This window comes from Centroberyx affinis, unplaced genomic scaffold (genome assembly GCF_046629955.1).
Source record: "Centroberyx affinis isolate AG114_WGS23_722 - 3 ecotype Tasmania unplaced genomic scaffold, CSIRO-AGI_Caff_v1 ptg000283l_1, whole genome shotgun sequence".
Lineage (NCBI taxonomy): Eukaryota > Metazoa > Chordata > Actinopteri > Beryciformes > Berycidae > Centroberyx > Centroberyx affinis.
The window spans coordinates 69,435-140,994 of record NW_027278962.1 but is presented as its reverse complement, the minus strand read 5'-3'; the positions used below and the strand labels follow the sequence as shown (position 1 = coordinate 140,994).

At 42.6% G+C, this 71,560-nt stretch overlaps 4 protein-coding genes across 5 annotated transcripts in view; 2 read left to right on the top strand and 2 right to left on the bottom strand.

Annotated features, from left to right (window-relative positions):
• Positions 1–29,261: 29,261 nt before the first annotated feature.
• Positions 29,262–43,660, bottom strand: LOC139639756 (TOM1-like protein 2). Of its 2 annotated transcripts, none has more exons than XM_071513913.1 (15): positions 43,576–43,660; positions 43,041–43,125; positions 42,211–42,289; positions 41,686–41,835; positions 40,383–40,517; positions 40,059–40,211; positions 38,986–39,102; positions 38,641–38,774; positions 38,463–38,514; positions 36,943–37,111; positions 35,982–36,108; positions 35,727–35,806; positions 33,730–33,779; positions 32,459–32,495; positions 29,262–32,292 (listed from the first exon to the last, which is right to left on the bottom strand). In XM_071513913.1, the coding sequence occupies exons 1-15, from the start codon at positions 43,625–43,627 to the stop codon at positions 32,144–32,146; spliced, it is 1,569 nt and encodes a 522-aa protein (XP_071370014.1). In that variant the 5' UTR covers positions 43,628–43,660; the 3' UTR covers positions 29,262–32,143. The 2 variants fall into 2 exon arrangements, with proteins under 2 accessions (XP_071370014.1, XP_071370008.1); XM_071513907.1 differs by having other exon boundaries at positions 33,730–33,789; positions 35,731–35,806.
• Positions 43,661–44,805: 1,145 nt separating this feature from the next.
• On the bottom strand, positions 44,806–49,611 carry LOC139639895 (ATP synthase mitochondrial F1 complex assembly factor 2-like). Its single transcript, XM_071514051.1, has 8 exons — positions 49,234–49,611; positions 49,071–49,115; positions 48,629–48,777; positions 47,459–47,556; positions 46,987–47,067; positions 46,672–46,784; positions 45,778–45,893; positions 44,806–45,014 (listed from the first exon to the last, which is right to left on the bottom strand). Exons 1-8 carry the CDS (start codon positions 49,361–49,363, stop codon positions 44,877–44,879), a joined length of 870 nt encoding a protein of 289 aa, XP_071370152.1. The 5' UTR covers positions 49,364–49,611; the 3' UTR covers positions 44,806–44,876.
• A 260-nt stretch (positions 49,612–49,871) lies between these two features.
• Positions 49,872–56,453, top strand: LOC139639820 (glucose-induced degradation protein 4 homolog). Its single transcript, XM_071513973.1, has 6 exons — positions 49,872–50,236; positions 50,670–50,729; positions 51,875–51,982; positions 52,079–52,180; positions 52,603–52,733; positions 54,906–56,453. Exons 1-6 carry the CDS (start codon positions 50,045–50,047, stop codon positions 54,967–54,969), a joined length of 657 nt encoding a protein of 218 aa, XP_071370074.1. The 5' UTR covers positions 49,872–50,044; the 3' UTR covers positions 54,970–56,453.
• Positions 56,454–68,661: 12,208 nt separating this feature from the next.
• Positions 68,662–71,560, top strand: part of LOC139639810 (NADPH oxidase organizer 1-like) — a 5,797-nt gene continuing 2,898 nt past the window's right edge. The window contains exons 1-5 of the mRNA XM_071513963.1: positions 68,662–68,792; positions 68,909–68,989; positions 69,164–69,236; positions 70,352–70,523; positions 70,726–70,934. Coding sequence (XP_071370064.1) covers positions 68,718–68,792; positions 68,909–68,989; positions 69,164–69,236; positions 70,352–70,523; positions 70,726–70,934 — 610 coding nt within the window. The 5' untranslated portion in view covers positions 68,662–68,717. The remainder of the gene's footprint in view (positions 68,793–68,908; positions 68,990–69,163; positions 69,237–70,351; positions 70,524–70,725; positions 70,935–71,560) is intronic.

Below are 71,560 nucleotides of genomic sequence, written 5' to 3'. Positions count from 1 at the left end.
ATGCACTGATGTGTCTGTTCCTTTCTTTGCCTTTATTCTGCTTCTCTCACAGCCTCAAGGCAAGCAGCACAGTAGTGTGTGTGTGTGTGTGTGTGTGTGTGTGTGTGTGTGTGTGTGTGTTGGGTTCTGAGGGTTTATATTTAACATCAGCCACCTTCTTAGATAAACAAAGGCAAACAGCATAAGCACTATACTGTAAGTAACTCATCCATCTGTATGGGTGTTACAGAATGTGTGTGTGTCTGCGTGTTTGTATCCTGCCTGCGTACGTGTATCCAAGTGTAGGTGCTGAGTGAACGTGTGTGTGTGTGTGTGTGTGTGTTTGTGTGCGTGTGTGGTGTTTTTGAGTTGCTATGTTTTGTGCTGTCTCCCTGTGGAACTCAGACAGCTGCTGGGTTGGAGATTGCTTTAATTACTGCATGTGTGCCCCCCTCCCAAAGTGTCCCCCGAGGAGAGGGACGTCTGCGGATCTAATGGCACACTGTGTGTCTATGTCATGGCATGCTGTGTATGTATGTGTGTTCATATGTGTGTGTAAGGGTGTGCGTTTCTGTGGGTATGCATTTGTTTTGAACATATGCATATCTGTTGTCTCTATGTCTCTGCTTTACTTGCAGCTCTTCTATGGAGCCCCACACTGATTGAAGCCACTTGTAGGAGTAAGTGGGGGGAGAAATAGAAGTAGAGCAAAGAAGGCGGGCGGGCGTCGAAGTAGCCTCTTGTCTCATTAGCTGTAATTGAAAAGGAACGGTTCCTGGGCTGTAATTATGCCGGGTGTTGTTGTGTTGTTGATGTTGCCATCTGTTCACAGTAGTCAGGCCTCCGTGAGCACAGAGCTGACGAGATACACGCTACTGTACGTGGTTGACCACCCTCCACTGCTATACACTGACACAGCCTGGTTTGGCCCCCAGCTGCATGCCCTCACTGAGGGCTTTCAGAGACACTTGTTGTCAGGGGCGCTTTTCTAGAGAGGGCATGGCCATAAGTGCTCTCAGCCAGCATGTAGAAAACTGACCATTAACAATGACGACTGTAGCAGGTAGCAATCATTTCAGAATGGGCTGGAAAGTATAAGTGCAGCTGCTTTTTCACAAAAGCTTCAGTTGCACGTGTCCTTGTTGGGGAAAAAGGCACGATCACAGAATCAAATAATCAATTAAATTTTGGTTAAAGTTTCCCTTTTATGACAATAACAATAATCCTGTTTCCGCCAAAGAGCCACCTATCCAGTCCGCCCCTTGAATGATCCTTACAGAACGGATGATAGACAGCTTGTTATCTCAATGAGAGGTCAAAGGGCAGAGTTCAGAGTGTCAGGCTGACAGATGACCTATCTAACCCAGCACCTCATTTCTCCTGGTATTAGTCTTCTGCATTGATTTTCTGCTGCTTGAGTCAATCTTTCAATCTGTTTTAACATAAAATCACTAGTTAATGAGTTCCCCTCATCATTAAAGCGCCATTGGAGTCAAACATATTCGATTTTGGCCTATGGCAGTGTCACAGATTCACCATAGACGTCCCACAAGGGAACATGAAGGATTGGTTCGGGGCAATCACATCGTGGCATTGTAGATGAGGAAATATGGAGGAGAAATGTGCATGCATGACACAGCACATAAATCCGACCCATTTTTTCCCCCTCAGACCTACTGGAGCTGCAGATCTGACACAATCCACCCATACAATTCCAATTTTCATATATCACATGTTCACACATAAGACAGCAACTCTTATATCTCTCACATCTCTGACAATGTGCCCATTTTTCTGAATTTAGCAGTAAATCATTACTACCTTTAGACGTAAACCCATTCCTGTTCTCTTCAGCATGTGACCCCCCTGATTCTTGTTGCTATTTACCCTTAGGGTTTTTAATGCTGATGATATTTCTTATTTCCCAAGGGGCACTCCATGACCCCAATACTTACATACACACAGCCACACACACACACGTCTACGCACACTTACACACCAGTGCTCTGATCAATAGCGCCATGACTTGTCCACATCACATCTGTGTCACACCACACAGTCTCATCTCCCACCTGCTGGGACAGTGACCTCCTTATCAATTCTAAATGAAATAGAGCATGGAAATTGAAAAAAAGAAAAGCGTTTGATTTTAAATGCAGCAAAATGAACCATGCTCAAGGGAGAGGGGGGTCTGCACAGATGTATTTTGTGTTGAATGATTGGTCCACATTCTGTGCTGCCTGTTCCTGCAAATGTGCTCCATTCTGATTGACAAGATAAATAGCAGTCATGAGGGGGATACGTGGGTATCCATCTCTCTGCTGTTGACTCTGGGTAAATAGATGCTCTCTCTCTTCTCCTCCTTTGTCCTAGTCTGACCCTTGCAGAAAAGGCGAGGAAGAGAGACAGATGTCTTTAGGGTTAGATTCCTTTCTTTTACAGTAGCTTTTAAGCTCTTGACAGTATAACAATAAGGGGGAAAGGAGAGAAAAAACACATATCAGCACATGTATGTGCCTCAGCCAGAAAATCAACAGCTTTTTTAGATTTGATTTTTTCTTTCAAAATCCCATAATTATATTGACTCCAAGTGCTGTTGTTTTCCTAATCTCCTAATTATTACTTATACTCACTAACAGTAGTCAGGGTCAATTGCTCTTCTTCTGGCTGTATTCTGAGCAGTAACTCTCTGTTTGACCCTGTGCTAACAAGCAGGTAATTTGCCAAACAACTCCCAAATCCCTCCTCTGTGGAGCTTCATTAAATTTGCATGTTCTCCAAGAGCCTTTTCAATTAATTAATTTAGGGGAGGAGGGAGGAGGGAGTAATGTGATTCCACAAAGCCAGTCACACCTACTCAGGCCCAGATGGGTATGAAAACACCGGGCTGGAATAAGAAACCCCACTTTGGATCAAAGCTCCTGATCGGTGGCTTGTTGGAGACACTGAAAACTGAAGCACTAGATTGTATCTTTCTCTCTTCCTCCCTATCACTCTCTCTCTCTTTGTCCTTCTGTCTTCACTTCTCTGTCTTTCTCTCTCTGCTCTTTTTCCATGATCCCTGATTGCTGTGCCATAACCACAGCTGGTGCTCAACATAGAAGATAAATCAACCAATTAGGGTGTATTATTTTAAAGGCTAGGTCCAAATGCACCAAATCAATGGTGGCGACTGGCACTGGTCCCCACTGTAATTCCTGATATTAATCATGATTACCAACAGGCCTAGCGAGCTGGGAGAGAAAATGAGCTTTTAATTGGGATTTGAGGAGAACGGGATGGGAGCGTCGTCTAACGAGGGAAGAGGAGCGGAGCAACGTGTGTGTTCTCCGAACTCGGATGTAATGTTGGTGTTGAGTCTTGTTGAGAGAGAAAATGATTACTCACTAAGCATGTGTAGGACTTTGGAATGGAATAACTGTCACTCATTTGTGTGTGTGTGTGTGTGTGCGTGCGTGCGTGCGTGTGTATGTGTGTGTGTCCACACCTGCATACATTAATGTATATGCATGCGCTGGAGTTTGTTTGTGTGGTCAGTGTGTACTCCTGTATTTAAGATAGCAATATTTTTACTTAGGGTACGACACTGTTTGTGTGTGTGTGTGTGTGTGTGTGGTTAGCAGGGAGCTGTCAAGCCGGCTCCTGGGGGATGCTTATGGCCGACAGCAACATGTAATCTAACATGGAAGACATGCTTGGTAATTACACACTCTAGGCCCTATTGGGAGCTCTTTGAGTGACAGCCTGTCCATCTGCATACATGTTAAAGCTCATAGATGGCTGTGTGTGTGTGTGTGTATATATATATATATATATATATGGAGGGGATAGATCATTGCTTCTCCTCACATGCCTTGGCGTTTGACAGCAGATCGTGGACTCTGAAAGACAAGGCCATCTCCCCTCCATCTCTATCTCCTCTGACCACATCCCAACCCCCTCCCCTCTCTCCATCTATCCATTTCTCTCTCAATCCTTTCACCCCCCTCTCTCTCTCTTCCTCTTTTTCTATCTAGCTCAAATCCCTCTCTCTCTCCCCTCTCTCCTCCCCATCTCACAGATTTGCTCCCCCAGACTAATGAGAGGGGAGAGGATGACACTTATTTTCACAAGATGAATGATCCGTCGTTTGAATCAGAGAGAGAGAGAAAAAAAAAAACACTGACACGTTTAGGCCCTTAATTGCTTTTTTCCCCCCAAAGAAAGTCAAATTAACATTTAGATGTTCAATAAATGGTTTGTGTGTACATGTGTGATTCTGTGTTTGTGTGTGTGTGTGTGTGTGTGGCTCCGAGAGTGGAGACAGTAATGAGAGACACACGCTGAGGGGCCAGCAGAGTGTGACGGCAGGACAGACGCTGGCGTCGCGCTGCGCCGATCACACACTCTTCGGCTCGGCCTAAATGCCCTCTCCTGGCTACTGCTTTAATGACACACACGTTATTAACTCACACACACTCACACATACCCACACACACATACTGTATACATACGCACGCACGCTATCAAAAAACCACACTCTCTTTCCCATTGAGCTTTTCTTTTCTGTCATTTGTTTTGCAGATGCCGCTGTATTTATTGGAGGAAGGAGAACAACATCATTAGAAACAGACAAGTGCCTTTGGCATTTTCAAAGAGACATTGCACTTAATTGCATCTGAAAAAGCATTTCCTCCAAAAAAACAGCTTTCACATTTAAGTCAACTGTGCATAGCATTTCTTCTACCTGACTTGGTATGGGTTTGTGTCACAGACACATGTGTGTGTTCAGTGTGTGTGTGTAACATGTGAGGTCAAACGTGCTCTTTGATAGAGCCTCCTGTTCCCTAGCACTGAACAGCGTCTCGTTAGTGAACATCGGCTGAGACTGTGTTTAGTAAATATTTAAGTGCCTTGTTCCTACATCCCCACCCGCTGTTCGTTACGCGCCATCTTTTATTCATAAATACCAAACTCAAATTAGTTTTCACCCAATTCTGAAATATGAATGTAATTAAGTATGTTTTCTCCCAGCCCTGCACAGGCACAAGAGCTCCTTACTAATTAATGAGGGTCGCATTCATTATTCATGAGCTGAGATGAACGTGTAAATGCCTTGACACCCATAAAAGACCTGAGCCTGCGTGGTGGGCTGGGGTGGGGCAGAGTTTGGGAGGTGAGAGGGAGTGAGAGGGTTTTGAGATGAACAGAGAGGCAAAATCAACAGGGGATGATAGAGAGTAAAAGAGGGAGTGCCAGAGGAATTAAGTGTCAGAAGGAGAAAGGGAGGAAAATGGATGTAGACCACACTGACTCAGGCACCCACCATGTTGTATTTGCCCCATAAGCTCTCTCTCCTCTCCTCTCCTCTCCTCTCCTCTCCTCTCCTCTCCTCTCCTCTCCTCTTTTCTCTGCCTCACTCTGTGTTGTGATGTATGTTGACAGGGTGTGGCATAGGACACAGAAAGCTGTCTGGGTAGCTTCCTCAGAAGTTGAAGTAGAGTGAGTCTGACAACACAGGGAGGTTACACGGAGCTCTGCTATATTGGTTTCACTTAGATACTAGACATGTTGTGTAATGTCTTTACTTTGACAGCCACACGGCCCTGGGAATACCCTTAACACTGAGACAACAGTGTGAGGAACACAGGCGTCTCCTTATGTGGGATAAAGAGAGGCTTTCTTATTTCCACAAGTGGCCTCTTAAAGGAACTTTTACTGTATGTGGGTGGCACGCATGCTTCCGTATGCGTGTGTGTGTATGTGTTGGCGTGAGCCCGTTCAGATTTACGAGCCTCAGACAAAGTTGATAATTACTACCAAAGCCAAATGACAACATTAAAACTTTGCCTGTGTGCCAGACAGCTGAGACGAGACTCTAACCAACTGCTCTACTTTCCTTGATGGACATGCAGTGATGCTGCAATCTCAGATGGGGACGACGCCAGGCAATAAAACAGCCAGTGAGGAAACGGGGCGCGGCTGGGATATTTATCCTCTTTATGTTTTTGACCTCAATCCCACTCCAACTGATTCCCCTCTGTTTTTTTTGTGTGGGCAAAATGTAGCTTCTAGGAGCAGTGTGGACAGTTTTTATCAGTCTTTTAAAAGTGTAGTGCTTTTTTTCTTCGTGCACCGAACTTTCCTTCATGGGGCCACTCCTCGGCCCATTTTGCTGCTGTCAGCGCCTGGAATGAGCTACAAAGGGCTTTGAAACTGGACAATTTTATCCCAATAACTCCTTTCAAGGACTCTCTGAAAATTGCAGCTGCTTCCCAACCCAGTAATCGCTTCACCTCAGTGTTCCCCTGTGTCCTCTTTTCATGCCCTTTTATCCCTTTTAACATTCTCTTGATAATGTATTTGCCTTTGCACATTTGTTTTTGTAAATCGGTTGTGCCTTTGTTGTCTTATGGCCTGGCATGCTAAGTTAGGAGGGGTTCTGACTTGTTTTTCACTATGCCATCATTTTAAATGAAACTTTGCTCTTAATTGACCTGACTGGTTAAATAATCTACTGTGTGTGGGTGCATGTGTGTGTGTGAGTGCATGATTGTTTTAACCTAACCTACATCAGTGTGCTGAACTGTTGCCACAGTCTACTCCTGAGGGCTCAGGAGAAAAGGTCACTAGCCCTCACACATCCCTGACATCATTCATGTTTTCATGCCAGCCTGCTAGCCATCTCTTGCCCTCCAGTCTATCTGTCTACCCCTTCACCATTAGAAGCTCAATGAAAACATTACTGCTGTACAGTTAGGCTTTGGAACAAGCTGCCTGAGGAGATCAAGCTAGCTAAATCAGTATCTTAATTTAAGTCACTTTTAAAACTCACTGTCATTGACTCTTAATTAATAGTGTCACTTGTTTTCCCCAAACTATATGGCATTTTGCCCTGTTATGCTTTAGTTTACTCTCGTTCAAATTTTATACTATATGCTTTCTATGTATACATTATTTTCCCTGCTGTTTTATTTGGAAAGTGTTCTTTTAAAAAGTGTTTTACAAGTAGAGTTTATTATTATGACTGGAATGGATGACTGGAACTTGGTATCTTGTGCTGTAAAGGGATGCACCATGTAACAGGTGAATGAATATATGCGATGGCAACGAGAAATACACCGTGCCATTATACTCTATACACTTAACTACTAGAGAGCTGCTTTTGCCGTGTGCATCTTTGTCCAATGACCTTCTGCTGTTACAACTGAGAGTGGGTCTCTTTCTGTAGCTACAGTACAGTAGAGCATGTCTCGGTGTCTGTGTAAAAGATCCCACCGCACTCCAAGCCATTTCACCCTCTTAGATTCTTAAAGTTCTCTCCATACTCAAATGAATAATGCATTTCACAGCCACAGGAAGAAATTCATATTCCATTCCATAAATATAGCACGCTATGTACAGTTAGATACACACAAGCATGCGAGAATGTATAGTATTAAGCTAGTGCAGGGAACTGGTTGGTACAAAAAGGGAATGCCACTGAAAGAGGTATTGTAAGTTTTTGTCTCTTATAGACCACTTTTACATGGACACAAAAAATATGAAATGACATTAATACAATAATGTGGGTAAGGCAACACCCTTGTCAACACCCTGCTTTGATTTTGTGCAATTATGTTCTTAGAGTAAGCGCAAGGGCAGTAACGTGTGTGGAGTACTCCAATTTTACTCAGTAATAGAGACCAGTCAGAACATATAGCCTATACACATTAATTGCATTTCTGTCAGTGTGATCAAGCTGTGTATGTGTAGTTGGTGATTTAGCTCATGTTATTCTATTAGTCATTTTTTATTTAAATAGTTGCAATAACCTATTTTCTTAATCAGAGTACTGGCATTAGTCGTATTATTGTCTGCATGTAAACGTAGCCACAGAGAAGCTTGTTTGTGTAATGGCCATCTTTGGCTGTTTCAAGTGTTTTGATGCTAATTGTTGTTGTTTTCACCTCCTAAAGTAATATATTTACCTCAGTTCTTTTCAATAAGGGCAGATATCCTTTTTTTGTGTGGGATGCTTGAATAAACACACTTTCATTTAGTGGGAAATGATGCCATCTGTGCCGGGTTCATCTTCATATTGGGAGATAGACTCGTTATCTTTCTCCTCGGTGCTGTTTGTGTTAATGCTCTTTTTCTTCTCTCCTGTTCTCTCTCTCTCTCTCTCTCTCTCTCTTTCTCCATCTCTCCATCTCTCCATCTCTCAGGGCCACGGCAACACACCGAGGACAGATCATCTTCAAGGACGCTCTGGCCCAGCAGCTCTGTGAGCAGGGAGGTGAGTAGCAGGGAGAGCACACACACACACACACACACACACACACCTCTACCCCTTCAATGACACTAACACATGCACATACTGTACATGCGTGGAGACATACACATATGGCCACATGCATGTAGTCACAAACACACACACATACACCCACGCACAGACATAATATACACACACAGACCACCCTCTGACTTCCTATTACCGTCCATCATATACACACACAGTTAGAATATGGATGACATATGGTTGACATGCTGCTTCTTCATGACGGTGGCACTGCAGCACTTCCTAGCCCTCTCTCTGCCTAATGATGCAGCTAGAGCCAGGGATATTTGGATGTCCTATATTGCCAGCTTAATTTCAGCTTATGCTAAACTCAGCTCTTTTTTTTTCTTCTTTTTTTTTTTTCCTCTGCCGGAGATTTACGCTTTATGGCCGACTCTTCTTACATCCACTTTCTGTGACAGCCTTAAGTAGCTATTGACAGACAGCGCAGTCCCACTCTGCATGCTGAGTGTGTATAATTGCTTGTTTACAGGCAAAAAAGCCTCCTCCTCACTCAAGAACTCCTCCTTGTAGATCAAATTTGACTTTAGTATTGAAAATGGAGATGCACAGTGGATGCTAATGGGACTTTTTTGCATGACTGTTTCAAGGGGAATAGCACTGAATGTCAGCTTTTAAATCTGTCATTCCGATGATCATTTAGTCTATATTAGAGAGAATTAAATGGTCTGGCGCGTCTTGCAGTGCCAGAGACAAGAGAGAAGACTCTTGGTTACAAGTGTGGCCCTCAGCAGTAGGTCATTGGAGACAGTACCATCGACTGTAGCACATGCCAGGCAGAGAGTGATCAACTCCATGGCTCCATGCCACTTGGAAAACATGAAGCGTGGAGCCCTCAGTCATAGAGAGAGAGAGAGAGAGAGAGAGAGAGAGAGAGAGAGAGAGAGAGAGAGAGAGACAAGGCTCCTCTCCTCTGTCTCCTCGCCCAAGAGCTCAACCTCTCACCACCATTGACACACTGCCCCATTCTTCTCCCCCTGCAGGTGAAACATCTGCAGCCAAACAGCAGTCACTTAGCTGGTCAATGCCAAGGCCCGGCAGCGTCAGACTCACACACACACACACACTCACTCACTCACTCACAGTGGGCAAGCTGGAAAACAGAGATTTTAGACCTTACAAGACCTTGGAGGCGGGAGGGTGTTGGCGAGAAAGACAGGACAGTGAGAGTAGCAGAGAGAGATGGCGAAGAGTGTAATCTGCAAAGAAAGTGAACAGGTATGAGGGGAATAGAGGGAGGAAAAAACTCAAGGTGAGGGGTGGGGTGGGGAGGGGGTTGAGACAGGATAGACAGTGGGAAGAGAGGTGACAGAGCGAGAGAGATAGAGAAGAGGAGATAGCTGAGGAGTGTAGGGCAGTAAATTGCCAGTTTCAGTAATGAGAGTTCCTGTCTCACTGGTGAAGGAGAGATGGAAGGATGGAGGGATCGAGAGATGGAGGGATGAAGGGATGAAGGGAGGGTGTTAATGAGAAAGTTGAAGGTCATAAATTGCAGGTGATGTGGCTGCAGGGAGGTGGTAGAGGGGCGATCAAACACCATTACAAAATAGGAAAAGGTGGGGAGAGAGTAGATGAGAGTGGGCGACCGACCTTGTTACAGGCTAATTCCTTTGACGGCCAATAATGTGTCGCTCTTTCTGTTGCCGAATTACGCCAGGAAATCTGAATTACAAATGAGAAATGAACATGCCGTGGGCAACAGGAGAGGAGGAGAAAGGAGACCAGGGAGACATGGAGAGAGAGAGAGAGGGATGGGAAGAGAAAGGAGGAGGAGAAATGGAGAAGGAGAGAGATGTGGCCTGGTAATTTCTGGTCTCCGGTGGATTGTCCGAGTGGCGACTGGCATCATTCTGCTCGGTTCCACTGAACAGCCAGGTCCTCGCTCTCCATCCAAACCAAAACTTGCAACTTCAAAAGAGCTGTGGAGATAAAAAAAATGTTATGAAGTTGGAGTGTTCAATGCTCTTGACATAAAAAGGAAAACCAGAGAAGTGCTATGACATTAAAACAAACTGTGCAATGGAGCAGCCAAAACTGTATAGAGGACCGTTTTAAAGAAGTTTGGTAATACAGAAACTAAGGAGCTAAAGTGAAAAAATCTCTGTTTAGAATCTAAGTTCCCTCGACAAAGTCAGACTTACCAGGGGGTGAGGCAGAGGTCCGTAGAATTTTCCCTTCCGGCAGGATCAAATAGGCTACCATCCCAAATTCAGCCGCAGAGTGGCAAAGAGAGTGCAGGCTGCTCCAAGCAAAGTTTCTTCAAATCTAGGTATTAGCATTCAAAGTGGAATAAAAGATACGGGGCCAGCTCAAGCCACTTCAGAAGTTCATGTGCTTAAGACTCTGGCTTTGAGGAGTTGGAGGAATGAAAGCTATCTAAAGCAGGGTTATGATCTATGCAGTAGAGGCAGGGAGAGAGAAAAGGAGAGAGGGAGGAATGGAAAGGATGCAGGGAGAGGAAGAGAGAGCAGGCTGCTCGAGTAAGAAGGGCAATCAGGGGTGATCAGCCAGGCTGAAGCCTTTAAGAACAAATGGGCAGATTAACCGGGGAGCCAGAGAAAGGAGCTAACATTGCAGCCTGCATATGAGCTTAGAAATAGGAAGAGAGGGAGCGAGAAAGAGATCATTCAAGTAAGTTCTAATGTAAAAGATTAGGGATAAAGAAAGGTGAGCGGAGGAGAGGAGAGGAGAGGAGAGGAGAGGAATAAACCCTTAACTTGCTGTGGAACTTCTGACATCCTGCACTTTCCCTGTCATTAATAGAAAGCCTAAGCAACAAGTTAACGGAGACAGGTGTTTGTTTTAATGTTTCCAGTCTAGTGCCGCTAAAAACCTGCTCAGACATAAGAAGAGGAGGGAAGTGTGTGTGTGTGTGTGTGTGTGTGTGTGTGTGTGTGTGTGTGTGTGTGTGCGTGTGTGCGTGTGTGTGTGTGTAAGAGGATCAGTCTGTGGCGGTGCTGGGGGATGCCTGGCCCCAGACACACTACTCCCCCCCCCCCCCATGCTCTCACAGCTCCCTTCTGCTGTGCCAGCACTCTTTCTCTCCCTATCCCTCCATCCCACCTTCCCTTCATCCCTCCAACTTCCCCTCTGTTTGGCTTTGATCTACACCCAGTATACCCCCATTACTTTTCCCACCAACCAGCAGAGAAAAATCCCCACATTTCATTCGTATTCATGCACTCAGAATACAAAGCTAATGGGAGTCTATGACAGATACTGTCGCAATCAAATAAAATGCACAGCGCACTGGGGTAGTTTGTGGCACCGATCAGCACATTGCCGAATTGTTTGGACAGGCTTCTAGCGATGCTTTGAAGCATGACGCGGCGAAATGCAAATTACCTCCACCGTTTTAAATGACTGCAAGTATAAGAACAGACAGGCAGGAGGATGAAACAGAAGTACTTTTCCTCTCCTGCTGAGCGACCATAAAGAGACTTATTGAGCCCAGATGAGAAGAGCCAGGGAAGGGGATGAGGAGAGGGTGGGCCGGCTGGGGAAGGATGCTCTGTGCGGAGGGGTGGGGTGGTTGTGGGTGGCGGATGGCGCGGCAGGCAGTCCATCAGCTCTATCTCCTGACAGGAGGGCCAGCAGCCCTGCTTTCTGCCCGGCATTGCCAGGTCCTCTCATTTCCAGCGCGGGGATAAATCAGGTCTTTATGGGCCTGGCCGAGTGCACCGCACCCCAGATGGATTATTAAAGGGACATATAACTCAAAGAGGCCACTGCTCCCTGAGGGACGCCTGAGCACAGTGCGACAGAGGGGGGACGGGTGGCCTCCCCTCTCCCACCTCCTCACCACCCACCCAGTCTGCCAGCCAGCCTGCCTGCCTGGCTGAGTGCCGGCGTGCCTGCCATCCCTCATCACTCACCGACAAGAAACCTTGAGACCTCGCTCCTCTATATCTCCTCTCCTCTGGCGTCCCGATTGTCTCCCCAGTCTCTCTTTTCTCAATTATCCGCTCTTTTCCTTTCTGTCCTTCTAGTCCTCTTTCTCTACTTCTTCTCCTGTTGACCCGATTCCTCTCTTGCTATTTTGTCTGGGCGATTTTGTCGAAAATGACCTCAAATATTCTACTTCAGCAAGCAACGGGGGTTGTTATGTTGTTAGACGCCATAGGGAAGAACCTGCGTTGTCCTGCCCCCCATCTCTAACACATTGTCAGCCAGGAGATGTCTGCCAAAGAGATGAACAACACACTCAGACAGCCAACCATTGTATGCTAAATTGGCCTACCCTCATGTTTTCAGACACTTGGCTAGACTCTCTAATTCTCACTATTGTGAAGAAAAAGATGTTTAGACTTTCCCTTAGACTCTACCTATACTTTAAAACTAGAAAAGGTAACACCAAAACAAAATAGTAGTTAGTCTTATTTCTTTGCTGGCCTCCTCTCCACTCACCTATGATTATTGTAATGATGCCAATTGAAGCCCATACAAAGGGCCTGTTCTCCACTGAGTGGAGTGAAGTGGCTGCAATCTGACCTTGGAGAGCCATCTCTTTTCATTCATTGCAGAAGGAAAAACAACAGCATCCTGTGTCCTGGTGAGTCAGTAATTGCAACTGCCAATTAGACGGGAGCAACTCAACTTCAAACACACGGCTCACATCGTCAAGGATGTGAGTCAGATGAAGGGGGGAAAAAAAAAGAATTAGAGAGAGAGAACAAGGGAGATTGGAAGAGCGGGTGCAGTTTACCGGATGGGGAGAAAAAGAGAGAGAGAGGAGATTAGAGCTGGAAGATGGAGAGAAGAGAGGGAGAAGATTTAAGATGACTTGTGCCCTGCGCTCTTTGTGCCGAGATGTCTGAGTCTGCCTAAGCTTATGCTCATTTCCCCCCCCCATAGCAAGCCAACTCTGCTCATCAACACCCATCCGACTTTAGTCCGGGTTTAGTTTATACAGGGCCCTCCTCCTTTTTGTTGCGCCTGTTTATGAGTGCGTGTGTGTGTATGTGCGTGAGTACGTGCATATAGGAGAATAGGAGAGAGGCTTGGGTCAGCCGTGGAAAGCGAAGCTGCCTGTGTGTATATGTTTTGTGTGTGTGTGTGTGTGTGTCCTTGCTTCCGCGTGCATGTGAATATAAGCCCTGGCCGGGGAGATACAGGCATTAGCAGAGATGAGCCGCTAATAGAGGAGGCAGTAATTGAAGTCTTTAAGAAAGTGAGAGGGGATTAATCCAAGTGAAATGAGCGCCACTGTCTGCTCCCTATGCGCAGAGGGTTAGGCAGCGGGAGACAGAGCGGGTGGGGATGGAGGCGTGGGGGAAGAGGGAGAGATTGCGATAGAAGGAAAGTGAGAGAGACAGCAGGAGAGGGTGATGAAGCATGGAGAAGGAAAACTGTAAATGAGGCCTTTTTGGAGGCTTGAAGGGATTATCCAGCACCCGAAAAAAAAATTCTTCTGGGCCTTTCTCCAGCCAAACGGCCTCACTAGAAAGAGTGGGAGAGATTTAGGAGGGTTTGTTTAAGAGAGGGACGGGAAAAGACTGAAGAGAGCAGAATATAAACCAAGCATTTATTATTATGTCAGTTTGAGTGGGTGGATTACCAGGAATCGGGTTGGGTTGAAGAGTTTCAGTACATGCTTGGTTCACGTGGAGAGGTTGAATATGTAAACTTGTAAAAATGCAATGTGTGCATTAGCAAACATATACACACGCACGCTATACAGCACTTCATCTCCATTACAATTTAATAAGAATGTTAATGAGGAGCAAGGAGAGAGCGAGAGAGAGAGAAATACACGTCCTGGGATTGATAACTCCTCTAAACATGTTTTGAATCAGCAGACGTTTGGAGGATTAGACGGGGAGAAAGGGAGAGAGCAAGAGAGGGGGAGAGGGAGGAAGGCCCTTTGATCTGCTTTTAATGGGCTTCATCGTCAAGCCAGAGCTCCAGCCATGGAGCTGCGCATCAGGGCCCACCAGAGCAGCAGCAACGGCAGCAGTCACAGCCACTGAACCGCCCGGCTCTGTCAAACACAGCACTAAGACTCCAACTTCTACAGTCAGCATCAAACTTTAGCACCACTCCACCCCTCCCGCTCTCTGAATAGTAAATCCATTTCCAAAAGCCAGGCATTTGAATCCAGTGGGAAGAAACCAGGGCAGCTAACGCAAGTGAAGCTGGAGCTCAAAGTAAAGACATTCAAAGAGCCATTACTATATTAAGAAACATTTTTTTGATAATCCCTCCTCTCTTGATTCAGGTTCCATTGTTTATGAAGGGTTTTTAGGAGGGCTTTCCCAAATGTAAAGCCCTCCTCTCAGAGGAAATTTTAGAAGTGCTGTAAGGTTTGAAAGAGAGTCTTAAGTACCTGCGAGTTAAACTTTGGGATGAGGCTTCGGTGTGTTATCTTGGTGTGTCTTATCATGTGGGCAGGCTCATCCTGGATGGAGAATACATTGGCAGATTATCCTTCTCTTCAGACTCGAATAAGGCTCTCTTAAAACAGCCCACCTACCAAAGCGGTGTGAAGGGGCTCAAAGGGGAGGAAGGGGGATGTAGTTCAATGAGGTCAATGCAATTGTGCCATTGAGTGATGAAAGAAGTTGAAGAGAGCCAACAAAATTAGTTAATCATCAAATAAAGTTTATCTAAAATTCCACAATACTGGCACAGAGATAATGTAGAGTCTCTTTGCATAACATCTTACCACCAATTGCATTTTACGAATTGTTCTCAATGGCTGAATCTGACCTCCTGTACCATGGGGAGGTTCTGCAGTTGTTGAAAGTGGCGTAGTTGGGGTGCCCCGGTGGCTCACCGAGTAGAGCGCATACCAAAAGGCTCAGTCCTTTCTGCAGTGACCCGGGTTCTAATCCAGCCCGGTCATTTCCTCCCCTCTCTCTCCCATACTCTACTGTCTCTGTCAATAAAGCATATAATGCTTAAAATAAATCTTTAAAAAAAAGAAAGTGGCGTAGTTTGAGTTGCCTGGTGTGTCAGCAGGCATGTTCCTTAAATCAACACTTGCTGATTGCAAATTCACAAATAGGGGTCTAGCTTTTCTCACACACCTTTTTTGTCTCTCTTTCCAATGTGTACTAGCTAATGAAATATCAATTCTTCAAAAGTAATCGAACAAGAAATGTCCCAGCTTGATTTATTAAGTCTTAAAGCTCACTGTCTACTACCTCCTCCATCTTCTCCCCCATTTTCTGGCACAAAGGTCACATACATGCTCAGCAAATTAATGATATTTTGCTCAAATGCGGATGTTGACTGCATTTTACAAAATGTTCTCAATGAGTCAGTCAGATGTGTACCTTAGAAGGAGACTGGAGTTTTGAAAACTACATACTGTATGTTTGAACCTATGTCTTAAACGCTCATCACCCACCCACTCTGCCACCCCCCTCCAGCCCTCTTCTCCCTCCTCTTCTCAGAGCTGTGTGTCCCCTGGAAGAGATTGATGGTAGAGTGTGTTGGCTTGGCAGCGGCCACAGATTACGGCGCACAGGCCCCTCTGGGGAGGATGGCGGTTAATTGGCAGTGAACCATTAATCATGGCCGCCTGGCCCTTCATTACTGAGAGGAATTAACATCAGAGTGGACATTATCTTCAGCCAGGAGGCTGTAGCCATGGCTGACCGGGACACAGAGAAAGTTTATTTCACTTAGAGTTGATTGAAGAATGGTCCCATATCCCTGCAGTTACTGACTGATACACACCGTAACAGACTCACAAGTGCAGACATTTACACACAAGAACATGCACAGTGTGCAGCATGTGCAGATTCACTTTTGCACACAAGTAAATGCCCATAACACTAATCAATAGACAAAGACTACATATAATTATCATATCATAAACTCACTGTATCAAGTCTGTACATGTTATTGCATGATGTAGAGTACTAGATGGATCGGGTTTACTGCATCAAGACAATTCAATTGCTATCAGGTAAGGTGTCAACACAGAAAAAAGCACAAAATTGACTTTCAATACTTTCCTGTGACTGTATTATTTTTCTGGTTCTTATAGCAAACCCCACACATCTGCTATTCTACATAAAACAAATGCAAGGAATTGCAAATACTGTTTGACGCAGGGCTGGTGCAGACATAATCGAAACATTCTTGGCTCATTCACTTCACTCTCTCAAGTCTGGCTCTGTGTGTGTCTCAGTTAGAGCTTAATTAGTGATATGTATTCTGGTCTTCTCTGTCTGTTTCAGCTCCCACCGAGTCCCCACTGAGACCCAGTCTTGGTGAGTGTGCGTTTAATGACATTCTATTATTTCTTATCTATATAATACTCTAATCTCGCAAGTAGTTATCATATGAAAACGCAAAGTACAGTACAGATCCAGTCTAACTGTAAGCATATGGTGTGTGTATGTATAGCGGAGGTCCATGGGAAGCATGCTGTGCTGCGTGACGACTTTGACTCCAACCTGCAAGGAGAGCTGGACCCCAGCATCTGGTAGGTGGAAAAGGTTAAGACTCCATCCCAAATGCCCACTGTCTTTCTGCAGTGCTCCCTTTACACTTTCTGTATTTTTGTTAGAACTCTCTCTTAGCTCTCCTCTTACAGTTCTCTTCTCTTACAATTCTCTTCTCTTCTCTTCTCTTCTCTTCTCTTCTCTTCTCTTCTCTTCTCTCCTCCCCTCTTCTCTTCTCTTCTCTTCTCTTCTCTTCTCTTCTCTTCTCTTCTCTTCTCTTCTCTTCTTCTCTCCTCTCCTCTCCTCTCCTCTCCTCCCGTCCCCTCCTCTCTCCTCTCCTCTCCTCTCCTCTCCCTTCTCTTCTTCTCTCCTCTCCTCTCCTCCCGTCCCCTCCTCTCTCCTCTCCTCTCCTCTCCCCTCTCCTCTCCGCACCTCCCCTCCCCTCCTCTCCCCTCCCCTCTCCTCCCCTCTTCTCTTCTCTTCTCTTCTCTTCTCTTCTCTCCTCTCCTCTCCTCTCCTCTCCTCCTCTCCTCTCCTCTCCTCTCCTCTCCTCTCCTCCCGTCCCCTGCCCTCCCCTCCTCTCTCCTCTCCTCTCCTCTCCTCTCCTCTCTTCTCCTCTCCTCTCCTCCCAGGACTGAGTGCAGTAACTGTGAGGTGGGAGAGCAGTGTGGCGTGCTGATGCATGGCAGAGCGGTCACTTTCTGTGAGCCCTTCGGAGAGCGAGAACTGGTAACTGCCATGTCTGACCACACTGCGACCGCTGTACATTTTACGGCCCATTGATCGCACAACCAAACCAGCCACTCAGAAGCCACAACCGCAACTAAATTACAGCATACTGTTTGTAGCTATAACCACGGTAGAATCTCACATTTAAACATCTGTATGCACTCTACATAGACATACAGCATTCATGCTATAGCAACAAAGTGAATCGTGTCATATTTTTAGAACATCAAGGACGACAATGGAAAAAGTCTCTGTAGTACAATCCTATAATTATTTTACATGTGGTAAGAGATGAGATTGTCTGTTTAAATTGTGAACTAAAGTAATCTAAATTAAATGCGTGCACATTAGGGTTGGCCAATATCAGTTCATATCATTATATTATCTCTATATATCACAATATCATGAAAATAATGTCTCAGGGATGTGAGAGTCATACTGTCATGCTTTTATCATTGTAGATGCAAAATATCTGCTACATTGCCTCCTGTCAAAAGGTGGCAACACCTGGCTGTGGTAAATGTTCAGAAAATTGCTGGTATCTTGCCCTCACTGAAGCATATTCTTTCCTTCCAGACTGCCTTATATCTTATGCTGTGAATTACGAGCAAAATTATTAAATATTAGACTGCAGTTAAATGAATTTATGGGTTTTATGTCGCCACAGACATTTACCACTCCACTGTGATTCAAAGAGTTTTATTTTGAATGGTCTTCAGAGTAAAACATGGGCCTAGTGCCAGCATAAGTCCAACAATTACTTTGTGCACATAGCCTAATCTAGTTATCACCATGGCGGTAATGAACTTTAAAATAAATTATCTGACAACTATAAACTATAACAATAACAACACGCTTAACACACTCTGTTAGTTACTATTTTCTCTGTTGATTCATGATGAGAACAGAAATAGCTAAAAACAAAAAATCTAATAAATTTTTAGTGCATCTAGTCGGCCAAAGCAAACTTGAATAAAACAAGATCGCTGACATCACACAGAAATTAGGTTCGTGGAATTTGGTCTATTAAGATGTGATAGGCTGGGCATAACTTAACATGCCCAAATATAACTGGTCTTTGGCCGAGTATTACTCGGACATAAAACAAACAAATAAAAACAGTCTAATTTGGCTACTATACCTCCATGTTTCTGGCCAAAAAATACAAGCATGCTGACTTTGTCCGGCTGAAGCTGTGTGGAAATGTGAAAATTGGCAGTGCTTGTTGCACGTGTACACAAGTATTTTTGTGTGACTCAACATTGATGGAAAGCGCTTTCTATTTCATCGTTGTATGTCCGTTCTTTGCTTAAAAATGTTTCTAGCAAAGCTTGCATACTTGGTCCAAATCAACTGGCTTTCAGTCATCATCCAACTTGAACTTGAAGAACCGCCAAACAGGTGCAGCAGTATTTCCCTGTGGCACTGGCCATCTTTTAAATTCCCCTCACCTTCCCATAACAGTGGCTGTTTCACCTCACCTGTCATTGTTTGCTTTGGGTAATATTATTGCAATTTGTGCCCCAGCTGTGGCACTGTAATACACAAATGTTTTTAAATAGTTAACATAATGTGGTATAGAAAACAGAATGTAAATGAGCACACAGTACTAACTATGATACCCTTGAGCATTTTCAAGTACGGTAATATCAGGATACCACCCAACCCTGATGCACTGCACACATGCAATCTGGCACACACATGGCCTACATATACACACATGCATAGGTATACACACACACACACGCTTACGCAGTTGCTTATCAAACCTCTACATGCCCTGTTTCTATCTTAATCAAGTTGATTCTAAACTATTTATTCTGCTGTAAGAGATGAAAGCCAGTCAGCAGCAGAGAAGTGTTTAGTGCCTTGTGATTCTATTTACCTCTCTGATAAACATTTGCTTTGTTTGTCACTGTTCCAAATGTTTGATGCAGCTGCCTGGCAGCACATCTGTCAAGTGCAACAAGCGTGTGCATCCAGAAACACAGAAACATTCACACACGGATAGACACAAAGACATAGATATCGGGAATGGGGACACACACATTGATGCACAGTCTCTCCCCCTCTCTCTCTCTCTTGCTCTCTCTCTCTCTCTCACACACACACACACACACACACACACACACACACACACGCACACATACACACACACCTGTTTACAGAGATGACAGACACTCATATAGCTCTCCTATGTTCTTCTGTATCATTCTACTGATGCTATACATGTAATAATTCGCCCGGCCAGTTAATAAATTTTTCCGATTCAGTGGAACAAACCACATTGGAAATGCTTTCCCCTTGACTTATCTTTGCGTCAAATGGTGCTTAAGTTTATTTTAAACTCAAACTAAAATTCATTAATTCATTGGTCATGTCCTAAGCTGGCCTGTGTCCATCTCCCGCAGAGCACTGTACCTCTCAACACCAGCACAGCTTCTGTCCTGCAGTTTGCCCTGGGTGAGTACCGCATCTCCACACATGGCTACACTAATGTAGATAGTATTGCTTGTTGTCTCTCTCTCTCTCTCTCTCTCCCTCTCTCTCTCTCTCTCTCCCTGTCTCTCTCTCTCTCCCTCTCTCCTATCACAGTAATGAATCTTTTACAGTGATCTGGAAAGACACCCAAAAGGCCATGGCAGAGTTTTTAGAGGTGCTGTATTTTTCATGTCCATTACATGCACCCGCCAGGTCTCAGGGGAGCGGGAGGAAATAGGACTACATACTGTAGCGATCCCCCCCGCCGGCATCTTTCCCTCTTTCTCTTTTTCTTTCTGTCTCTCTCTCTCTCTTTCCCCATCTCTCTTTCTGTCTGGCTGTAGTCCCGTTTGCAGGTCATTAATATGAGAGTCTGTGTTTCTGCAGTGTTGTGTATGGAGCAGAGCAGTGCAGCGGAGTGGAGGCAGGTTAATGCACGGCTGTATTCAAGGGGGACAGAGCGGCACGGCAGGACACTGTCGAGACGGACGGGACACAGCCGCTGCACGTAGTCAGGGGGTTGCAGGAGCGAGAGGGGAGAGGAGGGAAGAGGGGAGGAGAGGTGGTGATGTGGGGGTTAGCCCGCTTCCTCCATTAGCAACCTTTGACCCCCCACACTAACTCCCAGAGCGCCCCGACAAACCCACGTTTGCAGACACACCAATCCCACACAGGTCTCTGATCACACACAAACTTGGCAAACAAAAATGCACAAGAACATGGCTATGTGCAGAAACACACACACACACACACACATACTTATATAGCTGTATATGGTCAGATTGCCTGTGGTCCTACATCAGCACTTCTCCTCACGTCACCCCCAGCCACCCCACCCCTCTCCTGGCCAGCTCCTGACTCCTCTCAGCCCTGTTAAGCTGCTGATCACTTAGTTCCACCATGACACCATTTAGACATAATTTTCCACACAGCTAAGGAAAGGGAGGGGAGGGAAGGTGGGAGTACTCTGTCACCAGCCAGACACCATGCCCAGCTGCAGCCCCTCAGGGCGCACAGAGGATCACTGCCCATCTGATGAAATTGAATTGATGAAAAAAAGAAACTAGCTGACACGTTCTTTAGCTGTTCCCCTTCTCTGGGGCTTAAAGTGGCATTAATACACCAAGCTGTCGACGCTTTGTGCCGATAATGGACAAAGTACGGCAGGAGTGTGTTGATTCTCATTTATGTCTGTCCTCTGTCCTATGTGTGTGTGTGTGTGTGTGTGTGTGTGTGTGTGTGTGTTCCCCAGGCTCAGGTTCCTGCCGGTTCAGTTACTCAGACCCCAGCATCATCGTTTCGTACAGCCTAAGTGGTAACACCAACACCTCTGATGACTGGATCACACTTGAGAAGATCAGGTCTCTCTCTCTTTCTCTCTCTCTCTCTCTCTCTCTCTCTCTCCCTCTCTCTCTCTTCTTCCTCCTCCTTCCAGACATCCGTCCCACAGTCCTTCCATCTGTTATAAACACCCGCTCTCTCTTTTTTCCCTTGTTCACACCTCCCCCTCTCAATTTGTCACTCTTTTCCTGTTTGTGTCCCTGTGATCCCCCTCTTTTCTCATCCCTCTTTACCTCTCTCTCTCTCTTTCCTCATCTCTCAAACTGAGGCATAATTTAATGATGCTATCTTGTCATTAACTACAGCAGTGAGCTAACTGCATGTTATCCTTTGGTATAAACACAAGAACTGATCCATGGGTTGAGTTAGTTCAAACTTAGCGTAACCTCCCCTATCTGTCAACTTGACTCGATGTGAAACATGCTGTAGTTTTGGCTCTTGTGTCTGTTTCTCTCTCCATGTCACTCCATCATAACATCATGCAGTGTCTCTCCATATCCAACATATTCAACTATTTCACTCTTTTTTTAATGACAACATAAACATACAAACTGAGACTCAGTACATACAGTACAATCAAAAATAATAGACAATTGACAATAATAATGGACAATCATGGATACAGACACCACACACACACACACACACACACACACACACACACACACACACACACTCAGACACTCACCAGCCCTTATGTTGTATGCTTTGTCCCCCTCTAGAGCTCCTATCAACAGCAGCACTGTGGTCCACCTGCTTCCCCTGCCACTGCACTCCAGGGCCGAAAGTGTTCGTCTCCGCTGGTCCCAGGAGGCCCCCCAAGGCCCTGAGGGCTATGAGTCCTGCTGGGGGTTGGACAACATGCTGCTGGTCAACGCTGCCCACAGACCCCCCCTCATGGAGGACAACTTGGACCCCCCAGACACTGCCAACTGGCTCTTCTTCCCTGGAGCTACTGTCAAGGTGCGCTGAAACATAAGTGGCTTTTACAGTGCATATAGCTTATGTACTTATGTTCTTACAGGTGGCATTTATGCTGCATTCACTCAGAGTCCTGTGGTTGGACGCGTGATAGGCAGACTCATTGGACGCGTGATAGGCAGACTCATGACCATTCAAATTAATAGAGAAGCTCACTATTGCATTGCTTGAAAGACAGAATTTCACCACTTCTGCTCCATTGCATAGCACAATCATGAGGTGCTTTCAACCTTAGGACCTGGAGAGAGCATTTTCCCGTGAAAGGAATTTCAATCTTCAAGTGATTTTCTCCAGGCTCTGCTTTGGAAAAAATTATATCCCCTTAACAGGACTGCATATGTTGATACCTGTTTCCTTATTGGCCAGCATGCCTGTCAGTCGGAGGGCAATGCCCTGTATTTCCACGGCGGTGAGGGAGTTGGCCACACCTTTGCCTCCAGCAGAGACATCGACCTGCACCGTGAGGAGGGGAGGAGCTACTGGGAGGAGGACTTTGAGAGCCCACCCTCAAAGTAAGTCGAGATGATGATCTCACTACACCCTTGACCACCTTTTGTTTTCTTCCTCTTGATGCTTTATCAAATGGTCTTTTCCTTAAGAATAATAATTCTCACTCCTTTTCATTTTGTCCACTTGCATCTTAACCTAAGACAAAATTATCCAGGTATATGTAGATTAAATGTGTGGGTGGTAAGGCTGGTTTTAGCCAGGAAAGAGAGAATTGACTTGGAGAGGAGAGGGTGGTAGGAGATCAGCACTCCAGTATTCATGTGCGTGTGTGTGTGTGTGTGTGTGTGTGTGTGTGTGTGTGTGTGTGTGATGTGTCTCACTCTGAACAGATGGACTGCTGTCTCTGTAGCAGTCAGAGGCATGGCACTCACCTGTGTCAGTCCCCAGCTAGACTTGAACCTGTGCCACACACTGCATGGCGCATCACTTGACATATGACAAGTGACAGGTGTCAAAACGCATGCACACACACACACACGCACTCACTGGACACCGGAGAGCAAGGAAACACTGTCAGAAACACTGCAACACAGAGAGAGAGATAAAGGGAGAGAGGTGATATATACTGTTACCGCCAGGAAGTAATTAACAGGCCCTCATGCACCGGGTCTGTCAGTGCGTTTTTCCGTTAATGAGAAGGGCCTCAAACAGGAGTGTGTTTCTACAGCTGCTCCACACCCCAACACCTTCCTGCACCAATGCCACATGCTGCACCGCATGCTAGCTCTCGCCCATTAGGTGGTATGGGCTGACACGTGTGTGAACTGAGCAGGGAGAGCCTTCGCTTATGGTAGAGGTACACTCCACTAAGTGTCATTTAACCCAACATTGGCAGTGACAGGGACACACCAGCCTATACAGTGTGTGACAGAGGAGAGAGGGGAAGTGGGGGGAAAGGGAGAAAGAGAGAGAGGGGGGGGGGGGGGGGGAGAGGGAGGGAAAAATAGAGGAACACAGGAGGGGGATGACACACTGAGTTAACTGCTGTCAGTGCTAATGAGGATCCTCTCTCCACTGTGCAGAAATGTGTATCTGTGTGTGTGTGTGTGTTTTCTAATCGTATGTTTTTCCCTTCCTTGTCATCTGTCATTCTTCCAACCAGGCAGCACGGCCTGTTTAGCGTCAATATGACAGATTCATTTCCTGACAAAATGCCAAAATATTTGAGTGTGTGTGTGCCAGGGCAACAGTCTCTGACAAGGAATTCAACATTACAAATCGTTGTATCACAGTTGTCTTGGTCAAAATGTTATATCTCCAACATGTCAACTTTTCAGGAATTATGAAAAACAGCCTTGCTTTCATTTTATCCCAACTGTTTTTGAAAGGTTTTCATAAAGCCGAGGGTCGTAGAATTCACTCAGACCACCAGAGGAGCGTGTAATCCTTCAGTTTAAAACGTGAAAATCACCAAAAAAAAAATGGAGTTACGAGGTTTTCATCCGACGACGACAACATGCACTTGCTCTCCTTTCTTTCCTCCGCATCTGTAATACAGTCAACAGTGTTGTCAATTACAATGTTGTCAATTACCATCACTTCGGACCCACCTCTCCCCAGATTCTGCTAATTTTTTTCCCATTGACCTTTTCAAATCCGGCTTGACTGACACACTTAAATTCTAATCCAGTCGCTGCTTATTATAAAATATTATATTCATGCACTTAAAGATCTAAAGAAACAGAGGTCTGGCTAACATTCATTTCCCGTACAAGGGAGATCAATCATGGCGTGTTCCTGTGCTGTTGAAGGGACATTTTTCAATTTAACCTTTATATTATGCCTTGACTACATCAGAGAAGGGGTTTCAACACGCTTAACATGAGTGGCATTTAATATAGCGTAACACTTGCAAGGTGAGGCCGAGATGTGACCCTATTTAAATACAGGGGGGCCCCTGCCTAGCCTTAACCGCAGCCCCACCCCCCCTCCCTCCCCCCAAACCGCTGACGCAATTATAATTAAACACACCTTATGCCTCCTTGCAAATGCCCCTCATCGATCGGTGGGTTTTTAACATTCATATGTGAACTGCCCCCCAGCAAACGTCTGCAGCGGCGCAAACGTTTATGGATCAGCAAGTTTCCATTAACAAAGTTGTTGATGTTGAATAGCGCGCCGCTGCTGCCATGCCGTGGATATATTTGGGTAAATTAACTTAGCATAAAGTGCTCCGAGGCTACAGGGGTCTTTTGAGACAGCTAAAGAGAAAGCCAGGCCCGAAAAAGTCAATGCACATATTATGTTGTCAGTGAATATGTGAAACTCTGTAGCTTTTGGCTCGGTGTCCCTCTGAACGGCCTCCAATAAATGACTCCTCTAAATTCAACCGGTTTGTTTCATTCCTACTTAATCCTTTTATAGAGCCAGGCCAATTGTTTCTAATTACTTGAAGACTTCCACACAATAATGCTTCACATGTTTAGAGGACACGGTTTCCCATTAGCAGGGGTATGGACATTCATTTTATTTGAGATTGATAACTTCGTTATGTCCGTGCTTCTCAGCAGGAGCTCGCTTGTGCCGGTTAAAATGTGCAGCTCAGGGCGAGAGGCGGTGGAATTGGAGGTAGAGGAAATTGGGAAACCATTGATCTGCAACGTTAATAACAGGTAAATCATAAACACAAATAGGTCATTTAATCTTGGGCGTTTGTTTAGCAATTGGATTTCGCTCAGGCTGTGACTAGGATTACGGGGGATGAAGATAAATATAAATATTAGTGTGTTGTTTTGTTCTAATGAGAGCGAATCTGTTTGTTTGGTTTATGAGGAAGGCTGTGTGTAATTTCTCTGCACTTCGCTAACAACTGCTATTTCCTTGAGCTGTGGTTGGGGAGGGGCTGTGTGTGTGTGTGTGTGTGTGTGTGTGTGTGTGTGAATGCACTGCAAGATTAAAACATGCCAATGTGCATGCTCACAGCCTACGTTTTGAATGCTGATTGCAAGGGCATTGATAATGAACGCTGGTGAAATAGCCTCAGGACTCTGACATACACACATCTCTGCCCTTTGCCATTTTGTCGCTCTGCCTTGACGCACCGAGCTGCTGCAGGTGCATCCAGCGCAGTTTTAGCTGGAATATGCCAGTGTTTTTAAATGGCTTCGAGAGCGTGTGTGTGTGTAATGAGAAAATCACCACACCATGTCAATCAATGCCAGTTGTAGACGTGTTTACATTTAGACTTTATTTGCCGTGGAGATCCTTGGGCCCTGGCTGGTAGAGATTTCTATAAGGATGTCCCTGCTAGGAATACAAACCTGGAAGAAGTGGCTGACTCCAGATGACCAGAAGGGTGTTGGAAAGAAAATGGAAAATAGGGAATATAATAAAGGAAAGGGCTTGACATTCAAATGAAAATATAACTTAGAAATCTGCCAAAAGTCTGTTGAAATTTGTCAGTTCTCATTTGGTAAACATGCCAGCTTAGGTAAAAGGTTCAGAGAAGGTTGTTGAGTCTTTCTCACACACCAGAGGCTCAGAGAGAGTTTGATATGAGCTGCAGCTGAAACCCATTCACATGATACTGGAGGCAAGTAGCCCAAAAGACATGAAGGCTGTGTATTCATAATACTCCCATGGTGTCACATGCATTTCCTACCAGTATGCTGCTTTACCATGTACACAGCTCATTGGCTGTGGCTGTCATTTGATTATAATCACCTGATAATTTATTACAATCCTGTTATATACAGTGGTGCTGTAACAGAATATTATGAATAGTTTAGATAGGGTTGGGTAGTAACAGAATACTTGTAACGGCATTACATATTCTAAATACAAAAAAAAATCTAACTGTATTCTGTGATGTTATTATGTTTTTTGATTATAGACACAAATTTATGGACTTTATTCTGAGATTAATTTATTCTGAGATTAATCTCAGAACTCAAATACATTTTTCACATGTGGCACTAATCCCCTTCTGTACAAACTAGAGGATTACTTGTTTTAGGAGGACATTTAAATAGTGGCAGCTGTTCTCAAAATTTGCATTTGTATGCAAAAATGAAATTAATTAATTTCCTGAACTTTGTAATTTTTCACTTTGTACCTCTATACCTCAAAAATAGGGTTAGGGTTAGGGAAATAGTCTGAAAACAACTGAAATCAATCAGAATACATGAATGAATTTAGTTAATCCTTTGGACTACTTTACAGATTACACTTTACTTTGTACTTTGATGAGGGAAAACTAGTAGCTGTACTGGAACACATTGCTAAAGAAACCAGTCCTGACCACCATGCCCCGCTCTGACTGATGGAAGCTCTTCAGACACCCAGATGTTCCTGCTGATCCTGCATCATGTAAACTGACATCAAGGAGCCTATCTGCCTGAACATCTCAGAGGTAAACATTACGCAGCTTCAAAAAGCATCACAGCAACTGTTCAGCTGCTGTACGAGTCACAAGTTTCACCACAATCCTCTTTTTCAGCAGAAAGCAGCACTGCTAATAATAATAATAATAATAATAATAATGCCGGTGAGCTGATGAGGTGTTGGATGACTGCATATGTCAAGATGACTAATTTTAGCTGTTTAATATCGAGGCTCATGGTTGAGTTGTGTTATGGCCAAGTTCTCTGTTGCAAAGCAGAAACATTGCACAGCGTCAACAAACATGCAATGCAACTACAATGCACCACAGCTCCGGCCAGCTTCCACTTCCAGGACTGGTTCTGTTGGTAGATAAGTGATCCAGTGGCTGTGGTGGGGATTCATGTGTGTATCAAAATATTTATGCTTTCTTGACAGCAGTTATATTTTCTCTAGAACCATGTTGTAGCTTAAGAAGTGGGATATTACTTTAAGGAGTCTGTTTTGATGGTTCAAGTTCTTTGATGATGATTTCCCAGATCCTTTCATCTCAGCTCGACCCCTGACCCCTGAGTCATCATGCAGTGTAATCCGACCACTAGAGTGTGCTAACAACTCGTGGTTCTGGTAAACCACGCTGTCCTGGGTGTCCTGGGTGGGGAATCGATCTGGGGAAGAAGAGACTGAGAAAATGTGGATCCTCCACATTTCTGCTCCTCGGAGAACATTGGTCAGAACTCGAGGGATCCAGCAGGTCCGTACAGATAAAGTCCTGTAACAGATGGGGTAGTGTTACGGTCAAATGTGCTGGTTGTCAAAATATGACTAATTTGTCTTTGTAGAGGGTGGAAATTATCACAACTAGGCCACAAGACTGGCAATGTGGGCTTTACATTTATTAACCAGTTTGTACTGATTTCAAAGAACTGTAAAAATAATTCCTCAGCAGTCACTATCAACACACATGGCAGTGGAACCACACACTGCCACATGTACAGTAAGATTACACTATCTCACACCAACAGGCAGCACATGGTGCTTCGGCTACTGGCACAAAAAGTTTTGTTTTGTTCGGAATTACAACCATATTTCAACGTATTTCTCTCTAGCGATGTAATACAAAATAATACATAAAACAAATATCTAAAAAGCTACAAAGCTACAAAGTTCTTGTCAAAGCCATTCCCCCAATGATCAAACGGAGAACATCAAAGCAGCCATTTACCTTCCAGAGAGAAATCCACCAGCACTTCTGTTAAAATAGATTATAAACCAGCTATACTTTTACCACTGCACAGCCTCTCTGCACACGCTGAGTCAAACAGGAGCGAGAGCAGCCAGTGTGCCGCAGCCTGCCGTCTGACACACCCCTCTTTCTTTTTGACCGGGAAAACGTTCCAGTGACTGAAGCAGAATGTGAGGGGCCATGTTGTAGGATGAGGCGATTCCCAGCGACCAATGGGGAAGCCCCTGGTGTGGGGCCCACCGGCCTCCAGAGAGAGAGAGGGAGAGGGAGAGAGAGAGAGAAGGCCAAGGTAAATGGCAAGGGTTTACTACAGGTCAACTTCAGCTGCTATTACCATCTGAAGAGGAATCCAGTGGAGGGACAGTATGCCAAGTAGTGGACTGGAGCGGTGGCAGTGCAACAAATGAACCCGTGAATCAGCTTTGGATGCATTACAACATACTGCAGGAATTATTCCCCATTCCCATTTCATCCATACATTTGACTGGTATAAAATCACTACCAGTCAAAAGTTTGGACACACATTTTTCTTTGTTTTTTGCTATTTTTCACATTTTAGAATAATAGTAAAGACATCAAAACTGTGAAATAACACAAATGGAATTATGCAGTGACCCAAAAAAGTGTTAAACAAATCAAAACTATCTTATATTTTAGATTATTTAAAGTAGCCGCCCTTTGCCTTGATGGAAAGGCAAAGGCTTTGGAAAGAAATTCATACATAGGCATCAACTTCACTATTTATATTTGACTAAAAAAGAAGATTTCAAGCATTTAAGCATAAGCCTTTAGATCGAAATGGATTTAAGAGAATGAAAAACATAGTACATTCAATCAGGTGTGTCCAGACTTTTGACTGGTAGTGTAGATAAGCTATGAGAGTATTTCGCCAACAAGTCTGCCTGAAAAGAACATAAAAAAAAGAAGACAAAAGCCCAGGAGGCGGATCACACTCTGCTAATGTTTTATTAGAGTTCATGCATAAGTCAAACAACACAAAGAGAAAAAAGAGAGATGGGGCAACTTAGGAAAGTAGCAGTCACACAGCACAGCCTCCCTTATCAGCATCCCTTTATATATTATCCAATCACATACAAAGAAAGCTTTTGTTCCTTTGTGAGAACAGGTTTGGGATGACTTTCTGGCAAAGCATTCAGTACGCTGAGGTTTAGTTTCAAATCATGATCGGAGCTCACATTGAAATAAGCTAGGTCAACTCTGGGTTTAGAGTATCACACCGGTATGGATGGTAATACATTTTATTCTTTCAAACATTTGGAGGCTTCTTTTTCATTCAACTTTTGAGATTCATAACACGTCTTTGCCTTGCAGTATGGCTGACACACACACACACACACACATTTAACACAAAAACAAGGAAACGGTAAGAGAAAGGAAACTCCCCTTTTAAAATGTGCAATGCTGATGCGTTGTAGAAAGTGTCTCTCAGAAGTTAAGTTCATTTGTTATGTTACTTAGTCATGTGCTAGTCTGTCGATTAGTGTTTAACTTATAGTATGAATAACGGATTCTTAGTTAAAAATACATCCTTCATTAAATAAATGGTGAGATTCTCTGTTACAGCTACAAATCATCTGTTGAGTGAGCAGCCAGTTGACACCAAGCCGCCCGGTGATTCGTTATACATCACAGTATAAACTATGACCATGTATTTACTGTTGTGACACACTCAACCAACAAGAATATCCACATAACCATTACAAACAATAAGATACATTAGCCAGCAGCAATGTGTAAAAAGGATAATCTGAACTCCATAAACAAAAAGCCAACAAAATAAAACCAGAACCCACACCAACGTTAAAATTTCTCATCCTGTCCCACAAAGTAGTTCATTTCTCATTTTCCTTTTGTACAATAACATGACTCTAAAATACTGAGATCTGAAGAAAAAAAATAACGCTGAATAAATTATTTCTACACTTTACTCAAATATTTCCCAGCATTTCTCATTAATTACAGTTTACAGCGGGTTAAACCTTCCTCTTCTTGCTAATTTACAGTACAAGGTGAAAGGTGGTGCGGCCGTCAAAGTGAGCGGCCGTTTTAAGCTTGTTGTGATTGTGTAACATGTTGCATTTTATTATTGTCGAGTGGGAAATGTCTCATTTGTAGCGCTGTGTGTGCAGCTCGCTCATTTCTGAAAAACAAATGTCATGTTGAAAGGTCAGGCCTTTTAAGATGTCAGCGTAAGGAAATAAAGGAGAACCGCTAACAAATAACGTGTGAGCAGCTTTCATCGTGTGATTATTGAATTCGTGTTACGTCTCTGGATATAACGTCGTGAATTTGAACAATCCAGAATACCTTCCGTTCATTCTGTGACCTTTCATCACATCCGGAAGAAAGCACAAATTTGGTCCTGTAAATTGAATTTCAGTGCAACAGAAAACATACAGCACAATCCACTCAGAAAGGAGTTAAACCTTAACCAGTGACATCATGAGTCACTTCAGTTTCCCCTCTTATAAGACTGATACCAACTCTGACTGGGCTTCAGTTCATAATGACACAACCTCCCCCTGTGAATTTCATCATAGTCAATCCATGACATGAAAGCATCTTCAGCATACGGACGATTACATAAAATTAGATAGTATTCTTCAGCAGATGGATAATTAGATAGTTTATAATAGTACTACTAGTACTATTGCTACAAAAAAAAATCAAACAGCAACTGTAGGCTAATAAAATCTGCGCAAAATAATCTCAAAATGTGATATTTTGGTGGGACCAACTAATCATCATCAAACAGCTTGAGTTCAGATTGCCAAAGAGAAAACTACAACATAAAAACAGCAGATTTTATGGAGGGCAAAAGAACACATTTGCTTGTACTGTCTGCAATTTTGCCAATGGCAAAACGCCCATGGCAATGCATTAGCTGTGGTAAATTTCCTTGTAAATTAGCTATTGTAAATTTTCAAATGTTTCCCCATTCCCTTTTGAAAAAGCCTAACCCTGTGAGGTAAATACCTTGAGTGAGCAGCAGGAAAGATAAGCGGGCTCCGATGCCCTTTTCACAATCTACTTTAAATCAACATCTCTCCCATACACAGATTGCTTAAATATACACACAACTAATAAACTTGACATTTGTCATTTACAATTATACAACAAAACCAAGACTCAACCAAGAACTGACTTTGTTAACCACATGGAGCAAATGTAATGGGGTTGATACTAACACTGGACTTCTCCTTCAGGGCATTTCCCTGTCATTAGCGTACTATTCGTGTTCGGTCCGTTTGGTGGTAGAAACTCTGAAACGGTCAAGGTTGACGGTGTTAATACATGCAGTGTGGGCCGGGATAGGAAACGGATATCCTACGTCTAAGAAGGACAGAGGTGCAGAGCTTTTTATCAAACTCTATTTCATATAATCAGGATTAACTGGGACACGAGGCTTTGCTGTCGTTTCTCTCCAGTCCACAAGAGGCTGAGGAAATCCACAGAGACGGATCCTTCACACGTAAAAGGAGAAGAAACGAGCAGGTTGCCTCGTTGTCTCCCGACGCCGCTCATCGTACGGGTGAGATCCGCTGTCCGGTAGTGTATCAAAATAGGCCATTAGTTGGGTTTTCCCTTTGTCTAGTGAGAAATTAACTGACAACATGAAAGATTCCCTTTTTTATGAAGACAAAACCACAACATGGAAAAGAATCTCTGTAGTGTAGCCGAGTAGTGTGAAGCTGATGGTGAGATCCAAAATGAGGGTGGATGTATGTGCGTGTCACGTCAGTCTGTTCTAGGATGTCGCTGCTCGGCTGGTCGGGTCTTAGGCCGGGGCTTGGGGGAGGAGGGTCAAAGGTGGAAGGTCTACATGGCGAAGAGAGTGTCCTCTGCTCTGTCGGCCTTCTTGCGGCTCGGGGTTTCCTGCGCCGCGCCCGGGTCGCCGTTGGGGGGCGAGGGTAGGCTGGGAGCCATCTCTGCTGCTTTGGCTCTCTCCTCTAGAAACTTGTCGAACTCTGGAAGAGAATAAGAAAACAAAAAGGAAAGGGGAAGACAGAAAGAAGAAAACAAAGAGGAAAGGGAAAGACAGAATTTGACATTGGTTAAAATATAGCTGACAACACAGTGGAAAATCTTCTGAAGGGAATAATGGAGGAATAAAGGAGATTCCAGTCGTCTTACCTTCACTTGTCACTCCTTCCTCACCCTCATCTCCTTTCTGTCAGAAAGGAAAGAAAACAAAGTCACATTCGAGAGCAAAGTCGGCTTCGCAAAACTTGAAACACTGCAAACCACCAGAAGCTGACTGAGTTGTATTTTGCTTACTGTGCACACACCCAAAACTACTAATTAAAACAAAACCACACACAACAGCACCCACCCTCTACATTCTTTATACATGAAACTTACCACTGATGTTACACAGATTCTCACTCAACAGTGGTTGGTATTTTCCACTCAGGTATATCACATGACAAAGAGCCAGTTGTCATCATCGCTCACCCAAACGTGTGCAGTCACATTTTAGAAAGCACTTTACATATGTCTGCCCATTTCTATTTGTATAAAAATTGAACACCAAAACAAATAAACTAGGTGTTTTACCCACCAAGAGAGATAATTATTCCAACTCCATTAAGCAACACAGTCTCATAAAATTTCGTGAAATGAGCACAAACTCTTGAAAACACTTTATTACGTGTTTACAAATTATGTGAAGATTACATTCCTCCATCACACATTAGATTATGTGACAACACCATGAATTGGACATGACATTTTCTTCTTTTCATCATGTTAAAAGGTTAGCTAAGTTCAGGCAAGTGAAACAACTTTGGTTAACGTTAGGGTTATGTTCAGGCCACTAAAACAATTTGGTAAAGGTTAGGATAAGGTTTTTGTCATGGTTAAATAAAAAATAAACTAAAAATAAAAACTTCACAAAGTAGAAAAAAACTTCTTGTCATGAGGTGGGAATTGAACTCGTCATCAGAGTTGAAGGCAGATTTATACATCCATCCACCATCCTGACCACAACACCTGTACTTTCCACCACGCCAGTTGAAAGTCAGACTTCTACCTGTTTCTAGTCGTGTCTCCTTCAAGTAACTCTTCGCTGTGGGAAAACGCATTTCTCTCCCTTTTTGTGCACGGACCACGTATTTGCATTTTAAGACATCATGCTCATTTCACAACATTTCAGGAGTCCAGGCTCCCATAATGTCAGTTTGTCCCCACAGCACACTGTTAGTAACTAAAGAGGAAGCTGAGGTGTCCAGACACGTGATTGGTCAAAGAGTGAGGAAATGTAATGAAAAAAAAGGAAAGGAAGAGAAATATGTTACTTTCTGGCTTCAAAAACCAGTCCAAAAGAGAAGAGGGAATACCACAGAATAAAAACAGGAGAAAGAAGGGGAGAACAGCAGGCAGAAATAAAATCATGATGGTCTCACCACATCAGTACACAGCCACTCCTCTATGTCATCCATGACAGAGGACTGGCCTCCGACACCCTAGGGGGCAACAGCGAGACCCACAGGTGGCCAGGGGACAGCAAAGCCACAACAGAAAATATCCCGCCCCAAACAGAACAGAAAATACGACTTCAATGAACTTCAGTATCAACTTAAATGTAACTTAAGAATGCATTTATGAGGAAAGAAAAAGAAACAACCAAAATGAGATGGAGTGGAAACCGATGTCTCTGGTTAGTGTGGCACAACACACCCAGTGAAAGCTATGAGCAACAACCACACTCACACAAACACAGCCGTAACACCACACCATGTGGATTAAGCTGGGCATGCCATTAGTGCTGAAACAATAAGTTGCTTAACCGATTAGTCGATCAACAAAAATTAATTGATTATATATTTTTTATGGGTTTAATAGACTAAAGGATTAATCTAAAAAATAATCGATAGTCGCAGCCGTACATAACATATAATGCCGTTGAATATATAGCAAACATCATCATGTTTGACAGCAGAGCAGGAAATCAACTTTCTGGTCCAGTGACCAGAGGCTGGTGGAATCCAGGAAGTTTACCAACTGATTTCATCTTTTTTCCCAGACAGTGAGATTTTTAGAGTAGGAAACAAGCTCCAAACAATGGGTGGTTTGGAGAACACGACAAAGTGGCTGGTTGAGTAGACAGGGCACGTTCACACCAAGCAAGTTTGGTGTGAACTCCAAATGGCGCGATTCAAACTTGGCACCACATAACCGCACCGAGACGTCTGAAAATGCAGGTCTTGGTTAATTCCAAGTGAACTGTGGTGGGTTTGTTAGGAGTGAGAACGTAACCTGAACCAACTACAGGAAAAAAAAAACGAATGTACAGGTTTTATGGGTAAAAGGAGACGGATGTTGACATCTGATAGCCAACAGTTCCTCATGCTTAGTGTAACAAAATGAACCGAGGGAAAATCACCGTCTGGACTGATGCTCATACTCAGCTATTTCTTCATGTGTTCTTAACTGGTGAGAAGGTAAAGGACGGTAAAGAGCACAGACAAGTCCTTCATGCCTAGCTAAATTTACAGCGACTGGAATTGGACTTCTTTTGACCCCCTGACGCCCTGAAATCTGTAAACTCGTGGGAAAACAGGTTACCAAATCTCTGTCCAATAAACAAGCTACTTGTGAGTCATGTGACTTTTGTTTACAAGCCCTGGTTCATTTCTGATTGGGCTGCGTCAAAAAATGCAACAAAGTAAACTTTTCCACGATGGTTCGGACCAAAGAAAACAAACTGTTGGTGTGATCGCACCCTAACTCATCAGACGCAGCCAAAGATTAGCAACATTTGACCGGTGGCAGTGGTGTTAATCTCCCAACCTGCTCGACAGTTCAGTGGAGTGAAGTGTGAAAACAGGGTTATGCCAAGGCCATGCATTGCTACTGAAGAGCCACATAATCTTTAGTCAGTCTGGTTAGGAATTCATGAGGAACATCACTCAAATGCAGGGAAAGAGAGGGTATTACTGAATAAGTAGAAGCTGTTAAGGTGCTTTAGCAACTCAACTCCAACTAGTGAAAAACCACTGAAACTTATCTGAAGGCCTAATTGAGAAAAAAAAGCTAGATTGAATACATAGCCTGCATATTCTAGAAATTCCTCTGTTAAACTGAGAGCTCAGTCAGAAGCTCAAAAGGCAAAAAATACATTTTAAAGACAAGTCTAAACTAATTTTCCCAATTGCTTAACTAGTTTAGTAGCAAGAAAGCATTTTAAGCATTTTATCCAGCAGCACAAGTCAACAGCAGACAAAAGCATGAGAGAAAGTGTCTGCTTCATGACGGTTCAGCCCACCACACACACACACACACACACACACACACACACACACACACACACACACACACACACTCCAAATGTAAACGGGTATGAAAACGCTGCCTGAAAATGAAAGCCTGTGTCGAGTATAAAAGCCTGTGTCATGCAGACTCACCCCTCCTATAGTTGGCTGTCGTACATCCAGAGTGGGAGGAAGGCCACCGGCGGCGTTGCTGTCTTCTGCTGCAGCACTGAGACAGGAAGTGGACACGGACTGTTAGAACCCCGTTAGAAACAAAGATCGTTTTCTTCACTGAAAGCTGAAAGCAAAGAGCTGGGCAGCCAAGATTAATTCATTCTCTTCTTCCCTCTAATTCACAGGACAAAGAGTATCTCTGATGTAGCAGATGTGTGATGTGTCCTTACGTCTTGCGTGGTTCGGACAGAGCTCCGGTCCTGGTCTGGGCGAACATGTCGAAGTCGTCCTGGGCAGACGGAGGCTTACAGCTGGGCAGAGAGCTCAAGGTGCCGCTCACGCTGTCTGCACCCACGTCTGCAGGGACAAAAACAAGCTGACATGTTAAAATTGTCATACAGCTTTAAAAAAAGAAGAGAAGACAAAGCAAAAATGTATTTTTCACACATTTCCTATAGAGGCTTTGCCGTTCTGTCAGAAATGTCTTTGCAACCACGGCTGGAGCCATCACAGAGATCCATTTGAGAACTGGCTGTGCACAAATAATGTCTAAATATACAACACTCAGGCTAGGAAAAGAGATATCTGAAAAAGACTGTTGTGGTGTGGGAGTCAATTCACTAATGTTCTCAGTAAAAATGAATAGTCAAATGAGGTACATTTGTTGCCAAATTTAGGATCATGAGTAAACTGTCTTGCATTTAGCTCTAGTTTCTATGCAAAAACACTGAGTTATAGCTTGAGAAGGGTCAACTCATTTAGCCTGAACAAACTGTTGACTTTTGCCTTTGTTTGCTCAGCAGGGTAATTTAGCAAAGCAGCCACAACTAGATACATCAGCTAGTGTGCAAATGAGATGCGTTTAAAACCAGACAGTGATGTTTGCTGACAAGATACTATGGTTACCTAGCTAACAAGCTGACATTAAATCAATGGTGAAATGATCAGTTCCCAGTCAAAAACAGCACAGAAATTAACCAGACGACCAAGTCGCACGTTTAGAAACACAATCAGCTCTTTGCCGCTATTGTTGCTAAGAGCTAAAGACTTCCAATATGGTGTTATGTCACCTCAAGCCCTCTATAGATATTTATGATATGCTATATCACAAGGAGAATGTTATTCTTGCTCTGAATAACAATCCCCAAACTGTCTCGGAGGGGAAAGCTCAGGCACTAGGGGTTTACATACCAAGGCCAGCCAGGCGTGAGGCCAGCGAGGCTGGGGAGGAGGGCCTGCCTGCCGGGGCAGTGAGGGTGGGGGGCAAGCTGGTCGGAGCGGCGTTCGTCATATTGCTGACCACCGCCGGGGAGCCGGGGCCGAGGTCTATGAGGTTGTCCTCTGTGGCCTCACTCAGGACCTGGCGGAGAGGGAGGTGGGAACGGCTGTCACTTCAATCATGAGACACAACATGGTTCCCCTTTCACAGAGGAGCAGAGAAAAGGATTTAGGGACACTGGCTCAAGTGCAGCAAAACAAATCCCTTTATGGAAGGCTAAGAAAAGGCAGGGTTATTATACAGTATTGTGATTGTGTTTAAAAAAAAAAAGAAAAAAAACTAAATGCGTGGTCGAAATAAAAAATAAAAGACATGGTGAATAATAGGTGTAAGCGCAGACTCTTGGGGGAAAGTTATTGGTTAGCTTCAGGAGAGCATGAAAACATCCATGACTCAGGAAAGCAGCACATTACGCAGCACTTTTTCTTAAGGGGGTCCAAAGCAGCAAAAATAAACTGTTCTGCATTACAGACACATTTACGATTCAAAGGTATTTGCTTTGAGAAAATGGGTGTGACAACAGAAAAAGAGTGATGCAAGACCATGAAACTCACAAACTCGCCATTTAATCCTGGATAGTATTTTTAGTCACCATAGCGATGACCAATGCCTAGGGTGTTGGCTGTTTAGCAAAGATAAAACAATCCCCTTAAGAAGGTAGAAATACAGCAGGGAGGGAGGAGGGGAGATTGAATCTTTGGGCTCTGGAGGAGTTGCTTTTGTCGGCTCACAAGCCAAACCGCTGATCTTAAAATCTAAGATCACTTTGCATATCTCAACTCCTCTATATTTGAGATAATGCAAATCTAATCTGGGAGTAGATAAGTGATTCTAGGGACATATTCACTAAATTACAATAATACGGTTGTACTCCATTATCATACGTCAATCAATATCAATCTGCCTCTGGGTTTGGGTCATTTGCTGTTGGGGGCTGCATGGTCAAAACATGCCATATGGGGCAAAACATATGGGTGGAGGTGGGGCCCATATTGTTTAGCCATGTTTCAACAGCTCCTCTGGGGTCAAAATAGAGAAACACATGGTACTACTCATTTAGGGAGGGTGACAATATTTTCATACTTGCCTGCCTCAGCTAGCCATAAAAAGACACAAAACAGAAAGGAAGAAACACAATGAATACCGTTAGCATGCCTGTGCAGGAACACACTGTATTGGCATGATAACAGCACTTGAAAGACATTAAAAAAGGCTGACTGGCAATGTAACATGCAACCCTAGAGAGTTGACACTGAAAGGGCGGACATCGAAGAATGAGAAAACATCTGCAGAAAAACGCCATGCCATGGATGATGTAACAGTAGCACAGAAGAAGAAGTAGGAGGATTCAGACAGGTGTCAACCAGGAAAAGTAATGGAGTGATGCAAATGTTGGATGTTTTAGCACCCGAGGTCCTAACTGCCGACTCACCCCATTGTTGACACTCTGAGCCGAAGACCTCCCAGACCTAAACCTCTCATACCTGAGGCAAAGACAGGACCAGATGAAGAAAAGAAGGAACAGAAAGAGAGACTGTTTAGCTTGGTGTCAGGGTTTGTTAGTGTACATGTGTTTACCTGTGTTCATGTGTCTGTCGGTGTGTTCTGACCTTTCGTAGCGTAGGAAAATGTTGTTGAGGTCGTCGTTAACGTGCAGCAGCTCCTCAGTCACCTCCTCATTGGAGACACAGGAGATGAGCTCCATTATCCTCTGCTGCATGGCTCTGCAAGTCCTGTTCAGCTCCTAAATACACACACACACACACACACACACTCAGACACATAGTATATTTTTTTGAGTGTGTAGCCCCCTCTAGTGGGCTCAGGTTCTTTTTGTGTTTGTCCATTCCTGAAAAAGCCCTTCACTTATGAGGAAATCAGGATGGAGAATGGTGGAATACACATACTTGCAAATACTTGCACACACATACACACACCAATGTGTGGTTCCTAACCTGCAGTAGCTCATGGTCTGAAGGGTCCTCCTGTCCCGGTACCATCTCAGTCAACATCTCTGACATCACCTTGGTGTTCCCACGCACAATGTCTAACTCGCTGCGCAGCCGGCAAATCTGGAGGACACAGAAATAAATCTACACTAAGTCTACCATATAATAAGTCTAATAATCTCACTTGCAGCCAACAATATTACTTGTGGTGTGTTCATACAAAGCTTTTTGTTTGGAGCGGTTTATTTGAACTCTGGAGCATTCACTCCTTGAGAACAATGCCATTCAAACTCTGGTGGCACAGAGACGGCTGGAAATGTGAGTCTCAGGCCTCCTCATAGAGAAATGCAGTGTGGTTTGTTAGGAGTGAGAACGTAATCCAACTACAGGAAACAACCCCAATACACAAGGTTTTATGGGTATAAAGAGATGGACATTGACATTTGACAGCCAGCAGTTACTCGTGCTTACAAAGCCGAGCATAACAAAATGAACCGAGGGCAAACCACAGCCTGGACTGATACTCATATTCAGAAACTGATTTGTTTTTTCTCCTCCTGCCACCAAAATCTCTAACCTGAGAGGATGACAGTTTCCAAAACTTTGCCCAATAAACGAGCTACTTGTTTTTTGTTCCCAGACATCACCTGTCAATCAAACAGTGTGGGCGGGGACTGTGACGTCTTTCTCCTTGGATTTTCTGTTGCTGCAGTTTGAGTTTCTGTAGGTGGCGCTCTTTTCTTTGTCTATTCAGCCATGGTGGCTATCACTGCTCATGCTAACTACCCAGTTCTTCTTCTGTTTATTCCAAACGAGCTGCTGTTGTTGTTGCCAGAAACATGAAACGCATCACTTCCTGTGCGCAAGAGGATTTTACCCAAATACCTACCAGACACCGGGTGTTTAGAACAGCAAATCCAAAAGCTTTCATGAACTGGATATTATAAAAAAAATCTGCAATAAAGTAGCAAAATGGATATTTAATTGTATGAAAATGTTGCAGATGTTACTTATTATAACAACGTTCTGTTTGCACAGTTGAGTCCAGTTTCAGTGTGTTTACAGGAGTAACACCGTACCTGTTCGGATGTGGGGTTGATGGATCCAGAGGCATGGATGTTGGGGACCTGGGGGGTGGTGTAGGCCGGGGGGACGGCATGTGGGGCGGGCTGCGGCTGGGGAGGGGCGGTGTACTTGTGTAGGGCGCTGTCCCCTTCTGGGGCAGACGCCAACTGGCAATGAGATAAAACAAAGAGATCACAGTGGATTTAGTGAAAAAAAACAGTCATTATGCTTTCACTGAATGTGACAAATTAGCTGGAAAGATAATCACACTAAGAGCTTATGCTGAGTCTTTGCGCACAGCTTTTATAAGTCATCATGAGTGTGTGATGCTCCCCTACCCGCTGAGGTGTGTGTATGGGTGACAGCGTCTCCAGGTCGGACATGGGGAACTCGATGCCTTTCCTCTTCAGCTCCTCATAGATGTGGACCACGCCTGTCAGGTCCGGACTACTCCTGAACGCATCGGCCCATGCCTGGGGGATAGGAACGCACGAAACGGGTTAAGAGAGAAGAGAGTGAAAGACTGAGACAGAAAAGAAAGGATCAATAAAGGGCTGACAGTAAACAAAGTGAGGGATGACAGAGAATAGCAAAGAGGCCTGTTCTCTGATCATTTGTGTTTGTCTGCCTTGAACACATTCTCTCAGCAAACCACAAAGCTGTTGGCTTCTCTCTCTCAGCAGTGGGCAGGATAAAGCCAGACTGAGCCAAAACAACAGATCAAAGACGTGAAGCACTTTTAAAAAACAAGATAACTTTACAAGGACTTTGAAGGCAATATGGGTTCTTGGACCAAGAGAGTGCTGCTCAGTCACTTTAAAACTCAAGCCAATTTGATCCACATTCAAATTTCCACAACTGATGAATACTTTGGCTGAAGTGTGTCTGCATCCAATTTAAGCCCTATGCAAAACAAGTGCTACAACCAAGGTTGGGACGAGTGTGGCTGTGATCAATCAATAACTAAAAATAAATGATCTATGGAAGACTAACTGAGCTTGTTTTTAGCCACTCCACACTTCAAACTCACAAACACACATTCACACCTGGGAGCTGCACAACACAACCACAGTCCACAACCACAGTCTTCTACTGCTGGCCAATAGGGGATTAAGCGTCATGCTCACAGTCATGTCGATAATAGTTGCTATGGGAGGGGAGATGCGTTACTCACTAAATTCTCCCACACAGATTTTCCCAGCCTGTCACAAGCTCGCTTCTCTAACCTCTAGACTACCAAGGAACAATTAGATTCTCCCTCAGAGCCGCGATGCCCTCCTGGATCCGCGCTCTAGCTGCAGTCACATGGCCTCCCTGGAGGAAACAGGAGCGGCCCACTTGAGCCTGCCAGGGTCACCTGAGCTGTAACAGGTAACTGGAGATGCTCCTGGCTGAAGCCCTGGAGTCGCTGTGCATTACCTGAGGCTCTGCCTGGGGAAGGCAGCACACCTCCTGGACCGCTGCACTGCCACACACACTGTAACAAACACCTAGGCTTGGTACCGCACACCTGACTGTCTCAGCTGTAGGTCCTTTTCTCTCACAGGGGCAACAGCCATCTCTACGGCATTATAGAATAAGATTCATAGGCTTCTTAATAGCTGTCAGCCAATCTTAACCAATTTTATATCACTCCCATACCTGAATCAAGGCGAGCACTTTGTCTTGAACGATGGTCGGAGGGTTGTTTTTGGGGGAGATGATTTTCACCAGCACGCCATCAATAAAGTCCCTGCTGGTGACGAGGGCGTGGAAACGATGGCCACAGTTCTTCACACACGTCTCCAGGACCTGAGGGAGTGAGGGGAGAAACCGGTTTCCAAACATGCTGATGCCTGGCAAAACGGCAAATTCAAATATCCTTACAGGCGAGAAAGTATTCGCTCCGGTGTTTGGATTGCAAATTCTCCATGAATATGCCCCAACAAACTTTCACTATTTTTTAGAATCCAGTGGCGCAAGATTATTCTCTCTACAGCATATTGTTCACCAAAAACTTTTTTTGTTACAATACAGTAATAAGCCTGACTGCACTTTATTAAACCTATTATAAATTCTTCCAATTCTGACATCAGAAGAAGTAGCCTAATGCTAAACCTTTGTCTGGTAATCTCAATCATATTTTTATGATGACAACTCCCCACTTCCCCACCTCTGCCCACTCACCGTCAGAGCCAGCATCACTTCCCTATAGTTCCTGTTGCCATTCAGCCTCTTCTTCACTGCTCTAATGGCATCCTTTGGACTGAACACACACACACACACACACACACACACACACACACACACACACACACACACAAAACACACACATTAACACACACACAAACACACAAGGATATAGCACATGCCTCAAATGGATTGATAAGACAACAAACACAAGAATTTATAATAGCTGAAGGATATAAGGAGTGTTTTGCAAATAATGTATTACAGTTAAAAGAATGGAAAGTGGAATACTAGCTGTAGATATCTGTAAATGATTCCCTGACCTGAGTCTCAGTGCTTATACTTCCTTCTACTAATAATTTACTTTAGAATTTACTTTTGCTATCAGATCATACAAGCCTCATAGCAGTGGGTGTGTGACACCCCTTGAATCCCCCAGCCATAAAAGAAAAAACAGTCAAAGCTCTCATTAGAGATTCCAGACATACAGTGCGGTAGGCTAAAGTCACCTAACCCACTTTACAACCCACTAATCAAACAAGACTTTGACTTCACACACTGACGTTGTCCTACAAGGTTAATGGAGCAGTGAGATAAGGAACGAGGCCTTGGATAAATCCACCCATAAATCCAGAGCTAGGCTTCTTCCCTTCCTCTGCCACAGATTAGAGCAGGTAAAGAAAGAAATGACTCTCTTAGTTTCTGTTGCAGGAGTAATGCACTATGTAAATAACTATCAAACTAGGGAGACAGTATGAAAGCCGAGTGTATGGGACAGTTAATCAATAACAGATATGGGTATTGACTGATCTCCTCTGGCTACTAACCCATCCTCTGTTTCATTGATGATGTCACATATTTCCATGTTGAGGGTCCAGTCTTCACTTTGGAGGGAGCCATCTGTGGCTCTCTCTGAAATACACACACACATAACTTACAGCTAGAAAATCAGCTAAGGTGGTGAATCCATTTCATTATAATACATGTCTAACCTTTGAAGCTAATGGAACGATGACTGGTGGCTAGCTAGCTTAGCTAACGTTAGCCGCCATTCAAGACAAGACTGTTTGTATTCATGGGTGTTTCTGCGTTGATCGTAGCATTGAATTACACAACACAATCAGAAAATAGTCCGCTCGCTTGTCATGAACTGTAATGTTGGCACAATCACAGCAGATGTAACCTTAACCAGTAGCTAGGCGGCTAACAGTGGCTTACCAGCTGTAGAGAACTCATTCACGGACCTAGCTTGCTAACGGCAGCTAGCCAGTAAACGACCAAACCATGGCAACCGAGAAAAATATATTTCCAGGACACATTTATCCGCATAAAATGTCATTTCTAAACTATCTAGTTACATACCAATGCAATGCCCCACCGGGGTACTGTAAGGATTTCCCAAAAGGAACTCCATCTTGCTCGACAACAAACAAGTCAGTCCATGGGCTGATTCTTGGGAAAACGTATAGAAAGTCCCGCCCACCGAGCAATGTCATTGGCCAAGAAATCCTGACAGTTAACGTGATTGGACAGCTAGAACACACATCATAGGACTCGGGCAATTGTAAATAAAAGGCATCAAAGGTTGCATCAATAAAAGTAAAATCGATGGCTTATTAATGTATGTCACATTCTAACATCGGAACATGCAAGTCGCAGAAATACGTGAATATCGGCATATGAAAAAAATAAATACATACGCCTATTTGGAAAATGTTACTTTGCATTTTAATTCATGTTCACATAGATAAACTTAGTTTGACTGGTATTTGACACAACTCATGGAAAGGAAGCAAGGGACACACATGGGTCAGATTACGCCACTCTGTTAATCACCATGATTTATTTCTACAGCAACAACAAAACTGTCAACTTTGCACAAGAAAATGGCCACTTGGGCTGCGGCAGATATCTGAAACTCAGCTTCATCTGGAAACTGCACTATGCAGTGGAGAACATGCTGATGAGTAGGCTTTTCCTGTATACTGAGTTTAATATTCTTCCCGTCAACATCAGCACACTGAAAATGGCAGAATGTGTGCCAGGTGAATGAGGTTAAGCTTAACCAATTACAGAAAAAATGCTGGAAAACAGTAGTACGTTTTGTGGATATGTGGATAGTTTTCACATAAAACATGCCTTTACCAAACACTATCCATACAGTACAGTTAGTATGAATAGTGCTTACTGTTAGGATTGCATCTGCTTTTTACTATATTCAGATGCAGCGAGAGACTGAGCACATAGGGAATTAACATTCCACCGCCAAACAACATTAGTCACTGTTCTCATGAAACCGTGCACAGTGTCCAAAATGTCACGGATGACTGAGAACCGACTGGAAACACGGCGATGGGTGTCACACTTGGCAGCTGCTGCACATAAACACTGTAAATAAAGACAGCTAATGTGATTTTACTGGGGTGAAATGACTCTGACTCTTTAACAGATCACTGACAGAGCAGCTGTCACTGCTAACCAGAACAGATAGGATGTGTTGCTGTTTTTTTTTCTTCTTGCAAGTAAAAGCACCGATGAACTGAACCCCTTTGGAAACAGGGTCCCCCCCCCCCCCCCCCCGAGTCTGAGGATTTGCCCTGTGCTTTCTGAGAGTTTTGTGTTTGAGTGTTTAACACTATTGTTCCCAGAGTTCCTCATCGTTCTCAGTCCTGCAGAAGTTTGCGTTTGACAGTTGAACTCTCGGAGGACAGTTGGACAAAAAGCGCTCCGGCAGCGGCCCGTGCCCTCAGCTCGTACATGTCGTAGTCATGGGCCCACTCCACACTTCCCCAGCGCTGGATCTGTGGAGGAGAGGCAGCACGTTAGAGGAAGAAATACAGAATGAGAGAGAACTGTCCAGGGGAAAAGCAGCAGTTCAAGACTTAGTGTTTCTCAAATTAATGTCTTAACATTAAGATACCACATTCATTTTGAGACATTAGTAGAACTATCATTAACAAACGAGACCATCACTGAAAAGCCTGTCAGCCTCTAGCGGCCTCTACTCTGCATTTTACATTGTTTCTCCACCTGGTGGATGTGGAGGGAAATCTGCTGGATCGCTTTACAGCACAAAACAGGAAGAGGTTCTGTTCTTCCAGAGCAAACGCAGCTAAAGCTTTCAGAGTTTCTCGATGGTGGAAGGAGTGAAAAGCCTGAAAGACCGATGGAAAAATCACTTCCAACATGTTTATCCCCTTCAGTAAAGGGAAAAAGAAAACCTTTGACCAAAGAAGCAAAAGATCCTCTTTGTGACCGGAAGCAAGAGGGTTTTTACAGGAAATGTGGTTTTATGTTGAGAAACACTGCACTAACAGTGCTGCTGGCGTGAGACAGAGGCTACTAATTGTCTCAACCATGGTCTCATTTGTTTATGGTAATTATACCAAGATATCACATTTGATTGGACAATGATATATTGGTGCTTAAAATATGATAAGTAGCACCTTTCACATTCAGCTACATACACCAGACAGTTATCACCGCACTAAAAAACACAAAACTGAAAGGCTGAGTAGATACAAAATCTATTCTGGGTATTGCAGCTCTCTACTGCTCTCCTACCTGGTATTCCTCCTCCAGTCTGGAGAGCAGCACAGCCTGTTCCACAGTCAGATGTCTGTCAATCACCCCGAACGACAGCACAACAGACTTCAGCTGGGTGATCACATACTCCAGCCCTGCACAGGGAAAACATATTACTACACAACACTGCACTCCTACTGTATGCTATTACAACATCATTTCACCAAGGTGTGAATTACACATCACAGCTATTCCACCTACGATTCTGAAGTCTCACCTGCTCATCTTAAAGGACAATTTCTGCATGATTTGAGTTTTTGCTCATTTTTCACACTTACCATCCCATTGTGATAGTTTTTACATGCATGTGCCAAGATTAAAGATAATTTTAAATCACTTTTGTCAAATCTCTCAGGCTCATTCACTCCCATTCAATTCTGAACGGCATAGAAAACAACTCTGAGACTTCTAATTCAGTCGGTAAAGGTAATTTGCAAGGTATTTTGCAAAGCTGCATCAGAACGCTAAACTTTTACAATTGGAAAGAAGTTCAGTTCACCGCTTCATATTAATGCGTTGCATTCAGAAACACTGCAAGAGCCAAGAGGCGACAGGAGGGGGCATCTTACTCTTTCTGCTTCTTACCGGGAGTACCTTGTAATATTTAGACAGCGTCTATTTCAAAATATTTACTCAAACAACTAAGATGAAGGACAATAGCAAATATCTGATAATGTGATACGAGCGAACAAAAACTCACAATCACACTGGAACTGTCCTTTAACTCATCCCAGTTACACCAGTTACCACACGACAGAAACAAAACTATAGAACAACAACAATAGAAGAGCCTCGTTTTAAACCAGGGCCTGTTTTTAAAGAGAGTCTGATTGTTAGTAGTGCTCATCTAGGATCAGTTTTGAGATGTTTCACCTGTCAGGGACCAGAAGTTGTAAGAACTGAGGTGTTGCCTGAACGTGTCCTTGGTTGCCTCTGGGATCTCTGGACCCAAAATACTGGAGGAGGAGCCGATAACTACATTATATCTGCAATTGAATTATGGGAGACAAAGACAGTTAGGAAATCACTTAATACAGTTTTGTTACACACTCAGCTTAATTTACAACAAGTAACAACAAGCTGCAGTAAGCTGACATGCAGATACTGAGAAATGCCCCCTGGACTATTGGGACGGGCTTTAAGAATAATTTCAACTTCTATGCAAGAGAAACTAAAGCAGCTGTTAACCTGTTTTCCATCCAGTGCAGCACAGGATCCCACTCGTTCTTCTGTAGCTCAACCAAACCTGGAGGATCATCCACTCTGTAACTACAAGCAAAAAGCCACAGCGTTCACATTTACAACCAGTGCAACTGCCAGAAAATACTACATGACACTCATCAGTATTAGAGAGTGTCTCTGTCTAACAGCTCAGTGTAATAAACAGCTGAATGTCTGTCTCTGTCATTAGAAACCATCTACAGTGCAGTATTTGGACAGTGACACACTTTTTGTTGTTTTGGCTCTCTACTCCAGCACATTGGATTTGAAATGAAACAATGACTGTGAGGTTAAAGTGCAAACTGTCAGCTTTAATTTGAGGGTATTTACATCCATATCGGGTGAACCGTGTAGGAATTGCAGCCCTTTTTATACATAGTCCCCACATTTTAGGGGAACAAAAGTGATAGAAATTGGTAGAAGAAATGTAGAAGTTTACCAGACAGTATCAGTCTCCAGGAACTTGAGAGCAGCGCTGATCATTTGGTCCTTGTCTCGTTCAGTTGGATTGTCTAGAGCTGTGTTGCACAGCGTAGTCTGGAGGAAACAAAGTGCCAACATTACTCTCTCTCACTCTCTCAATTTAATTTTCAGTTTAACATCCTTTATTGGCATGAAAGCTGAGAATAATGTTGCCAAAACTTCAAGATAAAAGTTCAATATTTTTACATTAAAGTCACAATGAAATGAAAAACGATCTTTTCACATTGTTAGCTACTTTTTCACCTATTTAACAATAAATGTCCCAAAACTTTCAAAAATTCATGTTTCCTTGTATTTTTTATATCAGATTCCTATTAGTTTTACTTCCTGAAAAACAGCAAACCTTTAGTGCTGACTGCTCATGTACCAGTAAGGATACATCCATCCAATAAAACCATCACATTTTTTAACAATCCCGCCCCTCTACCCCTCCCAGCAAATAAAACTGCCTTTCTCTCCCCAATGGATATTCCATTGGTTTAAACTTTTGAATGATCCCTCCTAGGGCTGAACGATTTTGAAAAAATATCTAATTGCGATTATTTTGACTGCGATATGATTTGCAATATTAGAGGGAATGATAATTTTTACATCATTATTCTCATTTCCATTGAAAAACATATTAAAATGATTATGGTGTGATTTTTGCGGGGATCTGTACCAAACAAAGATGTTTTCTTAAGTCTGTAGAATATGATGTATAGGCCAGGACATCTCTGCAGCACGACAATATTTAATTTAAAATGGTATTTTGACACACATTTCGCCTTTAACAAATATTGCGCCTCCTGCCATTTGAAAATTGCAGTAGGCCATATTGCGATTTCGATAAAATTTTGATTAATTGTTCAGCCCTAATCCCTCTTTGTGTTATGTCCCACCCCAACATCCTGTTTCAAGAGGAAATATGTCAAATTATGGAAGCTAGATGCTCTCAATATGCCGTTTCATTGTGACTTTAAATCCCTTTTGTGTGTGTGTGTGTGTGTGTGTGTGTGTGTGTTTGGACAGTGGAGAATCTGGGTTACTGCAGTTCCCAAAACATAACCTCATTACATAATCTCTCTCACTCACACACACACACACACACTAGAGCCTATCCGACCCTCGGGTCAAAAAGCCGCACCAGGTGCATCGTGTAGAACTTGAGGGTGTCCCTCTGAGCATCCCACTCGGTTGCCACGGCGATGGCCAGGGCTTCATTTGGCACCGTGAACAGCTTCCCTCCCGGCGTTTTCAGTTTCCTCCGGTCTAGGTTGATCTCATACAAGCCACCTGGAAAATTAACAAAAAAAAAAAATTATCATTAGTAGGAAGAGTGACACACCAGAGAAGGAAAAACCAAGGTGCTCTTCCTCTATCAAAAAAAACAAAATCTATTTTTTTTTTTTTTTGTATAGAGGAAGAGTGCTTTGGTTTTTCCTTCTTCATGATTTTGGAAATATTAATACCTGACATCACAAATTCAGGGTTATTCTATGACACACATAGAGATAAACACTTAACAAAGGGGTCAAATCCTCAACCTAAAATGTATAGGATTACATTAATAATATCTGACAACCTACCGTCACCTTGGGATATGCTGACGTCTCCATAAAATTTCTTCCTCTCTGTTAACAGCAGAAAACATCACATCAGTCCAACCTCTCACAGCAGGTTCATAGCCTTTGTATCCCATGCATTGCAGCCAGAACTGCAATCAGAACAACCAGGGGCGAATCCTCTTACCTGCCGTGGCTGTGGAGTATGCATTGCGATTCAATGGGATAAATTGGGACTGCTGACTTCTTGTGCACGCGCTGCTGAGTGAAAGGGCATTTCCTACACGACTCTGCAGTCTAACGAGGCTCCTCAACATTGCTGCAGTTATATAAAAGTGTGATTTTTGTCCAAGGATTTCAGAAAATGCCTCCCTGAGAAGTGGGTCGACAAGCTAAAGGCTGTAATACAGTTCCTTACTTACTTATTGGATGCAGCATTATGTTTACAAGAGTGAATATTTTTCGTGCTAATATATAAAGGCCTAGTATAACATATATATATATATAATAGAAGCCGCTATTTCTCTACTTGCTGCCACACATTTTCTCCAGTTTTGAAAGCAGCTCCAGCGTTCAAAAGCATGCGAGTGACCTTCCGTGTGTGACAGGTGGTATTATTAAAAATATATATTATTGGGAATTGTAGTTTTAAGAGTGGCTATACACAGCCTATAGTACGGCTGTTTCATAACAGAAAAAAACTACAGCCAGGAATATCCCAGAAAGCCTTCCGCAAAATAAACCAATGAGCGTTGAGATTTTAGGAGGGTGGAACTAGCTGGCCAATGAGAGGGGCGGATGCTGCTGCCTATGGCGCCGCGTCGAAGTCCACTTACTTTTCTGGGCGCTTGGTGCCTGGCTAACTAAACTGTGAAGGAATTAGGAGGATTTTGGATGTTGGTGGGCCTCTTAAGTCGCGCTCTCCGCAGAAGCCGACGCAGTCCACCGCCCACACGGCCACTGACCGCGGTCGGTGTCCAGCCCGCCGCCCGAGAGCCATGCCTGTCCCCGCCAGATACCTCAGCAACTCCCCCGCCATGGCCTTCGCCTCCTCGGCCTCGCTTATCCCGCCGCCGCCGATCAACACCCAGCAGCCCGGGGTTGTCACCTCGCTCCTGTACAGCGGGTCCAAGTTCAGAGGCCACCAGAAGAGCAAAGGGAACTCTTACGACGTGGAGGTCGTTTTGCAGGTGAGGCTGTGGAGGGGTATTGCGTTAGGGCGGGCTGTCAGTTGGCGAGGGGGCATTTGCTGATCTGTCAAACGGGCGGTGTGATGATTGACAGCTGAGCCTGGGTTACTAATGGGAAATCAATGAGCCTTGGCCTGGTGTTGACGTCTAACTCGTATCAAGCCAACACTGGGCATTTTCTCACCTCGGCTCCCTTGATAATTTGCTGATATAAATAGGCAATGTTAAATCAAATGCCCTAATGCTACTAGCTCATAGCTCCCCGGCTAAACTCAGTGTGGGAGAGGCATATTGTGTAAGCTGGGGTGGGTGCAGCTGTGTTAATAATGCCATCCGGTCTAATGAACTGACTGTCACTGCTGCATGAATGAAACTACTTAATGCAGATGGGCAGTAAACATTAACATTCTCCTTGTTTATTTCCCTTTTTAAGCATGTTACAATGGAGGATTCATACCTGTGTGGCTACCTGAAGATAAAGGGACTGACTGAGGTGAGAGGAGCACATTCCTTTACTAAGCCAAAGACATGAATAAATGAACCTAGCTGCATCTGGCCACAGCTCACTGCTTTATCTTCTCACACGAGTAGGAGACTGGCACAGTTTAGACCCGATCTGTGCCACTCTCACTTCCTTTGATTGCATGATAGATAATGTCATACCAAACTATTACAAATTCCAGCAGTGTAACATACCGTGTTAAACAGCAAACCTACATTACGTAGCTCACAGAACATGATGTAAGACCTTTTCCAAATTATTAGACTCCACTGATTAATTCAGCATACATCTGATCCACCAAGTAGCATTCATGTCAATAATTTTAAAGCGGCAGTGAGTAAGATTTGTACTTCCCTATGTACAAAATGAGCATAAACATCCCCAGCTGCTGAGACATAATCAGACAAAAACTCTGCATCCATTGGAATTTGAAGACAACACACACACACACACACACACACACACACACACACCCCACCTATTCACAGGACGGTGCTACAGGCAAACAACTGGTTTCACAACAACACATTTCAGCTACAAAGGCTAAAAAAAAACCTTGTTCTAAAGCCCAAAACACAAATGACAAAACAATATTGTAGTGACAGCATTTTGCATTGTGATATATATCACCTCTCCACTAGACGTTTCTGTTGGATCTCTGCTCTAATTAGCTAGCTTGACTCGTCTCTATTGTGAAAATGTGACTTTATTGTTTTATCTGCTGCAATTCAAGAGGATGCGATAGGTTGGGAGGAGGGGGGCTGTGCCAGAGACTTGTGAAGGAAGAGAGAAGTTCGATCAATGATGTTACAATTCCTACTGGTTGCTGATAGAGGTCGATAAAGCTCATTGATTACTTAATGCCTCTTTAAAATTGATTCACACTACTTGCTGCCCTCACCCTGACCCTCCACACTCTATTATGCTGGAAGAAGGTTGTATAAATAACGGGCAAATCGGTTATTAAAGTTGAAATTAAGCTTAAGGTCAGAAAGAAAAACCACTGGAGTTTGGCATGACATTCTCTCCCATACAAAGAGTGGAGCAGGGAACAGCATGTATACTGGAGCTGGGCCAGAGCTAACAAAAACAAAAAAACCTCAATGTGTGTTCCTCCGCCGCGGCTCCTCTCGCAGGAATACCCGACTCTGACCACGTTCTTCGCCGGAGAGATCATCAGCAGGAAGCGGCCGTTCCTGACCCGGAAATGGGATGCGGATGAAGATGTGGATCGAAAGCACTGGGTAAGGGGAAAAGCTTGTTGATTCATAACCGGGCCCCGAAATATTCCGCCCCCCGCCAAATGGTTTACATGATTGTTTTGTGTGTTTGGTGTCCAGGGCAAGTTCCAGGCGTTCTACCAGTACGCAAAGACGTTCAACTCGGATGATTTTGACTATGAGGATCTGAAGAACTCGGATTACATCTTCATGAGGTGGAAGGTAAGGTTCTGCCTCAACACGGCTCCATATCCAGCATCTGCATTCACAAGCGTCTGTCTCTTTAATGACACATAAGAAGAATAGGGGAGTGATGATGAAGGGCACAGGGAGAGATTGCACAAAGCACTGAGCTACGTCACAGATTCTCAATCATGTGCCTTTGAAGCCTTAAGAGTCTGCAGGTTTTCATTCCGACCAAACACTACAGCGGCTGATTCCGCTGATCAGTTCCTCCTCTCCGTTTGATGTTTGAAGATGTGCTAATCAGTGCATTCAGCTGCCGTAGTGTTTGGAAATTTGAAATGAAAACCTGCAGACTCTCGGACCTCGCTGGCACACGGTTGAGAATCATTCACTCAGACCATATGCTATAGTTAGACCACTTATTGATGAAATGTTTCTCAACCTCTGTGTCCCCTCAGGAGCAGTTCCTGGTTCCTGATCACACAATCAAAGACATCAGCGGAGCTTCCTTTGCTGGATTCTACTACATCTGCTTCCAGAAATCCACAGCAACAATCGAGGGCTACTACTACCACAGAAGCTCTGAATGGTAACGCAGCACAACACCAGTTACTGAGATTAGGGCTGAACGATCTTGAAAAAATATCTAATTACGATTATTTTGACTGATTGCAATTGCGATATGATTTGCGATATTAGAGGGAATGATAATTTTTACATCATTATTCTCATTTTCATTGAAAAACGTATTAAAATGATTATGGTGGGATTTTTGCGGGGATCTGTACCAAACAAAGATGTTTTCTTAAATCTGTAGAATATGATGTGTAGGCCAGGTCATCTCTGCAGCACGACAATATTTAAATCTAAATGGTATTCTGACACACATTTCGCCTTTAACAAATATTGCGCCTCCGGCTATTTGAAAATTACAGTAGGCCATATTGCGATTTCGATAAAATTTCAATTAATTATTCAACCCTAACTGAGATTGAGTAGTGAAATTGAATAATTAGAGTAATATGGCATATTACTCTAACTATTATTACTCTTGAAACTGCATGGCTTACAAGCTGTTATTCCAGATACAGTACATTTATTTTTGATTTGTGCACTGTCAAAAAAAGTATGGGTGGGAAAGTGAATAAGAAACACAATTCCCAGCTCTCATCAGCTGCCGTCGAGGTGCCTTTGAGCAAGGCACTTGGCTGCAGATGGCTGTGGTTGTGCTGAGCAGCTTCCCGGTGAGAGTGTGTCTAACTGTGTGAGGATGAACCAGGACATTGCTGAAGAACAGCATGTTTTCCTCTGGTGCGATCACACCTACAGTTGGTTTTCTTTGGTCCAAACCATAGTGGAAAAGTTTACTATGTTGCATACTTTGTATTCGGTTAATTTAGGTTCACTCTGCCCAGTTACGAGCGAACCAGAGCTTGTAAACAAAAGTCGCATAAGAAAACGTGGAGAAAGCAGCTAAGCTTCGGTCCACGCTGCGGTTTGCCCTCGGTTCATTTTGTTGCTCTCGGCCTTACAAGCATGAGTAACTGCCGGCTATCAGATGTCAACATCCATCTCTTTATACCCATAAACTTGTGCATTTTGGGGTTGTTTCCTGTAGTTGGTTCAGATTACGTTCTCTCTCATAACGGACTGCACCACAGTTTGCTTGGATCACGACTGAGACTCGCATTTTTTGGCATCCCGGTGCTGTTATTTGGTGCCACCAGAATTTGAATGGCATTGTTCTCAGCTGACCAGAGGAACCAAACTAACGGAGTAAACGCTCTGTGTGAACCTCAGTCAGTCTTCCCTGGATACATACAGTACATATTGAAGTGTGCAGTAAAGCTGTGTGTTGCCGTGATGATGATGATGCTTATGCAGCTGGAGATAAAAGCCTTGATGAATAAGCAAATATATACATCATCTTTATGCTTCTTCAGATGAATATTTTATACGCTAGGCAGCCTATGAGTGTCACAATGCAGTCCGTGCCCCAGATCGTGCATGATGATTTTTTGCATCGCTTAACTTAGCATGTGAATTATCCAAGGTTTATATTGAGCTTGGCCTCTAACTTAACATGCATCTAGTGCTGAAAGGATTAGTCAATTAATGGATTAGTCCATTGAGATAAAATGAGTCGTTTTAGTCATTTATCAAGTAAAAATACCAAACATTTGCTGCTTACAGCTTCACAAATACTTTGTTTTTTTTAGGCTGCTGGTCAGACTAAGTAAGATATTTTAAGAATCGTTTTGGGCTCTGGTAACTTGGGCATCTGTCATTATTTTTGTCATTGTATAGACCAGTGGTTCTCAACGTGGGGTCCGGGGACCACCAGGGGTCCTTGAGGGGGTTCCAGGGGGTCCCCAGCAAATGGATGAATTGTTAAACTTCAGCATTATTTCATTTACAAGAAGTTAAGACAGTTAGAGAATGTAGAAGAATGACTGTTTTGATCATAGTTTCACTGTTTTCTCGCCACCTACAATATAGATAGTAATGGAATTCTGACAAAATCATATCAAACAATAAAAATATTCTCAGATTTGGATCCGAGAGACAAAATCTCATCAAATGGGGGGTCTTTGGCTCTAATGTGGACTAAATTAGGGGTCCTTCATATGAAAAAGGTTGAGAATCAGTGGTATAGACTAATTGATTAATTGAAAAAGTTAGTTGCAGCCCTACATGAATCCTTATCTTTTTTTTCTTTGCTTCCCCTCTCAACACAAACTTGTCTTGTTGCACCGTCTAGGTACCAGTCTCTGAACCTCACCCACGTTCCCGAACACAGCGCAGCCATCTACGAGTTCCGGTGACCCCGGCACCGCGTCTCTTTCTGTTGGACAAAGACTTTGAGGCAGAGCAGAGGCCTGCGGATGCTACTGAGGAGGAGGAGGAGGAGAAGGACTAGGGATGAGAATTTGGCTCTTCAGAGAAACGCAAACTGTTAAATTTTCAAAAAAAAAAAAAAAAAGTGGATGTGCCTGTCAAGGAAGGAAGGAGATGGGGACTGCCGATGAATCAGAGGATGGACAAGAGAGAGGATAAATGAGGAAGGTTTTGATTTTTCTGGGCTGAGGTCATGAAAGGACAGATGATATGTGTGCGGATGAGCAGAAGGAAAGGAAGAAAGTGCAGTTTTGCTCCCAGGATGGAGCTTGTAAAGTTCTAACCAGCAGCCGAGACTGGGTGTGGTTTATATAGTGTACTCCTTTCTCCATTTCTTTTAATGTCTGGTTTTAAAATGCTTGGCACAGTATCTTGGGACACTTTATGAGCAAAGTTGCGGATTCCCCTTTTTGTTTTTGTTTTTTATTTTGTCCTGCTTTCATCCAGCCGATCGCCGAATGAACAGCGTAAACCCATTTGACGACCGTTGGACAAGGATTCCTGTGAGGAGTCTGCTTATTATTAACGCAACACGGATCTCGAAAGAAGCCGAATGAATCACTGAGTCGATGTGGAATAAGATAAAAAAGAAAGAGAAGTTCATGACTAGAGCGCTTCAGGATTGAGGATTGGAGCTTTAATCAGTTCATAAGCTAGAATGACAGTATTTTTTAAAGCTAAGCTGGTTCTTTGATTGCCTGCAAAGAGGAGATTTTGTTATTTTCCTCTCGGTGGACGTTGAGCGGCACTTTTTGAGGCTGCGGAGTGAGCGACACGTGAAACGAGCTTTTACATCTGTGTTGATAAATTGCTTGGGAGATTATTATTACATGTGATTGCTGTGGATCTTGTACTATTGAGTTACATTTGCACAAAGATGGACTATATGTTACTAATGCTTGCAGTCAGCATTTTACACTCACATGCCCAAACACACAATCTCAAAGGTGGCGGGTCAGGCTGCATCAGTGAGCCAAAACAATCACATAGTAGTGTTGAAAAAGGAATAGCTAGTATTTTTGACCCAGGTCTGCACTCGGCATTAAAACAAAGAGCTTTTTACTCCTTTTGTGTCATTTTAAATTAAGATCCCCCTCCCCACCTTTACGTCTCTTCGACTATGCAACATTATCAACGTAGCACTCTCCAAACATCAACCCCGGGTTTTCAGAGACAAAATTTTATTCTATCCTTATAGTATATTAAAAAAAAAAATCTATCTTCATTAAAGGAAATATTTTTGTTAAATTGCCTTTTGAAAACACTCTCCTCCCTAATCATGTTCCCTTTCCATGTGATGGTGCCATCTTTTTGAAGCTTATCAGAATTGTATTATATATGATCACAAGTGTGTTTGTTTGAGAATAAGTCTGGACTTGATTGATGGCGTGTCTGTGAGGAATGGATTCAAAAAAATCATATCAAAACACCCGTCACTGTGTCTCGTTTGTCTGACTGATGCATTACATTTTGCATAGACCACATAATTAGCGCTGGGGCCATATATCCTATAATATCGATATTGTGATATGAGACTAGATATCGTCAGAATATTGTGAAATAACTTAAATGTTACTTCTTCTGAACTTATCAGCCTGTTCTGGCTGAGCAAAATGAACAATGATTGGCTTTACCTGCTCATCATATCCACATTACTTATTACAGATTACACATTACTGATTACTAATGATCATTACTACTTTTCCAAATTTTCTTGTGTGTAAATATCTTCTGAAAGCACGAATACTACTAATACAAAATATCGTCATTATTATTATCGATATTGAGGTATTTTAGTCTAAAATATTGTGATATTTGATTTTGTCAATATCGCCCAGCCCTACACACAGTGGTGGAAAGTAACTAAGTACATTTACTCAAGTACTGTACTTAAGTACAATTTTGAGGTACTTGTACTTTACTTGAGTATTTCCATTTTATGCTACTTTTTACTTATACTCCACTACATTTTAGAGGGAAATATTGTACTTTTTACTCCATTACATTTATTTCACAGCTATAGTTACTAGTTACTTTTCAGATCAATATTTTATATTTAAAACATTTGATCATCTTTATAAAAATAACTCTAATTTATGAAAAATATAACTCTCTAAATGGGGACAGTTTGCATAATGAGTACATTTACTTTGATACTCTAAGTACATTTTGCTGCCAATACTTATGTACTTTTACTTAAGATTTTGAATACAGGACTTTTACTTGTAATGGAGTATCTTTACATTGTTGTATTGCTACTTTTACTTAAGTAAAAGATCTCAGTACTTCTTCCACCACTGCCTACACATAATACAACACCTCACATGAATTATCAAGTTGTCGACAGCTACCTCTTATTGACTAAAACTATTAACTGTACTTATACACCGATATAAAAAGGACAGGGATCAAACTTTTTCATTCACCTGCTTCAGTAGCTGATGTGCTCAAAAAATAATGTCCAGCCACTCTCACTATTTTAGCAGTCAAATGTGGTTTTATAGAGTAGAAACAAACCTTTAGATGGTGGCTGGTTACCTGCCATAGGATGGTAAACAGACAAACTTATCAGTCGCAGCCAAAATGTTTAATTATTTGGCTGACGGCAAGTCTTGTCTAATAATTTCCTCAAATGATGAACTCAGTACTTAACATTTTTATGATTGTACTCATTGTGAGAGCAATGCTGCTGAAGCTGTTTCCCACTATAACAGATCATTCAGGAATGTTGGAGTGGAAATGACTCCCTTGGCCCTCACTTCTTACCCAGCGCTGCCCTCTAGTGTGTAGAAACATTTCCTACAGTCTTCTTATGCTGTGTTTATCCTGTAGTGGTGCTGACAGCAAGGAGCTAATGGGGACTAAATGGTGGTGATGATGACAATACTAAATTCTTGTCATTAATGGCAGTAAACGAAAGTAACAGTTCCACTCATGAAGAAAATTCAAGTCGCACACTCTTCTCTTTTCTTTGAGTTTTTGTGGTTTATTTATCCCACCAAACGTTTCCGGCTGCATGGCCTTCGTCTGGGCGATAGAGAGGAAACAGAATTACAAATGAATTCATTACAAAGAGGATACTGCTTTGTGTTGTATGTAATGTAGAGTGTGTGCTGTCCCTGCACATGTAAAGAAAACGGTAAAAGTTCAGTTGTGAGATTTGTGCAATTTTTCTGAGGTTCAATTTTTCCTCCCAAAACTACATAGTGCACCTTTAATTGAGAGCCGAACAATAGATTAGATATAGGTGACATATGGCCAGTATACAGTAGTTCTCTGTATATTCTAAACTCAAATCACATCCACATATAACCTATTGTCTAAATTCATTAGCATGGAAATAATGTTGTTTAGTCATTTAATAATAAGACAATTTTGATAAATTCTTGGCAATTCAATTCAACTTTAATGTAACTGTGAAACAAAAAACGCATTCCAAGAGAAAATAATAATAATTAAAAAAATATATTCATAAAATGATCATATGCATAAAAGGTTATACCTTTAGAAGGCCATGTTCATATACGTGTGTGAGTGCGTGTGTCTGTGTGCGTGTGTGTGTGTGTGTGTGTGTGTGTGTGTGAACTGTAAGCCTATTAAGTTTCAACATCAACAGCAGAGGAATGTGTTAAACGTGGGTCAGTTACAGTGAAGTCATTTAATAACTGTAGGTTTACATGCAGGAATGTGGACTTTCCACTGATGGTGGGAATTTTGACTTTGAATCGAGCCTTTGAGTCACAAAGGAAATGCAAAAAATGCTCATCAGGAACATTTTTTTTTTTTACATGATGCTTTTGTCCAGTACAGATCAGAGACTGTGCGACTCCTGCACAGTACTGCTAATGTTTGGAAAATGGAAAATTATTTAATTTTATATTTAACCAAGCAGTATTTCATAACAATTGCATTATACTGTGAATTAAAAACATCAACCTTCACATTTGATTATATAGGTATGTCTGAATGCATCTTTGACCAATCAGATTGCTGCGTTGAAACTACCTGTTGCATAATATATAGGGGTCATGAGTTGAAGTATTTATTTATATTTTGTTTGCAATTTTTTTATTTCATTTTCAGTTACTGTAAGTTTCAGGTTGGTTCAGTTGGTATTTTCCAGTTTTAGGTTTCATTTTGCAGTTTTTTTGTTCTAGTTTTTAATGGATTTAGTTTCATTTTGACAGTCTGGCCCAAGCAGAAACTGTCTGGAGAACGCATTTTATGTGTCCAGGCTAGAAATGAGAGTTGTATTGTATTGTAAAAACACTATGCATCCATTTTGGGGAGAAACCGTCATTAACGGAGCTTCTTCATTCAGTGTCTCTAAAATATGGATGATCTGGACTGTAGAAGTGTTATCATTTAGTCAACTGGCCTTGACTCTTGACTGGACTTACTGTTTTCTTGCGTGAACTGACATTTCATCTCTTCATGAAACACTTCCCATCTTCCCATCCCACCTGTACCTGATCCTTTCTTTATATTTAACTATTATTTGGGGGCATTTTCACCTTTACAGCACAGAGAGGGAAAGACTGGAAGAGCAAGAGAGAGGGATGATGACATGCCACAAAGGTCCCAGGTCAGGTCAAACCAGGATGTTGCAGTCACAGTACATGATGTACTCCTGAGTCAACTCAAAGGGGAAGTTTTTTTTCGTGAACAGGAATTACAGGTCAAGATCAGGTGCAAGAGGGCATCCTGGTGACTCAGGATGCCTTCTTGCACCTGATCTTGACCTGTAACTCCTGTTCACAAAAAAAACTTCCCCTTTTCTGCCTGGCGCTTATTTCAGGAATATCTGTTGGATCTATTATGTAAGTAAACATCCTCCACTGCTTCCAATACAATGTCCACTGCTTCCAATACAACGTCCACCTCTGATATGTTGGAGGTTCCTCCCTGACACAAAAACAGTCTCATTTTATTTATTGTACAATTGTTCAATATTGATTTTTGTAAACAGGTGTTGTGGGTCATCCTGCCTTAAGGCGCTGCTAACTCAAAACACCTCATTTGTCTTAGTTCAATAGTGCAGAATGCATGGACCAAAGCTACATCTTGAAGCTGATACTGATATATTTGTATGATTATAAATATTCGGTGTCATCATTCAAAATCTTTAACTTTGACCATTTTCATGCCAAAATGGCAAGAATTCAGTATTCAGTGTTTCCCCCCGAATTTTCTTCTTTTCAAGCCTCTGAAACACCTTTAGACACTAAAACTCTCCACTGAAACCCAAGGTGGACGACACTGACTGGCCAATATCCCATATTTAATAAAAAATATCAGCCCTATATGGCCCCAGTTCCATTATGCTGATGATGGGATTGTATTGGAAGCAGTGGAGGATGTTCACTTACATAATACCTCTGATATGTTGGAGGTTCCTCCCTGACACAAAAACAGTCTCATTTTATTTATTGTACAATTGTTCAATATTGATTTTTATAAACAGGTGTTGTGGGTCATCCTGCCTTAAGGTGCTGCTAACTCAAAATTAATTTCATTACATTGGGTTTCAGTGGAGAGTTTTAGTGTCTAAATTCTGTGTCAGAGGCTTGACAAGAAGAAAATTCGGGGGGAAACACTGAACACTGAATTCTTGCCATTTTGGCATGAAAATGGTCAAAGTTAAAGTTGAAATTTTGAATGTTGGTACCGAATATTTATAATCATACAAATATATCAGTATCAGCTTCAAGATGTGGCTTTGGTCCATGCATTCTGCACTATTGGTTTCTTGTAATCTTGTTTATCTTTACCTATAATATACATTTGGAGGTTTAGTTTATTCATTCACATTGACTGTTGTGACTGTTATATTCCAACTGTTGCAGTTGGCAACTGATGCTGCATTAGCCAAACTTTTTCGTTACATAACCACATGTCCCAGAGATGCCATGCCTCCTCTGATGACAAGTATTACTGTCATCACATCCACTTCAAGCCTCTTGCCAAAACTAACATCCAGAATAGAACCAGATGAATGGGGAGTTCCTTGATGAGACAAGACAAGAAAGATGCTTTGGAAAGTATTTGGAAAATGTGGTGACATAATAAGCATTTTTTTTTTACCACATACGCGTGTTCAACCAACATATAGATGCTGCCCAAGACTATAACCATCTCTGTTTATAATGCATTGTGATCTAAAATAATAAAATATGTAATTCCCTTTTCTTATACAACTCAGATTCAAAGTTTAGGTTATGGGACATGAAGGGCTGAGAGTCAGCAGGTTAACAGTACAGCAGCTGATCTCACTGATTAGCACACCTTCAACCTGACAGGAGGAACTGATCACTGAAATCACTTTGTAACACCTGGAGACATGAAATTTGTCACAACAAATTTGGGTGGTTCAGTCTGAGATAATTGTCAAAACAAATTAAGGTGGAGTCCGGGACGGATAAGTCAGACTTTTGTAAAATGACTTTTGGGATTAGTAACGCTGATTATTATAGAAGAGTTTAGAATTTGAAGTCTCTTAAGTGAGCGGCCTTATGCTGCATTTTCAGATTCATAACACAGTGTCCCTATTGCAAATGTCTCATTCAAATGAGCATATATTTACACACACACACATTTACAGACATTTGTTGGTTGAAAACCTGAAAAAACTTGAGAGGATAAATATACTTGAAATAGAAGAAAAGAGAAAAGAAAGAAACCCTCTCAAAGAAAGAAAGTTAAATATTTTTAAAATAAAATTAAACAAAACAAGAATAACACATCAAGTACTGTGAATAATTTGAATAATGCTGGCACAATGGCAATATTCCCTATTATATTTTGGGTGACTCATCTTCCTCAGAGCTGTACAAAGTGCAACAGACACAATAAATATCACCGTGGTGGTTGCGTGTTTATACCCCGATTTGTTTGTGCACTGTGGAATGAGCAAATGTTTTCCCAGCAGTGGCCAAAGAATTACGATCAGTGGACCGTTTCAAGCAGCACAAACTTCCGTCTACTTTTGATAACAAGTATTAACACTTCTGAGAAGCTTTCACCACACCCTGCTCCAGCACAGCCTCCACGGCCCTAGCCACCTCTACAAGGAAAAGAAAAAGTCTCACTGTTGCAAGAGAGAACACATGACCAAAATGACATCAAACTACAAGGCTTCTCTATCCTGTTGCAGCTTCAGTGTTACTGTAACATCTTGGCTCTTGGCCTTAGATTCACATCTGCATGGATTCTTTAAAACAAGAGTCACATTTACAGTTATTGCCAAAGGGTTTGTGCATTCACTACTAGTCAAAAGTCTGGACACACCTGATTGAATGTACTATGTTTTTCATTCTGTTCAAGCCATTTTGGTCTAAAGGCTTCTGCTTAAATGCTTGAAATGTGTTTCTTAGACAAATATAAATAGTGAAGTTGATCCTATGTATGAATTTCTTTCCAAAGTCTTTGCCTTTCCATCAAGGCACAAAGCGGCTAAAGAATCTAAAATAGAAGATAGGTTTGATTTGTTTAACACTTTTTTGGTCATTGCATATCTGCCAAAGAGGTAATGTTTGTGTTTTGTCCGTCCGTCTGTTAGCAGGATTTCTCAAACAGTTGGGCACGGATTTGCACAAAACTTGGTACGAAGGTTGGTTATGGGCCAAGGAAGAACTGATTAACCTTTCATGTTGATTGGCCAAAAGGGGGCGTGTCATATCACCATAAGGTGCATAACTTCCTTGTGGGGTGTTGTCAGACATTTGAAGTTTTGATGTCTTTACTATTATTCTAAAATGTGGAAAATAGTCAAATAAAGACAAATGAGATGTGTCCAAACTTTTGACTGGTGGTGTATGTATTTATAATGTATTGAAATGTAACATACAATTTATAATGTATAATGTATAACGCTTCTTGGCCAATGCTGAACAGTTCTCCAACTGTGACATCATTCCTATCACTTCAATTTTAAGTTGTGCCATTTCTTGACCCTGAAAACATATTCTTAATTTGGAATCAAGTCTATCTGTTTCATAGTTATGCTAAAATACATAATCGTCTAACGGCGGAAATCCCAGATCCGAATCACCACCAAAATCTAATCAGCTGTTGCTTGGCCCAGGGCTTATCTGACCACCAGCTTCATGGAAATTCACTGATAGGTTTTTGACAGACAGATAAACTAACAGGCGAAAACATAACCTCCTTGGTGGTGCATGCTTCTCCAATATTTCTGCACTTTCAGCAGCGCAGAGCCTTTGAAATCATTTGTCATCCATGTATGTTTTGAACAGGGTTTGACTCAGCTAAAATCCTGCAGCTCATTAGCCATGATGGATCTAAGTCACACTGAATGCATCAGAAAAATCTGTATTCAAATATTAGCATCCTCCACATGGCTAATATTCATAACTACTCCAGTGTTGAGCTTGGTTAGGTAGAAATACAGAAACTGCATGGAATTAAAAAGAGGATATTGAGAGGTGTGAAACCCACTTAGGACTGCTGGAGAGATTCGGGTCAATAATGTTAGATGGGTTCCTACACCTGAAAATAGTGACATGTACAGGGCAAAAGAGCTGATGTTACAACGGGGATGGGAGAGAGACACAGAAAGGAGAGGAACGCTGTGGAGTGACTGGGCCCAATACAGTAAGTGGAGCTCAAGCCACTTGCAGCAATTAACAACTACTTGAACACCAACTGGCCTTCAACCAGCCAACACTCAGTTTAAATGGTTTCACCTAAACTAGTTTCAGCTAAACTACTCAGAACCAAACCAAACAGTTTCAAATTAAACATGGATTTAACTAAAAGAGAAAGATGGCACAGTGACAAACAAATGTGCTGCTAGATCCCAACAAAAAGTGCTCTACTGAACCAAGCTGAGATCAAACAGAAGATTCTACACTGCAGACAAAATGTGTACTGGCTTCAATACACAATTAAAGTATGACCCCCGTAAATGGCAACATACGCCCAAAAATGACACAATCAATGCAAAATAGCCGACTTCCTGTTGGGTTTAGGCCAGGGCTCCAAGAGACTTTTTTTTAAGTCTGGACATTATACATGTGCCCACCAAGTTTTGTCCGTCTAGCTGAAATAGAAAGGCGGGGGCTTTGGTTTTGAAATTTTGTAGGGGGCGCTATCGAGCCATTTTGCCACGCCCATGTCCAAGACCCATAAAATATCGAGCACCTTTAGCCCGTCAAAAATGCAAGCAAACGATAAAAATAAAAATCGTAATAATAATAATAATAATAATTCCTTCAATTTCAATAGGGCTTCGCACGATGTCGTGCTCGGGCCCTAATTAGTTCACCTTAACTATCCCGGTGAGGAGCTCAAGCCACAGCAACCAACAACTACTTGAATACCAACTGGTCTTCCCCCAGCCAAACACTTTGAAATGTAAATGGTTTCACCTAAACTAGCTTCAGCTAAACTACTCAGCACCAAACCAGTTGACCAAATTGAACACAGATTTAACTGAAACAGAAAGAAGTTATAGTTAACTGTAACTTGAAATGCTTATTTATGCAATGATACTATAGTTAACATTACCCAAAAGGCCATCCACCCAGATGCAGTATTATATTGCTTTGTGTTAGCCTGGTTGTTGTGTAGCTAGTTTGCTAACCTTGCTAGCTAGTTGTCTAGCTATTAGCAAAAGAAACATCAATGTAATGTTATTGAATAATGAGGATGAGCATTTTCTGTTTATTTCATCACAGATTGAATAATGAATTTCAGAATCTTATTTTTTATAATTTTATAATCAATTTAGTCCATAGCAACATGTAGGCTAACACAATAGCATGTTGAACTCTCTGCCCTCGACCTTTTTCCACTGCACGGGAAAGATCATTGATGTCTGTTTTTTTTTTTTTAAGTAACTCAGTAACTTTTACTCTGAGTACATTGTAAATACTATTAAATACTACTTTTTACTTTTACTTAAGCAGATGTTTACACCAATAATTCTTCTATTTACTGTAAGTAAAATTTCCACAAACTATTTCCACCCCTATATTTCCAACAGTGTACAACTAAAATGAGGACAGATGGTTCAGTGCATAATGTAAACTAATGGCCAGGGCTTGCAGTAAAGACTATGAACAGATCTACACTGTGAAGAAATCAGCAGTTCTACCTAATTTCCTGCCATTTCCTCCAGTAACTGTTTCCTGGTCCTGGAATATCCATAAACATTCTCATAACTTTTCATCCAGTGCCGCCACCCTGAAATATTTGCACACTGTATCTGTCCTGCAACAATTGTCACAGGTTGTATTGACTCAAAGAGGTAATAAAATGTGAGTCATGTCACGTCCGCGCCTGAGTAAGTTTCTGTTCTGCGGGTGCAACACTCAGTGCTTTATCATCTGAAAAAAGATGACCTGCTGTCCTAAAGCAAATACAGGAAATCACATTATGTCAGAATTCCTCGCTGCTCTGTTACATAAGAGTGTCTGTGAAAAGACACTGTATTTCCTTCTCTTGGCTGGTGTTAGTCCTCTGAGCATCATTCTTGTCATTACAGTAATAAAATAAGATGTACAAGCCCAGCAGACCTATTCAGTTAGTCGACAAAAGATGATAATTGTAGAAAATCTATAACTAAAAATTCTGTCTTTTTTAAATATTTGATATTTCTTTTTTTTTAACACCCATAAAGATGCAAAAGAAGCTGTCAGGGTGATGTTTTCCATTTTCCGTTTTCTTTTTCGCCCTCGCCAATGTACAGTATGTGCATGATAACAACATATGTATGTATTTCTGTAAATGGTCAATACAGATAGAGGAAAACAAAAGCTACGGGCCGCACACCTGCACAGTTTCACTGTTTGTCAGATTCAGGCTGCACTGAACAAAGGCTTGACTGTGAAGCCAGCCCAAATCAAACAAAACGAAACACTGCGTGGCACTGTGAGGAAAATCCCAGCATCACTCTTTCTTTATTTATTTTTCATTTTCACAGCTGCTAAAGCTGCTTAAGGACAAATGGGCTAATATTATCTATGTGGGCTCGATCGATTGGGGTTTTTGGGACTGAAAAATTAGTTGCAGCAGTGAGAGCTGACTCACAACCGATGCCTGTTTCAACATCCCAAATCTCACCTATTGTTCATTGTTCTGCAGAGAAGTTACTGCAATGACACTGTGGTGTGTGAAGACTATTCCGATCATCTGCCTAAAAATACACTGAGGTACAGCAATACAGGATGTGTGAGATGCAGGGAAGCGATGGGGAAAGAGAGGAGTGCCATATCTCAAATAACTTGTCAAAATGTAATAAAACGTAAAAAGCGTGTGTGTGTGTGTGTGTGTGTGTGTGCGTATGTGTGTGCGAGAGAGAGGGTTTGTGCGTGTGTGTGTGGTGTGTGTGTGTGTGTGTGTGTGTGTGTTGGGGAGGGGGTATTTCTTCCTGTGTGTGTGTTCCTGCCTTCGTGACGTCAGCAGATGCCAGGTGTTGACATCCTCTCAAGTCGTCCGCATAGCTGGACAGTCCTGACCTTTTACACCGTAACGCTGTGTGTGTGTGTGTGTGTGTGTGTGTGTGTGTGTGTGTGTGTGTGTTTGTGTGTGTGTGTGTGATCAATCCTGGCATCACTTCAGACAAGGACTGCACGCCCCCCCCATCCTTCAGATGAGCGTTTGGGATAACCCCCTCTAAGTCTCACTCTCTCACCACCCTCACTTTGAAGAAACACCTGGGCCCAAAGCACACACACACACACACACACACACACACACACACACAAACACAGCTCTCCACACTCCACCCCGATAAGTGATATTACTGCCAGGTGACACGTGTGAAGTGATCGCACGTGCAACAAAGTTTTAATTACGGGGTTGAGGATGCGTGAGATGCAGGGAAGCGATGGGGGAAGAGAGGAGTGTCATATCTCTAATAACTTGTCAAAATGTAATAAAATGTCCCTCTAAATGGGTTGAAACTGTAATAAAAACCTGTTGATGTACTAAATTCCTGCATTCTGTCATAACATGTTGTTATTCTGTTAACCAGCGATTGTTTACATCGCAAGGGATTGATAGAATATTGACTGATAATGTAATAACTAAGGAGAGTAAGAAGAATTGTGTTAAATCTTGTTTTAAATTATTAGTTGATATCTGGGGGTACAAGGGTATTTTTCTCACAATTAAGATATATATGTGTAAATAAAGCATAAATGGGTCAAGACATTTCCAACTCTGGTGACCCAGGGTGAAACAAGTGCAAAGGTGTTTGACAAACTTAAAATCGATGTACAGATTGACAATCCTCGTAAAAGAAATATAGTAATCCTACAATACATTTTAGAAGGATATTATATAAATATCACAGCAAAAGTCCCCAAAGGAATATTATAGGAATAGTATTGGGATACCAGGCTAGAGGATAAAAATACCATAAAGCACAGCAAGGTCAAAAACTCACTAGAGCACTACACACACACACACACACACACACACACACACATACACAGGAGTTATGTAACACAGGAGTTGTGATTTTTCATTATAGGGTTATAAAAAATGACTGAAGTGAATGAATGAATGAAGTTGAGATCATTTTAATGACAAAAATAAAAATCTAAATAATTGTGATATATCCTGACCCTAACCCAGTTTGATCAATAACTAGCCTGTCTAAGAGAATTATCTAGGTCGGGGGTTCTCCAATGTTTTCATGTCACGAACCCCAAAATAGACATTAGACCCCCATTTGATTGGAAACTGAGAGTGAAACCTACTGTATGATTAGAATACAGAGAGTGAAACTTATAATTACAATAGCCATCATTACCATTCTGACACATTCTCTAACTGGGATCGTTTCAAGGATATTAAATTAGAGGGTAATTAAACTATTCCTAATTTTCCACTGGGACCCTGTGGAAGCCCCTCAAGGACCCCTGGAGGTCCCTGAAAACCATTTTGAGAACCACTGATCTAGCTGTGCCCATGCCCACATGTTTGGATGTTTGTATCCCCCCGCCCCCATCCCACACCCCCCATTTGATATAACTTTATCCCAGTTTCACTTCCATGTAGAAAAAATCTTTTGTTCTTGAGATTAATGGTGAGAGTGAAACCTATGATTAGAATAGCCATTCTTATGCATTCTCTAACTGGGTCTTTTTTTTTTTTTTAGTAAATCATAGCCTAGTGAAATTAAACTATTCCTCATTTAGGTTTTAGATTTTTAGGTTTTATCTATTCACACCATAAAAAAAGAACAATAAAGACAAAACAAAACAAAGAAAAAAAGGGCATGTGAAACCCAAGTGGGCATATAAAAAGTACCTCACCGAGAAAATAAAATTATATATATATTAGAAACAACAAGAAACAAAAAAACAAACAAATAATCAAAAACAATTTGACACTTTGAATTGCCTCAGTGTATGAAATGTGCTATACAAATAAAGCTGCCTTGACTTGCCTTGCCTTGCCTGGAGGTCCCCGCCCCCCACTTTAAGCACCACTGGTGGGTACGCCCACGTGTTTTGATGTTCGCATCCCCCTCTAAGTTCCTCCGCGTGTTTGTCTGTCGCCACAGCCGACTCCGCCTCTCCGTTGAACGTATATCTACTGCAGCTCTCTCCCTGACCCAGCAGTGCAGCCTTGGCAGAGCAGGAGGAGAGTAAACACACAGCAGATTTTCACTGAGTCAGCTGAGACGCAAAGCAGCGCAGCGATGGTTGGTGAGCAGCGGTGCGCAATCAGCGCGCGCATTATTGGAGTTATGCACAGAGACGCACCCAAACTCAAGGTGAGTTAGAAGTTTTCTCATTTTAACTTAACCTAATTGTTGAGTTTCTTTTTCATATTAATATGTATGGAAGTGTGGGTTTTCTTTCTTATCTGAGTTGTTTTTCATCCCCACAGGTGTTCATGATATCTGTTTTATGGTCTGATGAGAGTGAAGTGATTGTCTACAGGTCGTTCCAGGACTTTAAGAAATTTCATGTAAGTAAAAAAGAAAAAACCTTCCTCATCACAGTACTGTTCACATTGTTAGATCAGATGAATCTTTAATCTCAGTGGTTAAATTGGGTCTTGTGGTTGCCAGTGGATGTCTCAAGCCTTGTGTTAGTCTTTAATAAGGATATATGAAAAATGTTTTGTTTTTTTTTCAAACAGAGGCAGCTGAAAAAGAGGTTCCCCCTTGCAAACCCTCTTCGGAGAAGGGATAGAGTCATCCCAAAATTTAGAGGTAAGTTTATATCTTTGTTTTTTTATTCCAGTGTTTATTCTAATAGCCTCGTTTAAAAACTGAAACCCTGCAGTGTTTGTCTAAGCATCTGATGGCCAGAGGAGCTGCCAACCCTACTGTAACAATTCAGAAGTAGTAATTTCAATGGAGAGTTCTTCCACTCCACCAGGATAAAAAATTACTGTGCTATCTCACTTGTTTCTCTACATACCTGCATGCCTGATGATCTTGTTTATCCTTTGAGATGCAGATTCGGACGGGTTCAAGCCTTCCTCCAAAAATCTAGGTGTTGTTTTTGACCTAGACATTCATTTTGCTAAACATGTTAAGAAGCTGAATCAGTCTCGCTTCTTCCAATTAAGAAACATTGCCAAAATCAAATTAATTACGTCTTTTCATGATTTGGATCATTCATAGGATCATTCATGCTTTTATTTCTATCATGTCTGGTTCCTTGGTGCAAAAACGCGGCTGCAAGGCTTTTGCCAAAAACTAGTCAGAGGTCTGTCCCACAAATCAAAGTAGGCTACTGGCCTCCCTTAATTGGCTGCCAGTCAAGATGATTGGTTTCAAAATTCTCCTCATCACCTACATGCACAGGGTCAGGGGTTAGGGTCAGGCTCCAACTTATATCACTGAGTTGTTGCATCCTCAAAGAGGAAGTCGCTCAGGTCAGCAGGGGTTTTTGGCTGTTCTGGAGTCTAACCTCCATCATGCCTTCACCCCAAAACTCTCAACAGCCTTCCTTAAATATTCGCCAACTCAGTCTCTGGTTTTAAGAAATTTCTGTCAGGCATTCTCTTAATCTAACGTTGTGTGTTGTGCTGTGTCTTACATAATGTGTGTTTTGTGTCATGTATTTATCTTTGTTTGTTTGCTTGTTTTAAAATGTGAAGCACTATGCGACTGTATGTCTAGAGAGGTGCTATGCAATTCAAATGTACTTACTTTGCTTTTAAACTTCATTTAGAAAAGTGCTATACAAACATAGTTCTTCTTTTTCTTCTTCTTAGTAGTAGTAGCAGTAGTAGTGATAGTTGTGATGTTATTATTACTACTAGTAACAGTGGTATTATTATTTATCTTCTTACAATTGTGTCCTCTTCTCTGCTCAGGGAAGGCCATGAAGCAGAAAGGATCCAGCAAGTCGGTCCGCAGGATGAGGTTCCTGGATGACTACTGCTCCAAGCTGCTGAGGTGCGACCTCACCGTGACCCAGAGTTCAGAGGTCACGCAGTTCTTCATGCCCAAAGACCAGGACCTGCAGCCAGACTTCACCAAGAACAGGTAGGCCGCTTGGACAATCCAAGGACCATGTTTTCCATCATCTGTCACAGGTCAGACGGCTAGTTAGATGTTTAGTTTGTTTAGGAACTTGTGTGTAAACGACTTTTTATGAGATCAGAGAGGCCAGAGAGGCCGTTAGAAGGCATAGATTACTTAATGCCCCTTTAATTGACCGTTTGGGACGTGACTCTTCTCTCCGCAGCGTCATGATCCTGCTGTCAGACGACGTGCCTGAAGGGCAGGGTGGAGGAGGGGGGGACGCCACCCGGCAGCACGCAGGCAGCGTCACACACCCGTTCGTGACCCAGACGTACCGCTGCGTGGCGTCTCACGAGACCAAGGACACCAAGAACCGGCCGTTTAAAGTCAGCCTGGACGAGAAGCTGGACGTCCTCATCAAAGACCCTGCAGGTCAGCGCTCAGGCTTTCATGCAAATGCTTACTGAAAATCAGCATAAAAAACCTGGCAGTTTTTTAATGAGAAAAAAATCATTCAAGACCCTGATCTTTCAGTGAACTCTCATGTAGTTTACAATATCAAGCATTACTTACGTATACATCTACTTATATTCTCTTATATTTTGCACATATGTTGTATCTATTAATCCATATTTAAATCCATACATGTAAATAATCCATGCTTTTTACCTCACACTCTACAGTCTTCCTAAGTGTTGAAATTGTCAGCAGCATACATTTACACAACACCACAATTGTTATATTCTATTTTATTGGTTATATGGGTTTTATTGTTTTATTATTTATTTACTCTTTTATATTGTGTCTGCTTATATCTTTTTCACTATTACCTATCCTCCTATTACCTTGGCTGCTGTATCAGCCTCATTTCCCCACGGGGATCAATAAAGTTTAATCTTATCTTATTAATGGTCAAGCAGCAAATTATCCACACCTGGGAGCTGCCCAGTACAACCATAGTCTGTTACTGCTGGCCATGCAGAAGCACTATTCATGCAATTGGGGTTAAGTGCCTCGCTCAAGTGCTTCTTAGTGGTGGGAAAGTATTTTTTATTCAC

Coding starts and splice junctions, on each gene's coding strand:
- LOC139639756 (XM_071513907.1), bottom strand. CDS start 43,627: ATGGAGTTCCTTTTGGGAAATCCTTACAGTACCCCGGTGGGGCATTGC. Junction 38,775..38,985: donor CAGACCATGAGCTACTGCAG/GTTAGGAACCAC, acceptor GTGTGTATTTAG/GAGCTGAACAGGACTTGCAG. Junction 37,112..38,462: donor CTCAGAGTGTCAACAATGGG/GTGAGTCGGCAG, acceptor CCTCTCCGCCAG/GTCCTGAGTGAGGCCACAGA.
- LOC139639895 (XM_071514051.1), bottom strand. CDS start 49,363: ATGTTGAGGAGCCTCGTTAGACTGCAGAGTCGTGTAGGAAATGCCCTT. Junction 48,778..49,070: donor CAGCATATCCCAAGGTGACG/GTAGGTTGTCAG, acceptor TTAATTTTCCAG/GTGGCTTGTATGAGATCAAC. Junction 45,015..45,777: donor GACTGGAGGAGGAATACCAG/GTAGGAGAGCAG, acceptor TCTCCTCCACAG/ATCCAGCGCTGGGGAAGTGT.
- LOC139639820 (XM_071513973.1), top strand. CDS start 50,045: ATGCCTGTCCCCGCCAGATACCTCAGCAACTCCCCCGCCATGGCCTTC. Junction 50,730..51,874: donor AGATAAAGGGACTGACTGAG/GTGAGAGGAGCA, acceptor CTCCTCTCGCAG/GAATACCCGACTCTGACCAC. Junction 52,181..52,602: donor ACATCTTCATGAGGTGGAAG/GTAAGGTTCTGC, acceptor GTGTCCCCTCAG/GAGCAGTTCCTGGTTCCTGA.